The sequence below is a fragment of the Cibotium barometz genome, chromosome 35 (genome assembly GCF_041138505.1).
Source record: "Cibotium barometz isolate CiBa-2024 chromosome 35, ASM4113850v1, whole genome shotgun sequence".
Classification (NCBI taxonomy): domain Eukaryota; kingdom Viridiplantae; phylum Streptophyta; class Polypodiopsida; order Cyatheales; family Cibotiaceae; genus Cibotium; species Cibotium barometz.
Window position 1 is genome coordinate 39,345,841 of NC_141080.1, and position 72,089 is coordinate 39,417,929.

The 72,089-nt window shown below is 42.3% G+C and overlaps 1 protein-coding gene across 2 annotated transcripts; it reads right to left on the bottom strand.

Moving 5' to 3' along the window:
• Positions 1-32,056: 32,056 nt before the first annotated feature.
• Positions 32,057-33,648, bottom strand: LOC147618430 (chalcone synthase 17-like). 2 transcript variants are annotated; one of them, XM_086774869.1, is made up of 2 exons: positions 33,382-33,648; positions 32,057-33,290 (listed from the first exon to the last, which is right to left on the bottom strand). In XM_086774869.1, the coding sequence occupies exons 1-2, from the start codon at positions 33,560-33,562 to the stop codon at positions 32,257-32,259; spliced, it is 1,215 nt and encodes a 404-aa protein (XP_086630995.1). In that variant the 5' UTR covers positions 33,563-33,648; the 3' UTR covers positions 32,057-32,256. The 2 variants fall into 2 exon arrangements, with proteins under 2 accessions (XP_086630995.1, XP_086630996.1); XM_086774870.1 differs by having other exon boundaries at positions 33,388-33,627.
• Positions 33,649-72,089: the final 38,441 nt, after the last annotated feature.

Consider the following 72,089-nt stretch of genomic DNA (forward strand, 5'->3'; position numbering starts at 1 on the left):
AGAGATATTGCAAAGACTCAATGAGATAATATTTCAAACAATGGACACATCAAATTTTGAAGAGAGAAACAAAATGCCATTCCTGAAACTTAATCTCCTGATACTGTATCATTACAAAATTGGGGTGAATGACACCGATAGCTCTACAAGAGGACGTTGTGCCCTTGTTGGATCAGTATTTAGTGATCTAAAAAATTCAACTACTTGCAAAATTGATTTTCGCTCATCGCGATTAGGCAAAAACATCCAATTTTTGACTCTATGAATAATAGTATCCATGGTAACTTTGTCATAGGAACTATTATCCATCCACAACTCTTGTACTTTCTGCCAAAAGTCATATAAAGTTTGTAATAAATATTCCAAGGCAAAAACATCAGATGCAGGAGTGTATGCATCTGCCAAAAACGGATCATAAAGCTCCGAGGGCTATCCACGGCCGTTTATTTCGCTCTCTGTCTGCGTAGGAGACCGCCTGTGCCACCTTCTCAGGGTTCTTGTCTGCTTCAAATACAAAATTACGAGACACCATTTTTTGGGTGCTCTCAGCAGTAACCCCCAATCGATAATACCTATGCGTGGCTTTAACTCTTTTGTAAAATCCAACACTACATTGAATGGATGTAGGTCGGTATGCACAATTCCTGCCAGATGTGCTGCCCGCTAGGCCTTCCATCAGGGCATGCATAATATGTGGCATGGTTATTACTATTTGTTTTATTTTAGAAAGTTCTAGATGACTTAAAGGAATATTATCAGGCGGGGGTTGTCTCCATCCTCGATCCAAACAAAAAATTGCTCTGGTGAACTCACTGAATTTGAAGGGAACCTTCAGAAGAGTATCACCAAGTGAGCCGCCATTATAGTACGGGAAAATAGTGATCCAAGGAGATTCTTTTGTGAAGGCAATACACCTGACAATCGATGGGTGTAGAACCTGCATGCCCTGCTCTGCCCTGGAAGCTCTCGAACTTGGCGCTGCCTTCTCCTTTGTAGTGCTTTCTGCAAAAAGTAATGTGCTCCGGCAAAAATGATATACCTTTAACTGTATACTCTTTTACTGTGCCAAAAACACCAGAGCCTATTGTTCGCCCTTCGAATAGAGCCTCGTGCGGGATGCCAATGAGGTGTGTGCACATAGAATTGTAGATGGTACGATTAATGACACCTGTACCACTTGCATCTGCCTGGCTGGACATTGCAGCGATGGCCTGGGCAATGCGCACTCTTTTGGGGAGGGACTCTGCATCCAACGCCTTCATGCGCTTGCTCTTGGCTCTTTGCTCGCTCCATACAATGTCCCATAACTATAGACGTTGCATATTAGCTTCAGGCGGGGCAGCATCTCTAAGATCACTGCATGCTACACGCATGCTCCCCAAAATGGTTCGTGTTATATGTTGATGGTTGAAATCTACTATCTTCTGTCTATCAAGCAACTCAGCGTTGCCTCCGCTTCGAAGCCGACGCTGTGCATTTTCCCATATCTGGTCTATTAGATCTCCATTAGTTTGGACACATTCAACGGTACTTTTTGAGATGTCGGCCCCTGACTAGGGACTTGTGAAGATGGAATCACTTCCTCTTCGATGGGGTCAGGCATTCCCTCACTAAACATTCTTTCAAGCAAGAAAGGTGTCTGCCCACTTCCTGATGTCCTATCCTCACTTTCTTCCCGAATGATACTAGGTGTAGCTAACGGTTTATGGTTCCTGTGAGGCTGAACTTGTGTAGGAAATACTGTGTCTGGAATTTATATTTTTCTAGGGTTTGGCTCTAGTTCTGGCTCTAGTTCTCTTTGTGTTTCTTCCACCAAACCCCTTAAGTGTTGCACTTGTTCAATTTCCTCTACTGGGTTTGGGTAGGTTCCAATCTTTTTCTTGAGGGTTTTTGGCCCACTTGGCTTGTCTTTGGGAGTCTCAATCAGTCTGGTTAGCCGAGAGGGCACTAGCTGACTTGGTTGTGGGGCCGGAGGAGTTTCCTTTTGTTTCCCCTGATTTATGTATTCGCTTGATTCTCCTTCATTGAGCTCCCAAATGGGTTCCTCCCTTAAGGTAGTGGCTTTGGTTCCCATGGTTTCTATTGAATTAGAATCATCTTCACGATCATTCATATACACGGGGTCGTCTCTTGTTCCTATGTTAGTCTTTGAACTAGGCTTGGAGCTCGTGGCATTAAGCGATTGATGCAGTATCCCTCTCTTCAAGAATGTAGTTTTGATTTTGAAGCATTGACCGTGTGACTACATTCGCGGGTACAACAGGTGTGGTTCCTAGTGCCTCATTGGTGACCTCAACCAAATTCAATGGTGTAATCTTGGGTGCACTAGGATTAAGTACCGGTGTTAGGTGAAAATCTGAGAAGTGTTTTGGGTCTGTGTACATATGGGATGCTTGGTTTGCGAATAAGCTTTGCCCTGAATGCCCTAGCAGATGTATAGAGCGGGTGGTTTTGCAGTGAGCTGGTATATGCATGTGTTTTTTTTGGGAGCAGGTGCTTGAGATTGGAAGTTTTTTTATTGCAACAGTGTGGTGTGCGGGCGGTTGCCAAATGCATGGCACCGACTGTGATGGTCATGTTTGGTAAGTTGATGCTGCTGACTATGAGCTGTGAGCAGCTCTCGCATTGTTTTGGAAGGTCCGGCACGGCGTGTTAACCTGAAATACGAGGAGAAGGATGGAGCCATTATAGTGTGGTGGCCATTATTGAGCTTTAAAAATAAATAAAAGAATATATAATATTACAAGTGGCCAATAAAAAGAATAGCCACATGGAAGTCTTTTTGGCTGCCAGCACGTCGTCTAGAAGGCTGGCGAAGACAGTCGAAAGGTGGCCGCCTAGAGATGAAGTCACCGGGGGGATTCTGCAGGACGGCTGGAAAAGAGAGAGGGTCACCGGGTAGAGAAAGAGATGCCTTGCAGAGGCGTGCAGGTGAAGGGGGACTGCCTTGCTGGGGAGACCGGGAGCAAGAGAAGGGTTGGTTTTCACAGGTGTGGCCACCTTGGGTCGAGCTGCTGGGGCTCTGGAGTGCAGCAGAGACGTGAAAAAGGAAAAGTAGCCGCCTTGTTCGTGAAGGACGCTTGGCGGGTAATAGACCAGAGACATAGTCGAGAAGGTGGCCGCCGCCTTGTGGAAGGCCTTGCTGGTGATAGCTGCAGAGCGTGCTAGTGAAGAGCATGGCCGTCTCGTGGAAGAGAAGCCGCTCTGGGGTGAGCATCTAGGTGCAAGTTAGTAGCTGCAGGTGCTAAGCGTGAGCGTCCAGGTGCGAAGGGCGGGTATTGTTGGCAGCCACAGACAGTGTGAAGGGAAGTGGCGGCCTTGTGAAGATAAGGGTCACGCTGGAGTGATCGAGAAGAGACAGAGAAGGGAGCTAGAGTGTGAAGAGTGAGAGGAGCTGACGAGCTGCAAGGCTCTAGTGGTTGGCGAAGCTGCAAGGCTCTGGTGGTTGGCAAAGCTGCTGGTCACGACACACACAGAGTGAGAGCTGCTGAAGCTGGGGCGCCCTCTGAAGAGAGAAGTGGCTGGTTTTGTGTGGGCGACGATTGCAGGCAGAGAGTGGATGCTGACCAGAGAGAGAGCCTTGGTTTTTTTGTGTGTGTTGGCTGGCAGTAGAGGTGCTGATGTGTGGGCTGGAGACAGTGGGGCTCGCCTACGACACTTGGCAGGTAGCAGCTGGACAGAGAGTAGCCGCGCTACAGAGGAAGTGAAGAAGGGTTGCTGGTGGGGCACCCTCTGGAGAGTGCAGAGACCGGGAGACAGAGGCTTGGTTGCCAGACACAAGGGTGAATTCCCTTGGCAGTAAATCCTCGCTAGAGTCTTGGTTTTTAGTGTAATTGCTGAGTTTGTTACAGTGTGGACGGTGTTGTGTATGTTTTTTGCTGGTGGATAATCAATTGCCTATCGTGGTTTTGAGCTATCTTTCTGGTGTGGGTCCCGTTGTGTTAGTATTTTTCAAGTTTGGGAGGTGAAGGGCTATAGAGGTAGTGGTTCTTTTCATTTTTTTTCACCTCACACCACAATTCCCGATGTGCTCCCTTGATTTGGTTGCATTTGAGTAGCGATCTTCTATAGCCTATTAGGGCACTCCGCTACACGATGCGGTCCACCACAATCATAGCATTGAAGAGGTAGTCTCCTCGCCAAGGTATTAAGGTTTTTCCCTCTTGTGGTGAGAGCAGCCACTTGATATACAGGCTTGACTTGCCCGATGATCCTCCATGTAGTACTGGGGAGTCATTTCAAACGTATCAATTCCATATGGAGGAGTGGGGTCTATCTCCTCTTCATAATCCCCACACGCACTATGTGACTCACAACCCATCTGGTTTATAGGAGTAATCCTTGGAGGTTGTGGTCCTAACACTGGCGGTGGTAACGGCACAAACTAGACCAAACTTGGGTTCCTTGGAACTATGTGTTGTGACGGTTGCTCGACAGGTGGTGCAGGCATCTTGCTGGTCATTGGCTCATGCCCAGATACTTACGAACTAACAGATTTTGTCTCCGAAGACACCTTTTTACCTGCAATCATCAAGTTGTCTTCTAACTGGATTGCATTGGCAGTGAGACTGCTTCCCACGTCGTAAGACTTTATCACCTTCATGGTATATTTTAGGGAAGACTCATGGACAATGTATGCAAAGCTTCGGCCTAGTCTACTAGGAGCACCTTAGAGAGATCTTCGAACACTATCTCCTCATGTAATTGTTCCAAGGGTAGCTTTGTCCCACTAGGATATACATCTCACTCTACTATGGTGTTATTCTCAAACTCTTCATAGGACTCTAACTAGTTCCCTCATGGTTCAACACTTTCACCTTCTAGTCCTAACGGATCCTAGTTTTTATCCAAGGGTGTTCCTTGCAACTTTTCTAAAGGAAAATCATACCATGGTATGTGTAACTCCTTTCAAGTGAGATTCTTTTTCTCTCCCTCAATTGGCTTCCCTATGTAAGGTGGCTCCACATGAGGACTCATCCATCTCCTTATATAGACATAAGGTGATTGTGCCTCTAGTTGTGGGGACATGTAAGTTGTCTTGCCATGCACCACTCAAACAACTTGTAACCATGGCCTTCCTTGCCACTTTTTTGAAGGAAACCCATACCATGGTATGGGTAAGTCCTTTGAAGAGAGATTCTCCTGCTCTCTTTCAATTGTCTTCCCTATGCAGGGTGGCTCCACTTGAGGCCTCATCCATCTCCTTCTCTAGAGATAAGGTCATTATGCCTCTAGTTCGGGGGACATGTAAGTTTTCTCATGCACCACTCGAGAAGCTCATAACCATGGCCTCCTATTAATAGATTTTATGATCCTTTGGCTAAGGACAAGTCAAGCACTACAAAATTCATGTGGTCAATGTAAGTTGTCTTGACCCTAGTCATGCACCACTCGAGCAGCTTACAGCCATGGCCTTCTTATTAATAGACTGTATGCTCTTCTGGCCAAGGGCAAGTCAAGGCACTACAAAATTCATATGGAACATTAATCCTTCTGGGGCAGGGAAATTGTGACTAGCCTCACCATTCCTAGAGGCATGGCTTCTCTTTGGTCAATCACTTTGATGGTAAAAGGGGTTGGGTCGGTGATGTGAAGTCCCCCCAATTCTTTCTAGGTCATCTATAGCATGATGTTGACTCCTCATCTACCATCTAAAATGACTCCAAAGACTTGGATTCCATTTATGTCAAATGTCACCCTTTGGCTACAATAATGATCTGCTACTCATTAAAATGATCCACCTATGAGCCAAGCTTTGATGATGCTTAGTGGATTTTGAGATTGGATGATATAACTAAGAAAGGGGAATCTCCACCTTCAATCATGACAATATTTATTCCCACCCTTTTGACGAGGAGGAACATTTAGTTGGGCCCTTTGCATCCCACAGGAAGAGAGGTACGCTAGGGGAGTGAAGGGCCAAAATGTTCATCCATTTCCAACCCTCCACTTCTTCTTCCTAGAGAGAATGCAAGGGAGAGGGAGAGCTTGAGTTCCAAGCACACACACAAGAGATCAAGACACAAGCCCACAAATAAGAGAGAGATCTTAAGTTCCTTGCAAGCACACACATGAGGGGGAGAGCTTAAGCAAGCACACACACGAGAGAGCAAGACACAAAGAGAGAGAGAGCTTAAGCAAGCACACACACGAGAGAACAAGACACAAAGAGAGAGAGAGAGAGATAGCTGAATTTTCTTCTATCTTCTTCTCTTCTCTACAACCATAAAACTAAAGAGATAAGAGTACATATTATAAGTTAAAATACTCTCGTACTGTAACATAATGGTTGGTCCATAGTGTGAACCCAACTATATGAGCTGGCACTATAACATACTCTAGTAATCTAAATAAGGTTGTCACACAGCCTATTGTCTACTAGTGGCATATCAATTAATTATAATCTCAACATCTATGCCAGTGGAATAAGTGTACATAAGCAGGTCATCAATGTTTGTAGCACTAAGTTGAGATTGATATCTCAACATTCCCCTTGAGCTCAATTTTTGGGGTGGAGATCAATGTATAGCAAAACACACATAGATAAAGCAAGCAAAGAGAGATAGATGGAAGCACGACACTAAAAAAAGATTGATAATAAGAATAAGTGAAGTATAATTGAAGTAACATGACAAGATCACTTATACACTCATAAGAGTGAGTATATATGCTCATGGAAAAAAACCTCCTAAAGAGGAAAAAAAGTTCCCTTCCCCATCATTAGCTTACGTCTACACAATACTACCATAAATACTACAAATTCCCCCTATTAGTGATGATGTGAATGTGTACAGGGATCGTGCGACTGATTAACCCCCAAATGACAATAAGCCCAAAGATTCGCGAAAAGCTTCAAACTTCTCTCATGAGAAAGCCTTTGTAAACATATCTGCCATATTGTCATGTGTGCCAAGCTAATCTCTCCTGTAGTGAGCCTCTTGTTACCATGTCAACATATGGGAAGTAGCATAAAAAGGTGGTAGGAATGATGTTGACATAGACAATTGAGATGGCATGATGCACTTATGTGGATTATCCTCAAGCTGAGATGGAACTTAAACATCAGCTTTGAGGGCTCACATGGATGCAAGATAAAGCTATGGTGGATGAAATGTGAAGGGATCCATGGATTTGGTGATAGGGGTAAAGAGATTAGTGAAGATAATCAACTTGTGGAATCATAAACACATGACCACGACTTGGATTAGCCAAAATGAGTGTGACCCTTCATTTTCATGTTGCTCTTAATATATCCAAGAGATTACAAAAGATTTGGACACAAGTGATGCCACCTCAACTCCAAAATATCCCCAAATATCTCCTCTCCATGAAAGGCCGTTCACACACCTTCGCACACCCCCCCCTTGATACATACTCCTTGTGCATCTAGGCACCGCATTTTCAACACCCCCCCTTGGTGCCATCTAGGACACATCTAGGTGTGAAGTACACATCATAGGCATCTTGACCTAACATACAACTAGGCATCTTGGCCTTACACATGAACTAGGCATCTTAGCCTTTACATCATTCTACCATGGCTACATCACCGGTGTGGCAGCGAGTAGAAATAATACAACAAGATACAAGGGGTGGGTGAAAACTCCATAGCTTCAAAAAAGTGCTTCCATATCCTCCTTTGGAAAGGATGCCTCCATCACGTTCTTTTGTTGAGGTTGATTCTTTGACCAGCAGTTGCTTTCCGTGTGTCCGAGTTTCCCACACACCATACATTCAAGCTTTGGTTTATCTTTGAATTTGCATGTGTTGAATGTGTGGCCTAACTTTCCACAATGATTGCATCTAGGCTTGAATTCCCTTTTAGGAGCATAAAATGCCAAGTCCTTTGATGAGGATGCTCCATTTTCATATTTTCTTTTCATCTTTTGCTCATGTACATCATTCAAGGTTAGAGTAGAGTTGTTAGACAAGATTTCAACTATGTTCGCATACTCTTCTTTCCTTTCACAACTAGCAAGCATAATAGCCTTAGCTTCAGCATCATGAAGTGTCTTACCAATGGTGGCAAGCTGTTTCTTAATGCTTTTATACTTTTTGATGTGACTTGTTAGATCATGGCTAGTACCTACGTTGAGTTGATACAATTACATGAGTAAATGAACTTTGGAGTGTTGCCTACGTACCAAACAACTTGTTTAACTCTTCCCATGCATCCTTGGCCTTCTCAATCCCAGTGATATGATGAATGACCTCATCATCCAATTCAAGTGCTATGAGTCCCAAGGCTCTCTCATTCTTCTCATTCCATGCAGTTCCTAGGCTTGCTTGAGTGTCCCTCCCTTGAATTATTCCCCATAAATTTTTCTTCATAAGTGCATACATGAGTTTTGACTGCCATGTGTGGAAGCCAATACCACTAAACTTGATAATTTCATCATGTTCCATGATGAGTAGGGGGTCTTACCAAATTCCCTGTCTATGTGGTGGTACTTGGCAGTGTCTACCCTTTACAATGATTAGCACACATAGACTTATGACCACTTACCTTAATGTGAAAGACGCTTACATACATGCCATATCCATTACTGATTTGCAAGATGTTTCAACTTGGTAGCATCCACATCAATGAAGGAGTGTACAACACTCATCAATGAAAAGGTCCACTAGTGAAGGTTAGGCATTACATGACAACTTAACCATGATTTATCATGGGTTCATGGAAGCAAATAAGTATTTGAGCAAGCCCTCCACCAAACACTTTACAAAGTTTCAAGAAAACACATGTACTTATGCCTGGATTAGTCCCTAATACGGGTGCAAGATAAGGGTACTCACTTTCGTTCACTCTCTCTAAAATTGGGACATCCAAGCATCTCAGGCGGAGAACCTCGATCGTGATATCGCCCGTGAATTAAAACACGACATGTGCCTACCAAGCCTAAAGCGACATATCTCGAACGAGATACCAACTAATGCCACGCTAGCAGGTCCGGGTTTCCAGTCATCATCCATGTCACCACTACAGGTCACCGCCACCACATTATCTCGATTGAGATATTTATGCCACTCGGATCCACATCAGGGCCACGCTGTATCCCCCTAGGCATATTTGACTAGCCCATCTCCACCGTCCACGTATCTCGAATGAGATATCAAAATAAAATCTCGACCATTCATTGCTCGAGGTAAAGGGATACAATCTCCACCATCCACATATCTCAAACGAGATATTGAGATCAAATCTTGACCATTGAAATACCTCGTTCGAGATACAGAGATGTAATCTCCACCGTCCAAATATCTTGTTTGAGTTATAGAGATGCAATCTCCACCGTCCATTTAGGCACATTGGAAGATGCAATCTTAGCCGTTTAAATATCTCGATCGAGGTATATAATGAATCTCGACTGTTGACATACCTTGGTCGTGGTAATGACTTAAAATCTAAGCCGTCCATGTACCTCGAACGAGATACTAATATCAAATCTCAGCTGTCGATCCTTCACCAACCCTAAAATTAAGTGTGTATCTTGGCCGTATGTTTCACTAACCCTAAAATCCAAGCGGACATCTTGCAAACCCTAAAGTGCATGATGCCACCGAACCTCGATCGAGGTTATAAAACCGAAAAACTTTTTTTTTTGCCTTATTGTCAGAAGTTCTTTTCACTCTCCTTGCTCTCTTGATTTGGATTAGCATTAGTGGGCCCATTAGCATTGTTTTATAGCTTCATTAGTGCTACTTAGCACTAAGCATTGGACCCTTCACATTGGACCTTTGTGTTAGGCTTAGGTTTTAGCATGGAATCACACGAGGAGGGCCGCTCGTCTATTGTGGACCTCATCGTGGAGATAGACTGCGAGTTAGCGGCTATCCGTAGGAGTGCTAGAGACACACCGTCTACATTACATATCATGGTAGACTTGGAGGCAATGCTTTCGTCGCGGAGATAGACTGCGAGTTAGCGGCTATCCGTAGGAGTGCTAGAGACACACCGTCTACATTACATATCATGGCAGACTTGGAGGCAATGCTTTCGTCCCTTCGTAGCCTTCATGATATTGTTTATGTAGATGAGTGGATAGCCCACCATCGCACTGCTCCTGTGTCACATGGCCTGACATATCGTCAGGTCTGTGATCTTGGTCCGATTAGGGATGGAGCCTACTTAGATCTTTTTCTCGATAGTCGTGGGATGAGGCCTGGGGCGGGCAAGCCCCTTACTATTTCGCGGTGTTCGCATCCTCGTATGGCGGCACATATCTATAGTCGATATGTTGCCGCGTATGGGAGGATGCCGAACAACCGCCAGATTCCCATATACTTTGCAAAGCAATTATATGAGGAGTTTGTCTTAGGGGAGGAGGTGGATTATACTAGCCATCGGCCGGGTGGTGGTGCTGGCCGAGGCCGTCTCCAGGACCAGGGTAGGCGGCCTCCACCAGCCCTTCGTGTAGCTCCTACATATCCTTCATTTGTGCCTATGTCGACAGTTGAGGCTCTTGGCACCCAGGTTGGCATCGACGTACGGAGTACCACGGAGAGCATCCAACAAGTGGTGCGCCTGTTCTCACGATCGATACCGACGACAAATGTCGAGGTATTTACATATTTATTACTTCTTAAGTTTTTTTGTCATTTATTTACATGTTTATATGTACTTTTCTATATTTTTACATGAGCGGCATGGTTGATTGTGTCACGTAGGGTCCCACACCTACCACTGAGAGACTCACTCAGGAGTTGGTAGAGGCGAGAGCGGAGATTGACCACCTTAGAGCTGCATTACAGACGGTAGAGGCAGCTCGACTGTAGAGGCACGACATCTGAGAGAGTCTAACATCCAGCAGAGCAGGTAGGTTTCTCTTGCACATAAAAGAGTTATAATTAAGGTCCCAAGTTATAAATTTCTTTAAGTAATACCTAATGAGAGGACCAATCAATTATTTTTATGCTTTACTTTTTTGCATAGGCTCGGACTGAGGTAGAGAGTTCTAGAGCTGAGGCGCAGAATCACAAGATTATGGAGCAGATTGCCCAGCATAGGGCAGAGCAGTTGATGCTGCATGTTCGAGAGTTCCGCAGATCCTCAGACGTGATAGTGCCTTACTTGCCTTTATATCCACGGCCTGTTTTACAGAGGTTTTTCGATGACCTCTCCCTCAGGATGCACCACCCTTCCTACGTGATGCCTGCTGCGCTCTATGTATCGAGGACATTGATACTTCTGGTGGATATGCCCTGGGATGTGGACATTTTTTCCATTTGTCTTGCATCACCCAGGAGCTAGTACGCTTCTCAACATGTCCCTCTTGCCGTGCATGCATCGACCTAGTGACATACAGAGTTTTGGGCATTGATGATCTTCACCCAGGCCTCGTTCGAGTAGATGCTAGGACTGGCAGGCCTATTGATTTTACCTCTACTGACTTGGGACTCGATGCCTTTGATGATAGAGATCAGGAGCTTGAGGTGCCTCCAGAGATTGAGTGGAGTGCACATGAGTTTGATGCATACCAGAGAGTTCTTCACGAGAGCCAGATTACAGCATACAAGTGTGTGGGTGGTGCTGGTCCTAGTGGCACCTCGGGTGATGGTGCTAGCAATAGTGCTGCTTCTCATGAGCAGCGTGTCCTTACAGAGCAGAGGAGCTTACCTGAGCAGAGTGGCAGACACGTACCATTGTTGATTATAGATTTTGGGTTTACAGACAGAGACGTCTTGCATTAGCACAACGTAGAGAGAGGGAGAGGGCTATAGCAGCTTTTGGGACTTGTGAGCTCCCGAGTACACCGGCACCAGCTCACGATCCTACCTTTGAGGCAGACCTCCTCGCAGACATTCGACGACCCTCGCAGTCGGCACAGCCTCCTCAACGTGCATAGCATCCTCGACGCACACATACGTCAACTGGCAGTTTTAGAGATGATGATTTCGATTGGGTTGCCGTGTTGATAGTGACTAAACTCAGACTAGCTGGGTTAGCTCACTTACATTGTACTTAGATTTATGGGCAGTGACTAACCTCACACTAGCTGGGGTAGCTCATTTTCATTCTGATGTATTTATTTGATGTTTATATCATTATGAGTTTTTTCATTATTGAGTATCATTACATTTTAGTTGATGTTCTTGATTTTTTTAAAATTTTTAACACTTTGGCTATCATATTGTTTGTTGAAAATCTCCATGCCATCGTACCCAAACATGCCCCGATGGAAACCAAACTTTGCAAGCATGTGGGGGGAGCCCCCACATGCATGCAAAGTTTAGTCATAATCAGAGCATGTTTGTATTGGTAATTAGCGTCTAGTGCGGATTTTTCAAGTCAATCCGGGCCTTCCCCATACCATCATACCCAAACATGCTCCGATGTGGGGACCAAACTTTGCAAGCATGTGGATGGATCCACCTCCACATGCTTGCAAAGTTTGGTCACAATCCGAGCATGTTTGGATTGGTAATTAGCGGCCAGTGCAAATTTTTCAAGTCTCTTGGTGCTTAAGAGGCCATGGAAAATCGGGGCCTTCCCCATACCATTGTACCCAAACATACCCCGATGGGAACCAAACTTTGCAATCATGTGGGGGGAGCCCACCCCCACATGCATACAAAGTTTGGTCACAATGGGAGCATGTTTGGATTGGTAATTAGCGCCCACCAGTGCGGATTTTTTATGTCTCTTGGTGCTTAAGAGGCCATGGAAAATCTGGGCCTTCCCCATACCATCATACCCAAACATGCTCCGATGGGGACTAAACTTTGCAAACATCTGGGGGGGACCCACCGCCACATGCTTGCAAAGTTTGGTCACAATCAAAGTATGTTTGGATTGGTAATTAGCAGCCAGTACGGATTTTTCAAGTCTCTTGGTGCTTAAGAGGCCATGGAAAATCCGGGCCTTCCCCATACCATCGTACCCAAACATGCTCAGACGGGGACCAAACTTTGCAAACATGTGGGGGGGACCCACCCCCACATTCTTGCAAACTTTGGTCACAACAATCAGAGTATGTTTGGATTGGTAATTAGCGGCCAGTGTGGATTTTTCAAGTCTCTTGGTGCTTAAGAGGCCATGCAAAATCCGGGCCTTCCCCATACCATCATACCCAAACATGCTCCGATGGGGACCAAACTTTGCAAACATGTGGGGCCACATTCTTGCAAACTTTGGTCATAATCGGAGTATGTTTGGATTGGTAATTAGCGCCTAGTGTGGATTTTTCAAGTCTCTTAGTGCTTAAGAGGCCATGGAAAATCCGGGCCTTCCCCATACCATCATACCCAAACATGCCCCGATGGGAACCAAACTTTGCAAGCATGTGGGGGGAGCCCACTCCCACAAGCATGCAAAGTTTGGTCACAATCGGAGTATGTTTGGATTGGTAATTAGCGCCCAGTGCGGATTTTTTAAGTCTCTTGGTGCTTAGGAGGCCATGGAAAATTCGGGCCTTCCCCATACCATCATACCCAAACATGCTTCTATGGGGACCAAACTTTGCAAACATGTGGGGGGGACCCACCCCCACATGCTTGCAAAGTTTGGTCATAATCAGAGTATGTTTGGATTGGTACTTAGCGCCCAGTGCGGATTTTTCAAGTCTCTTGGTGCTTAGGAGGTTATGGAAAATCCGGGCCTTCCCCATACCATCATACCCAAACATGCTCCGATGGGGACTAAACTTTACAAACATGTGGGGGGGACCCACCCCCACATGCTTGCAAAGTTTAGTCACAATCGGAGTATGTTTGGATTGGTAATTAGCGCCCAGTGCAGATTTTTCAAGTCTCTTGGTGCTTGAGGCCATGGAAAATCCGGGCCTTCCGCATACCATCGTACCCAAACATGCCCCGATGGGAACCAAACTTTGCAAGGATGTGGGGGGAGCCCACCCCCACATACATGCAAAGTTTGGTCACAATCGGAGCATGTTTGGATTGGTAATTACCGCCCAGTGCAGATTTTTCAAGTCTCTTGGTGCTTAGGAGGCCATGGAAAATTCGGGCCTTCCCCATACCATCATACCCAAACATGCTTCTATGGGGACCAAACTTTGCAAACATGTGGGGGGACCCACCCCCACATGCTTGTAAAGTTTGGTCATAATCGGAGTATGTTTGGATTGGTAATTAGCGCCCAGTGCAGATTTTTCAAGTCTCTTGGTGCTTAGGAGGCCATGGAAAATCCGGGCCTTCCTTATACCATCATACCCAAACATGATCCGATGGGGACCAAACTTTACAAACATGTGGGGGGACCCACCCCCACATGCTTGCAAAGTTTGGTCACAATCGAAGTATGTTTGGATTGGTAATTAGCGCCCAGTGCGGATTTTTGCAAGTCTCTTGGTGCTTAAGAGGCCATGGAAAATCCGGGCCTTCCCCATACTATCGTACCCAAACATGCCTCGATATGGGAACCAAACTTTTCAAGCATATGGGAGGAGCCCACCCCCACATGTATGCAAAGTTTGGTCACAATTAGAGCATGTTTGGATTGGTAATTAGCACCCAGTGCGAATTTTCAAGTCTCTTGATGCTTAGGAGGCCATGGAAAATTTGGGCTTTCCCCATACTATCATATCCAAACATCTTCGATGGGGACCAAACTTTGCAAACATGTGGGGGGGACCTACCTCCACATGCTTGCAAAGTTTGGTCACAATCGAAGTATGTTTGGATTGGTAATTAGCACCCAGTGCGGATTTTTCAAGTCTCTTGGTGCTTAAGAGGCCAAGAAAAATCCAAGCCTTCCCCATACCATCGTACCAAACATGCTCCGATGGGGACCAAACTTTGCAAACATGTGGGGGGGGCCCACCCCCACATGCTTGCAAAGTTTGGTCACAATCAGAGCATGTTTCGATTGGTATAATTAGCGCCCCAGTGCGGATTTTTCAAGTCTCTTCGTGCTTAGGAGGCCATGGAAAATTCGCGACTTCCCTATACCATCATACCCAAACATGCTCTGATGGGGACCAAACTTTGCAAACATGGAGGGGGGACCCACCCCCATATGCTTGCAAAGTTTGGTCACAATCGGAGTATGTTTGGATTGGTAATTAGCGCCCAGTGTGGATTTTTCAAGTCTCTTGGTGCTTAAGAGGCCATGGAAAATCCGGGCCTTCCCCATACCATCATACCCAAACATGATCCGATGGGGACCAAACTTTGCAAACATGTGGGGGGGACCCACCCCCACATGCTTGCAAAGTTTGGTCACAATTGGAGTATGTTTGGATTGGTAATTAGCGCCCAGTGCGGATTTTTCAAGTCTCTTGGTGCTTAAGAGGCCATGGAAAATCCGGGCCTTCCCCATACCATCGTACCCAAACATGCTCCAATGGGGGCCGCAATATGGTGATGGTGATTTTCATGATAGCCAAAGTGTTAAAAAATCTGAAAAACCATGAACATCAACTAGAATGCAATGATCCTCAATAATGAGAAAACTCATTAATGATATAAACATCAACTAAGTACATCAGAATGTGAGCTAACACAGCCGCTCTGGGTTTAGCCACTAACGCAAAAGATCAAGGTATTTTGAAAATGAGCTACCCCAGCTATTCTGAGATTATTCACTCCCAAAAAATCTAAGTACAATGTAAGTGAGCTAACCCAGCTCGTCTGAGTTTAGTCACTATCAAGATAGAGATCTAGTCAGCAGCACCCTCTCTAGCTCTCAAGTGCTCTAGAATGCTCTCATGGTCATCCACTCAAAGCCGAAAATGAGGGTGAGAACTGTGTTTTCGGCTCTATACTGTCATTTCAAGAAAGCAAGCACCGTGCTCAATGAACACTCCTCTTGTCACTCTCTTACGCAAAGCTTTCTTGAAAACTAGCGAGGCATGACAATTCTCCTCCCAAAAACTTTCTATCAAGGTTCTAGTGGTTTCATCTAGTAGGTGATCATGCCTAGCTACACGACCACTACTCGCCCACAAAGCACCAACCTCATTGGCATCTAAACTTTGTCGTCTAATAGACCCAACTCTAAGTGCGTGTGGTGTTGTGGAAAGGATGCGAGATGTGGCACTAACCTTACCCTTCATTTGGGAGCTACTTATGGCTGCCACAATAGTCCGTCGAGCAGCCAAAGCGTCCGCAGAGTTCCTCTTCTTGTTAACTATATAGGAATGACGAACACTTTGTAGCACCGCCATGCCAGCTCTCCTCTCTCTTCGACCTCCAATGTCGGAAAGCGCCCTGCAGTTGGCCATGTTGGGCAGATCAATCAAAGCATCAAGCACACATGCATGTGATGAAGGCGTGAGGTCTTTGAAATAGAAATGGAAGATTGCATGGGCACGATGATGTGCCCCTAACTTTGATAGTTCTTTCCTATCCACATGATGGGAGCGGGGTGGGTTCTTGTAGAAGAGAAGGGGACTCAGGAAGGGCGGGTTCGGTGGATTATCTAAACTAAGGGGTAGTGGGGGGGAAGAGGGCGGAGGGAGAGGAAGTGGAAGAGGAGGAGCAAGGCTTGGATCATTGCCAAAATAGAAGGTGTTACTCGTTGACGTGCTCTCCACTCTCTCTTTCTCTCACGAGCTACCCTTCTCCTCTCCTCCTCTTGAACTTGGTGGATGGGGGGAAGTCTAGTCCTATCACGTTTCCGACTCCTACGACTTTGAGAACCCATTCTCAAGGAAGCTAAGAGAGAAAAAATTATAAAGGCTCAATGATGGGATAGTACTAGAGATAAGTGTGGGATAGTACTAGAGATGTATGATTGATTATATAGGAAAAATAGGTTATCCACTTCAAATCTCATTGGATTTCCTATCTAAGATTGATTGGATAATTAAGATAAACATAAAGATAATTAAAGATAAACTATTATCTACTTAAAAATTAATATTATTAATAATATTTATTAACAAGTCTAAATATTTATCATTACTAGATATATAAATTTATCCTTTATTTTATAATTATATAACTGCTTTTTTTTAATAAAGTATTTTTTTTAAATTTTATTCAAAGGTTTATTCTACATAAAATATTTTTAAGAAATATTAAATTAAAAATTTATTTTTTTAAATTGAATAATATGCACTTTAATAATAATATTATTGATCTAATTCCAAAATATAGTCCTTTAAAATTAGTGATTTTAAATTCTTTTATTTAATAAGTTATATATATTTTATTATTTAAAATTCAATATTCTATTTCTCTAAATTACTAAATTAACTTTTTCAAAAATATGTTTTTGAAAAAAAAGGGGAGGTGGGAAGGAGGTGCCACATGTCACATGCGTGCATGACACGTGGCATTCTCTTGATATGTGGCACTATTATGTTTGATGTGGCATGCCATGTCACCAAGTACGAGGTGGCATGCAAAGGTGGCAAGATGTGGCATTAATTGAAAAGATGCAGGGGGGAAGAGAGCTTGAGCTCTTGCAAGCACACACACACTCACAAAACCCTAATAGAGAACACACAAGGTGAGAGGCTTAATATTTCCTTCTTCTTCACTCAACACTCAACACACCATATACAAGATAAGAGTACACATAATATGAAAGGTACTCAACCACCAATACATACACGGGTTCTCTATAGTGTGAACCCAACTAAATGAGACTGGCGCTATAACTATGCCAGTCTCTAGAATGGCTGTCACATAGCTTGTTATCCCACTGGCCACATATCACCCAAGATCTCACCAACCATGCCAGTGGTGTAAGTGTGGGGCCTATCCCCTAGGCGGGTGGGTCATCAGTGTCCACCGCCTCACTAGACGAGCTCGATATCTCAACACTCCTCCTCGAGCTCAACTCCATCTCATGTACACCAAGCGAAGCCCTGAATCTGCGGAGCTTCTCTGTATCCAATGCTTTGGTGAAGATGTCAGCTACCTGATCCTCTGTGCTGACATAAACAAGGTCAAGGTCTCCTGCCAAGACCTTCTCTCTGACAAGTGGTAATTGACCTCTATATGCTTCGTACGAGCATGAAATACTGGGTTCCTGGCCAACTGTATACTGCTAATGTTGTCACAGAAAATGACAACTTCTCTATCCACTGATAGACCCAAATCTGCAAGTAGCTTTCTCAACCAAGCTACCTCACATGCTGCCATAGCAGCTCCTCTGTACTCGGCCTCTGTATACTGGATAGAGCAACTGTAGGCTGCTTCTTGCTGCTCCAAGTCACAGCAGCACTCCCCAAAGAAAACATGAATCCACTGGTAGATCTTCTATCTGAGATACTACCAGCCCAATCAGCATCTGTGTACCCATGTACACATATCTCTATCCCAGTCTCATAGAATAGTCCACAATGCAAAGTAGACCTCACATACCTCAGTATGCCTCTCACTGCATCCAAATGCGGTTTTCGTGGAACCTGCATAAACTGACTCACCAACCCAACAGCATAGCTCAAATCTGGTCTGGTGATCGTCATATAGATCAAGCTTTCTACTATGTGTCTATACATAGTAGGATCCTCCAAGATCTCTCCTGAATCTGCACTCAACTTGCCATTCTAATCCAATGGCACTGAGATAGGCTTACAGCCTGTCATACCATACTTGGACAACATGTCCAAGCCATACTGTCTCTGCAGTAATCCAATACCATGTGGTGACCTAATCACCTCAATGCCCAAGAAATATCTGAGCTCCCCCAGATCCTTCATCTCAAACTTCTGTCTAAGCAAGATCTTTACATCAAAGATCTCTGCATCATGGTCCCCCGCCGTAATGATCAAGTCATCTACATAGATGACAACAAGCACAACCCCTTTATCACCATGTCTCACATACAACGAGAAATCTGCATTGGTTACATGAAAGCCAATAGTGACAAGATATTCAGAAATCTTGTCAGACCATGCTCTTGGTGCTTGTTTTAAGCCATACAAGGCTTTCTTCAACCTGCAAACATGCTCGGGGTGACCCACATCCTCATAACCAGGTGGCTGCAAAACATATACACCTCTTCTTACAAATCCCCATGCAAGAATGCATTCTTTACATCCATCTGATGTAAAGACCATTGTTTTGATGCAGCCACTGCTATCACAACTCTCACTGTTGCCATCTTGGCAACTGGGCTGAAAGTTTCCTCATAATCAATGCCATATGTCTGCGCATATCCTTTGGCTACCAATCTAGCCTTGTACCTGTTTATGCTTCCATCACACTGTTATGTTTTACTTTGTACACCCACTTGCATCCAATGGCTTTCTTGCCTTCAGGCAATTACATTAAGTCCCAAGTTTCATTTCCATATAGTGCATTCATCTCCTCATCCATAGCTTTCTCCCAACACACATTTCCAACAGCCTCATCAATGCATGTGGGCTCAACAACCTGCACAACTTTTGCCACATATGCATAGTGATGTGCCACATAACCATTATAGGTGAATCTCTGCACAGGATTTTTCACTCTCCCAGATCTTCGCAGCTTTTCATTCATGGCTTCCATAGCCTTCTTTACACCAGGTGTTCTCATAGCTGGGATCCCAAGCTCCTCATCAAGGCTCATCTCTGAGCCACTAGACTCTCCATCAACATGAGAATGCCCTGCAGAAATGTCAAGCATACCAAGGGGATCAACCACTTTCTCTTTTCCTTTACGTGATGTACTAATCACATTTGCAGGACTGGTATTATGACGCGGCCTGCCACTCCATGTTCTATCAATAGACCCACTAGATGAGGACTCTCCTGGTCCACTCAAAGACTGTGATTGCTGACCTGCATTCTGTGCAACCACACTTACACTCACATCAGCCCCAATAGCTTCTTTTTCAGCAGCATACCAGCTGCTCATCTCATCAAAGACATCATCCCTGCTTACCCTCAACTCACGTGTAGCAGGGTTATAACACCTGTATCCCTTTTGCTCAAGGGAATATCCAATAAACACACATTTTTCAGCTTTTAGATCCAGCTTAGTTCTCAGCTCATCTGGCACATGCACATATGCAATGCATCCAAAGACTGATGAGACAAATCAGGTTTTCTGCCAGTAAACCTCTCCTCTGGAGTTACATCATGTGTGGCTGCAGTTGGAGTCCTGTTCATGATGTATACTGCTGTAGAAACAGCCTCAGCCCAATAACTATGCGGCATATTCTTCTCTTCCATCAATGCTCGCATAATCTCAGCAATGTGCATGTTTTTTCGCTCAGCAACTCCATTTTGCTGCGGAGTGTATCTGCATGTAAACTGTCTCTGAATACCATTCTTCTTTAAAAATTCAGAGAACTCATTGGAGAAGTACTTTCCCCCTCCATCTGACCTTAGGCACTTTACATATTTCCATGTTTGCTTTTCAACCAAAACTCTGAAATTCTGAAAGTGAGTGAACACCTCACTCTTTTCCTTCATGAAATATACCCACACTTTCCTTGTGTGGTCATCAATGAAAGTCACATAATACCTACAGCCTCCCATAGATATGGTCTTCGTAGGACCCCATACATCTGAATGCACAACATCTAGTGCACTTCTGCTCACATATCTGTTATGTGGAAACACATGCTTTGTTTGCTTCCCAAATTGGCATGCTTCACATATTTTCTGCATACCTTCCACTTTAAATTTTAGCAGCCCTGTCACAATTCCTTTAGTCTGCATGGACTTCAATCTCTGCACATTCACATGTCCAATCCTTTTATGCCAAATGTCTGTGTCTGCAACAATTCTTGAACCATTTGCAAACATCGCAGCACTCATTTCAGGCATGTATACATTCAACGTAAACATTCTGCCCACTCTGTTACCTTTGTCTTTAAAGTTTTCAACATAACAACCATCAGGGTTAAACTGAACCTGCAAACCTGCTCAATCATCTGGCCAACTGAAACCAGATTCTTTGTTATGTTTGGAACGTGAAGTACATCTGCAAGGTACTTCACTTTGCCATCCTGCATAGACAATGGCACATCTCCAACATGGGCAATTGGATGAGCAGTGTCATCCCCTGTTTCCACAAAACCTGGTCTTTTCGGGTTTTTCATCTCCTTGAACCACTCCCCATGACTTGTCATGTGGTTCGAAGCACCTGAATCCATATACCATACATCATCTTTTTTGTACTGCTTCAACATTTTCAGACATGGCATTCACGACATGCTGAATAATAAACAACCTTTCATTATCCTCATTGTTTCTGCTTGAGGATGCATAGTTATTCTGCTGCACTTTTCCATTTTGCATGTTAGCCTGCTTCTTATAACATTTTGCCTACACATGTCCAGGCTTACCACAATAATAGCATTCACATGCATCATTATACTACCTTTGCCAATTTCCACGGCCTCTTTGACTCCCCCTGCCTCTGAATTTGCCTCTTCCACCTGTGTGTTGTTGTTGTTGTTGTTGTATATTCTGGGACTGTTGTTGTTGCTGCTGCTGCTGTCCATAATTCTGGGACTTGTTATTGCTGCTGTTGTCCATAATTTTGATTACCTGTTCGGCCACCTCCTTGACCGCGTCCACGGCCTCCTCTTCCTCGTCCTCTTCCTGAACTTGTGTAGAAGGCCTGTTGCTCCAAACTGTTTTTGGTTTGTGAAGACTGTTGGTCTTCACCCAAGCTCTTATCTTCTATAATCAGCATAGACACCAAATCTGTAAAGTTGGGAATGTTTTTCCGAGTCTGAATAGACGTCTTGAACGCCTTGTATTGTGGCCCGAGACCACGTAGACAGACTTCCACCTTATCATCATCATCTACTGACACACCAATAGATGCAAGGGATTCCACAATACCCTTTATCTTCAGCACATAGTCATTCACAGACATGCTCTTTTTTTGCATAGTATGAAGTTCATTCTTCAACTGTATCTTACGTGCCTTGGTATTTGTTTCATACAGTTTAACCAAGGTGTCCCATGCCTCCTTGGGGGACTTGGCATCCTGAATGTGCCCAATCATGGTGTCCTGTATACTAATGGAAAGCCAATACATAACTTTCCTGGCTCCTTGATTCCAGTCTTTAAACTCTTTCACATCTTCTTCAGTCGGATTTATGTCCGGTATCTTTGGTGCCTCTTCATGCTCACCTTCTATGTAGTCTCAATAGCCCTTTCCCAATAGGAAATTTGTCAACCTGAACCTCCAAGCATGGAAGTTATTCTTATCAAGCTTCTCAGCCACAATTTGGGTTATGCCATCATTTGACATCTTTCCAGATACACAAATTTACCAGAAACAGCACTCTGGTTTTTCCTGCACAAACTGCTGTATTTTCTGCAGAGCGGTACTGTAGTACTCTCAAATGTCACAACCAGTGACTTCAATGTGCATACATACACCCAATGGCAACTGTTGACCTCTTTGCAGCACCCACAGTGTCTGCACAGTCAATCTGTCTTCCTGCAGTTCTTAAAACAGAGTTCTGCAGAGAATCGATGACTTACCCGCAGTGCTCGAAATCGCCTGCTTTCTGAAAAACGGAGGTCCAAAAGCACCCGAAATGCGTTTTCGGCCCTCAAAATTAGTGTCCAATAGGACAACATAGTTTCCCTATAGCTTTACTCCCGCGAAGAAAGCTCCTCAATCAGAGATCGTTTGCCGGTGCCTCCCGCCGTAGAGCTCCCGACAAGGGTGTAGTCACCAACACAAATAGGGAAGAGTAGTTGAAGCTCTTACCCTCGTACCACTTCCTATGATTCTCTTGCTTGCAGCTCAGCCCTTAGCATGAACCAGGCTCTGATACCATGAAAAGATGCAGGGGGGAAGAGAGCTTGAGCTCTTGCAAGCACACACACACACTCACAAAACCCTAATAGAGAACACACAAGGTGAGAAGCTGAATATCTTCTTCTTCTTCACTCAACACTCAACACACCATATACAAGATAAGAGTACACATAAAATGAAAGGTACTCAACCAATACATACACGGGTTCTCTATAGTGTGAACCCAACTAAATGAGCTGGCGCTATAACTATGCCAGTCTCTAGAATGGCTGTCACACAGCCTGTCATCCCACTGGCCGCATATCACCCAAGATCTCACCAACCATGCCAGTGGTGTAAGTGTGGGGCCTATCCCCCAGGCGGGTCATCAGTGTTCACCGCCTCACTAGACGAGCTCGATATCTCAACATTAATGATGACTAGGATGATGAGGTGGGGAGTCAACTAGGTTGACCATGTTGACATGGAGGGTGGAGGTGGTAAGCTGCTTATGTGGATCCTCTCGAAGCTCATGTGGACATAAAGTGGCATGCGTATATAAGATTTGTGCCTACCCAAGCCTCACATATGGAATGATACCTAAGCTTTGAAGTTTACCAAGCCTAGATTTCCAAACCTAACTAGGATTGGTTTTAGACTTGAAAAGGGGAGAGTGGACACAATATGGGAATTTTCACTTGGGAGGATTGAAAATGGACCTTCCCATACTCAAATTAAGCCAAAAAATTTTAGTAAATTCATGGCAACAAGAGTATTGATCCCTAGAGTTTTTAGATTGAAAGATTCAATATTTAATTTTCTAGAATTAAATTACAATTGATTTAATGGGCCTCTAACAGTCATAACAAATTTTCCAAAGTAAATATAAAAAAATCCAACCGTTAGATTTGTAATTTTACCTTATACCCACATTATACTAATCTTTCCCAATCTAATCATCACTAGATCCATACAATTTGAGCATTTTAAATGGTAGATGTGGTGGGAGGATAAAATAGTATGTTTTTTAACAATTCTAATACCTTTTAAATAATATAAAAAATAGTAGAAGACATCAAAAATTACTCGATAAATCAAGTTAAGCTCTATGTTATTTGTATTTGTGATATGCAAAGTGGGAACATCATATGAGTAATAATGTAAAAGTTATAGGCAATTTACTCACATTCACTGTACTTGTCTAAACCTTCGACATGGCCTGTATAGAAACTTGGTTCCCAAAGAAAAGGGGATTTGAAATTATTGGATATTCGATCAGATTATAGTTTTAGGTGCCCAACTTTGCATATGATGTTTCATTAGAAGACCTTGAAGTGAAACTCCTTGGCTAACTAGGAGAGATTGGCTATTCTTCTTGAAAAAATGCATGTTTTCCAGCTAAAGCCAAGGGCGCCCACTACATGAAACTAGATAACCTCATCTTGCAACCACCCATACTATGATTAAGGTCTATAATTAAAAATGTTCACAATACCTCAAGCTTTTTAGCTATGGCAAGCAGGGATGGGCCTGATTCTTCAATCAGTGTTGTGAGCAGCTCCTTGAGTCTTTTGAGAAGCCCTATGGTGAGCTTCTAGATCACCCCTAGGCACACCTCTGTGTTAAAGGAATTAGGGTGAAATGCTATATACAGCAGGTACAAGGCAGAATGGCGCAGACCTATTTGGCAACGGGTTCTCGATGAAATGGCACCCGATTTTGCAGCTTTTTCCTCAAATTGGTTTAGGGCTTTTGAAGCCTCAGTGGTGGTTGAGAGTAATCCTTTCAAATCCTATGCCAAATGGTTGGTTGTAACGTCTGCATGACTCACAAAACTAGGTTGCGGTGGAGCTTCCATGGAAGCTTGGAGAAGATAAGCTTGTGATTAAGAAGGGATTAGTGGATGATTAGTGCAGGGGATTCAAGATATGGTTTGGGGGAATGATGGAGGATGTTCTAGGATCAGAAATTCTCTGATACCAACTTGAACATCATGATTTAAGGGCTCACATGGATGTAAGATGAAGCTATGGTGGATGAAATGTGAAGGGAGCCATGGATTTGGTGATAGGGTTGAAGAGATTAGTGAAGATAATCAACTTGTGGAATCATAAACACATGACCACAACTTGGATTAGCCAAAATGAGTGTGACCCTTCATTTTCATGTGGCTCTTAATATAGCCAGGAGATTACAAAAGATGTGGACACAAGTGATGCCACCTCAACTCCAAAATATCCCCAAATATCTCCTCTCCATAAGAGTCCGTTCACACACCTTCGCACACCCCCCCTTGATACATACTCCTTGTGCATCTAGGCACCACATTTTCAACAAATGGACACAAGGTGACATAGACATGAAGGTGCACCCACTAAGCCTAGGATACAAAATCTATTGAAATATGGTGCCCGTCATGTCATAAATGGGGCACATGCTTGGGGCGTTTCCTCAAAAAATGTTAGTGTACCATGTGAGTTCAATAGGAGGGGTTTTTTAATTAGATACATTGAGAAAAATTAACAAGATTACATTAATAGAAGGGGTTTTTTAATTCAACTTTAGAAAAAAATCCGTTCGTTCATAAGTAAAGAGGGGTTGTTTTATTGAGGAAAATTTGTAGTTAAGGGGTTTTTTAAATACCTCTTGAACGCACGTGATACCTAGTGTTTTCTAGTAGTGCACCCCCCGAGGGCACATGTATATGAAAGAAAGATAGCTGGAGCTTAGGATGTCATGAAATCGGAATGGATGAAGGCTAAGGTTATTAGGAGATGTGAATGGATGAATGCAAAAGCGAGTCAATGGTCAAAAAGTAGGCACATAAAAAGTTCACGGATGCACAAGGCATGTGGGCATTTATGAACACATGGATGACACAAGGGTGCATGGAGCATGTGAATGAGAGCTCTAAGCTATAAATGGATGTAACAAAATCAATCTCTTAATGCAAAAAAATGTATGTGATTAGCCCTAGTTCATATCTTGTTTATCTTTATTCGTGTCAACATTATGCTCTAAGTATGTCTTCTTCCATCTTTCATCCACCATAGCTCTCACCTTCTTTGGTCATGCACTTATATTATCTTAAAATCCACTTCAATTAACATGGTATCAGAGCCAATGTCATTCATTTCATCTCATTATCATTCCACAATATCATAATTAGCAAGATTAATTTCCTAATTAGTGAGTAATTAGCTCATCTTTTCCATAAAAACCTATGGCAGAAAACCACCCTCTGGTGGAGAGCTTCCCATTACCTATTCTCTCCACCATTGGGAAAACCTTCATCATAGAGACCATGAGAGCACATCACAATGACCACGTAACTCAGAGGAATTTGGTGTAGATCAACGAAAGTCAACGCTACTGAAGCCTGTGTCGGCACTTCATTTTTTGGGGAAACTTAACCTACCGACGAGCTCGCGTAACCATCACCTAATTCCACATGGCTCTGATAGTTTTTGGCAGCCACAAATGAATTGGTGGAGTCAAAAATGCATTTGGTAAAGCACTTTGTGAGATCTAGCACTATGCCTCTTCTCTTTTGAGCTTTAATTAACGAGTACTAATCAGTGAGAGGACTATTAACAATGTCTAAGTGGCTAAAGGCCATCTTCATTTGTTGATGTTTCATCCTCTAAATCTCCTTGGCTCAGTTGAGGAACAATTAATTCATTTGTCTAATAAAAAAGACTTGCCTAAATTTTTTAAGTTAACATGAGATTAGTGCAAATTAATTATTGATTAGTGACTAAGGTGAGCCAAATCTCTCTTCTAATCTTTGTATGGGAGTAGACACTACCCAAGAAAGTGTATAAGCTTGTGGTAAGACCCTCCTCATTGAGCCATGGCCACTCAAACCACAGTGGATAATTTGTGGTGAAGGATTTCATACATGGCAAAGAAAGGCCATGGATCTACTCATGCAAAAGCACCCTTGGGGGTAGTAAATGGAGATGAGCTTGAGGAAGGGAGTGATGATGAAGTTGACGGATGAAAAAGGACAGAAAATCCATGGCCATCATTTTATTAATTCTTGGGGATAATTTTATTCACCACATCACTAACAACAAAGAGCATCCAAAAAAGCCTGGGTGGAGCTAGAGAAAGTATTTGAAGCTAGGGCAAAAAATTCAAAAATAAATTTGAAAATACAATTCTATGAGCTTGATATGGAGTTCAAATACTCATTGTGGAGCATGTAAGTAAGATGAAGAGCATTATGATGCAACTTGCAGGTATCAAGGCACATGTGGATAAGAAAGATGAAATTGCAGTCTTAATCAAGAGCTTGCCTCCAGAGTTTTCTTTAGTGGTAACAACTCTTACTAATCTTCCAAATCTTACCCTTGTTGAAAGTGTTCAATCCTCTTTGTTTGAAGAAGATAAGAAACTAGAGGGTGCACAACAAAGCTTAACAAATAGCAGGGAGACTGCATTCTTTAAAAATCCAATATTAAATCTAACCATTGTGGAAGAATGGAGTTGCACGTAATGGCCCAATGTCAGATCATCGAAATAAGCCCAAGCTTGTTAAGATGTCAAGCTCAACATGATTTGACACTCACGAGGTGCCTGCATGATTGTTCAAAATTTACATCATTGGGGCGGGTTCGATAGCTCTGGCACCGACATATCTTCTCCAAAGATGCTACAGTTGGACTACCGTCACTAGTCCGCACCTACCCACTCCACTTAGCGTGTTCACATTACGAACCGCTTGTATATACTCTATTATGTGTGTTAGTCACTTTATCTTCTTTGTAGACCTCTTTTGTTGTGTAAAGAAGAATAATAATTTTTCTTAATTTTCTAAATAAGATTTTTAAAATCTAACCATTAAATTTAGAATTTTCTAAATAAGATTTTTAAAATCTAACCATTAAAATTTAGAATTTTACTTTAGTCTCATATTCTATCAAACTTCATCTAATTTTAAACTATTGGATATCAAAAATTAAGCATTGTAAGATGTCGATCTTATGTGCACAAAAAGTAGTGTATTTTTTATCAATCATAAGTTCTTAAAATAATTTTAAAAAGTAGAAACAAAACTCAAAAATATACCAATAAATGAAGTTAAGCTCTATGTTATATAAATGTATTATATTTAAAGTGGCTTGATTGGAGGTAAGATGAAAAATTTATTAGCATTTTAAGGACATATTGTCATATAATCGACAAATCTATGACATGAGATACCTGCTAAGGGTGTGCACAAGGAAATTTGTACTTATAGATATCCAATTCTCGATTGGATTGCATGATTAGGTACGTGACTTCATGTGTGACATTTCATTAGAAGATCTTGTATGAAATTCCTTTCGTAGCTAAGGGTGATTGGACATTAAATATGCAGAAAGGCTAGTTTTTTTGCCTATTTTCGAGAGCGCCCAAGTGAACAAAGGTGAGCACCCTTACCATGCATCCACCCTTTCTAACACTGAGCTATCTTACATCACATTCATGTTGGAATTCATTTGCAATTTATTCTTTAAACTTGTGTACTTCTAAGTCTCTTTATCAGAGGGTGCCATGTGTGGTTGTCTTGTATGTGATATCCACATTGTGTCAACGAGACAGGTGCCCAAATAAGTCAAGGTTTGGGAAAATATTGGTTTTGAAAGGTTTGGAAAAATATTGGTTCAAATCTCGTTATAAGGTGAAAAAAGGATTGATGTTATGTTGTGCCACATCTCCTCAACTGCCCATTAATAAAAGTTTCGCGGGCTAGGGGCCTGATGAGCCCACGAACACTGAGCAAGTAATTATTCACAGGTAGTGCAGTCGTGGCTTCTTCCTTCACGCCGCATGTTGTTGCCCATTTTCCACTTTTGGCCTCGTTGTTTCCCTTCCTGCGAGCTACGTCGTCCCCTTCTCTGCATTCAAGGCAACCTCTTTAAACTCCACGCACCTTTGCCAGATCTGTCACCGCGTCCGCAGAGCTTGAAGCGCCCATGGCTCCTTTGGTAGCTAGAAACGTAGAGAGGGCTGAGGGACCTGCGATAGTTCTTGCACGACGAGCGGGGTGGACATGCCGGGCGCCGACTGGGCGCTCACCAAGCTGCTTGGTCTGCGTCCTTCTGTGAAGAGGCTGATGATGTATCAGCAGGGCTGCTTTGCCGGAGGCACAGTCATGCGGGTCGCCAAGGACCTGGCGGAGAACAACAGGGGCGCGCGTGTGCTTGTTGTCTGCAGCGAGGTCACCGCTGTCACCTTCCGAGGGCCCACTTGGACAGCTTGGTGAGGCCAGGCGCTGTTTGGCGACGGAGCGGCCGCCATTATCGTTGGCAACGTCCTTCGTGACTGTTTTCACCACGCTTTCGGTGATCTAGCCGCCCCTATCGACCTCAACGACATCTTCTGGATCGCTCACCCCGGCGGCCCGGCCATCTTGGACCAAGTGGAGGAGAAGCTCCGTCTGAAATCCGACAGAATGCATGCCAGCCGTGCCGTGTTGGCTGACTCTACGGCAACATGTCTAGCGCCTGCGTGCTCTTCATCATGGACTACATGCCGCTCCATGAAGGGCGGCCACAACAGGTGAGGGGTTAGAATGGGGTGTTTTGCTGGGCTTTGGGCCAGGCTTGACAGTGGAAACCGTGCTTCTACGCAGCTTCTCTATATCTGCAAATGTTAAAAGTGCCTCACCATAACTCTAGCTCACCTACTCTGTTATGTCCAATTCTTGCCATCTCCATTTTACAAATTGTATGTATCTCCATTATTATCATGAAAAAGCAAAGTTATGCAAGTATGTATCTCCATATAATTATCATGAAAAGCAAAGTTATGCAAGTATGTATCCCCATAATTATAATGAAAACCAAAGTTATCCAAGACTGTATCCCCATAATTATCATGAAAAGCAAAATTATGCAAGTATGTATCTCCATAATTATCATGAAAAGAAAGTTTTGAAGCCAACATTTCAATAGAAAATCCCTTTCTTGGCATGAGCATTTTTCATCAATTTAAGTTCACCACAAGAATCAACGGGTAATAAAAGTTTGTGCAGCATCATACTATGCCATTATTCCACTACACTTTTCTTCATCAAATTGAAAAGGAAGCACAACTTTAAATGGATTTTGCCATCCCTTGTGGCAAAAAATAGATGCAACATATTGAAATGAAAACGACCATTTAACCTATAAGTTCTTTTCTTTACACATGTACATTGTATTCTTTTCTCATCGGCAAGTTTTGTGTAGAATAGGGCATTGAAAGTTGTCATATTGCACTATACTATTTGCAAATTCCAATTAATATCACCTTCTATAAGTCCATTAATAGAAAAGACATTAGAAAAGCTTAGGGATAGTTGCACCGATATTAAATCATTTTAATGCTACCATTGCTTGTCATTGTGCACTCTCCCTTGACCTAGGATGCTTTACTGGGAAGTCCCTTGACCTAGGATACTTTCTAGGCAAGTGCGTATAATGAAAATGCTCATTCTTAAATATGCTCGTCTCTTTGAAGCACATATTTGAATATGCTCATATCTTCAAATATGATCATCTCATTCCTAAATATGCTCATCTCTTTGAAGAAAAAAATATATTCTAATGCAACAAATTGTGTATGAATGTGTAGCCATGAGATTTTGAGGTGCTTAGAATTATTTCTAGCTATTGAAGATGGGTCCCATCATGCATAAGAACAATGAGCTCCCCCCAAAGAAAAATGTCATTGAGCCTCCCTTCCTCCCTACCTCCCTCCCTCCCTCCCTCTCTCTCTCTCTCTCTCTCTCTCTCAATCAATCATCACATCCATGTAGTTGCACAAACAGTGAACTCTCTTATAGGAATAAAAAGGATTTAGTTTTAGGATAACTCCTATATAAGTCATTCTAGATGACCAAGTAATAAAAAATTCCACATTAAAAATGAAAAATAAAAATGTACCAAATCTAAATTTAATTTTATAATTGGACATCAAAGAATCGACTCCATTATTAAATGGAAAGTAGGCATATTCATGTTATGGTAGAGCCTTTCTTTAGTACTTTTGACACATGAGATAGGTCACATTCTATGTCAATTTTTTTAACACTATATTCAAGCATAGAGAGTTAGACTTAGCTTAAAATTTTCTAATGAAAATAGTGCAAAGGTATTGGATGTCTAGCTACCAATCTAAAAAGAAAACATGAAATAATATGCCACCATTTTGATAGCGAATTAAGCATACTTAGGTGCTAATTAGGTCGCAACCTATCTAGCCAATGGTAACCCTTTCACTTGGAATGTACCCTTTTATAGTGTGCAGGAGTCATGTGACTAATCAATCCCCAAATGGCAATAAGCTCAAAGTTTTGCAAAAATCTTTAAACTTCTCTCATGTGAGACACTTCATAAACATATCTGCCACATTATCGTGTGCAGCCAGGCTTATCTCTCCTGCAATGAGCCTCTTGTTGCCATGTCAACAAATGGGAAGTAGATGCAAAAGCAGCAATAATGATGTGGCATTATTAATGACTAGGATGATAACTTAGCAACTCAGTCAGGTTAACCATGTTGACATAGATAGTTGAGATGACATGATGCTTATGTGGAGTCTCCCAAAGCTGAGATGGACACAAGGTGACATAGACATGTAGAAGGTGTACCCACCAAGCCTAGTATACAAAAGCCAATTTGGCTTACACATAGCATGGGTTCAAGGCTTGGTTCATTACCAAGCCTAGATTGCCAAAACTAAAAATGCTTAGGTTTTGACTTACATAGATATAAAATAAGGATTTTCACTTTCTTGGGGAGAAAAATGGGCTTTGCAAACTCAAATTAACCTAATTTATTTCAAATAAATTGACCGTTTTAATTACCTTTACCCACGTGAGTTTAGAGTAATTTACATAAATATTGAATTCTTAATCATTAAATTATAAAACTTTCACAAGTCCTTTAACATATTGCTATAATTTTCTAAATGAGACCTAAAAAAACTAACCGTTAAATTCACAATTTTACTTTAGTCTCACATTCTATCAAACTTCATCTAATTTTTAAATGTTAGGTCTCCAAAATTAAGCATTGTAAGATGTCAATCTTATGTGTACAAAAAGTAGTGTCATTTTTAGTACTAGTAAGTTCTTAAAATAATTTTAAAAATTAGAAACAAAAATTAAAAAAAAATATACCAATATATCAAGTTAAGCAATGATTGGAGATAAGATAAAAAATTGCTTAGCATGCTAGAAACATTGCTAGAAACATTGAGAGGGCTGAGGGACATACAACAGTTCTTGCCATAGGAACTACAATTTCATTCAATGTAGTTGCTTAGAGTACCTATCGCCAGTCTACCCCAGCTCTTTTTTTTCTAATGTAGACACAATAAAACTAACACAACTTTATGTCCTACTCCTTGTCATGGACAAGTGTAATGTAAAACTTGACAAATACAAAAAGACAAACTTTGGGATATATACTTGGATAACTTTGCTTCTCATAATAATTATGGGGACATATACTTGCATAACTTTGCTTTTCATGATAATTATGGAGGTACATGCTTACATAACTTTGCTTTTCATGATAATTATGGAGCTACATGCAATTTGTAAAATGGAGATTGCAAGAGTTGGGTATAACAGAGTAGGTGAGCTAGAGTAGAGCAGGTGATCTAGAGTTATGGTGAGGCACTTTTATCATTTGCAGATATAGAGACGCTGCGTAGAAGCACGGTTTCCACTGTCAAGCCTGGCCCAAAGCCTAGCAAAACACCCCACTCTAACCCCTCACCTGTTGTGGCGGCCCCTTCATGGAGCGACTTCTTGCGCATGTAGTCCATGATGAAGAGCACGCAGGCGCTAGACATGTTGCCGTAGTCAGCCAACACGGCACGGCTGGCATGCATTCTGTCGGGTTTAAGACGCAGCTTCTCCTCCACTTGGTCCAAGATGGCCGGGCCGCCGGGGTGGGCGATCCAGAAGATGTTGTTGAGGTCGATAGGAGCGGCTACATCACCGAAAGCGTGATGAAAAGAGTCACGAAGGACGTTGCCAATGTTCTTGGAGATGATCCCGGGGACGTCCTTCATGAGGTGGAAGGTGAGGCCGACCTCGCGCAGGTGGCCGTCTATAGCGCCGTCGCTGTCCGGCAGGATGGTTGACCCCGTCCAGTGCATTTCGAACAAGGGCCGTTCCACGTCCGGGACAGGATCGGCGCCAACGATAATGGCGGCCGCTCCGTCGCCAAACAGCGCCTGGCCGACCAAGCTGTCCAAATGGGTTTCACTGGGCCCTCGGAAGGTGACAGCGGTGACCTCGCTGCAGACAACAAGCACACGCGCGCCCCTGTTGTTCTCCGCCAGGTCCTTGGCGACCCGCATGACTGTGCCTCCGGCAAAGCAGCCCTGCTGATACATCATCAGCCTCTTCACAGATGGGCGCAGCCCAAGCAGCTTGGTGAGCGCCCAGTCGGCGCCGGGCATGTCCACCCCGCTCGTCGTGCAGAACACCAAGTGCGTTATCTTGGACTTGGGCTGCGCCCACTCTTTAATAGCCTTGATAGCCGCCTCCTTCCCAAGCTTGGGAACCTCCACCACTACAATGTCTTGCCTCGCATCCAGCGACTTCTCCCAGTAGGCACACATGCTGGGGTTCTCCTTGAGTATCTCCTCGGTGAGCAGCATGTATCTTCTCTTGATACCGGACTTGTCGCCTGCATGAGTGTAAGAAACAACAGTATTACAACGTCAGTAAGGACTTGTATCACAGCTATGATATCCCGGCAACCCACAGGCACTACCTACACTTACACATGCGCTGGAATTTTCGCTTCAAGTCAGTCATGTGATTGCTATTCGTGATGTTGAAGTAGAAATCAGGATAGGTGCTCTGATCAACTACATTGGATGGATTGGCAGTTCCTATGGCAAGAACTGTTGCAGGTCCCTCAGCCCTCTCAACGTTTCTAGCTACCAAAGAAGCCATGGGCGCTTCAAGCTCTGCGGACGCGGTGACAGATCTAGCAAAGGTGCGTGGAATTTAAAGAGGCTGCCTTGAATGCAGAGAAGGGGACGACGTAGGTCGAGGAAGGGAAACGACGAGGCCAAAAGTGGGCAAGGGGCAACAACATGCGTGAAGGAAGAAGCCACGATTGAATAATCACTTGCTGAGTACTCGTGGGCGCATCAGGCCCCTAGCCTGCGAAAGTTCTTATTAATGGGCATTTGAGGAGATGTGGCACAACATAACATCAATCCTTTTCACAATGGCCTGAAGATGCAGTGTTAACGTTGAACAACCATTTTCTTCCTACTTTCACCTACTTATTACAACTAGATTTGAAATTTTTGAAGAGTTTTTTTCCCCCTTAGATGGTTTAAAGTGAACCAATATTATTTCTCCCACTATCTTGAAATGGAAATTTCAAGGTTTGAACTCGTTTAAAGTGAACCAATATTTTTCCAAACCTTTAAACCAATATTTTCCCAAACCTTGACTTATCCGGGCACCCGGTCTCATTGACAATGTGGATATTCTTGCGTAACTTTTGTTCTCGAGTCTACTTCTATCACATACAAGACAACCACACTGCACACTCTGATAAAGAGACTTAGAAGTACACAGGTTTAAAGAATAAATTGCAAATGAATTCCAACATTAATGTGATGTAAGATAGCTGAGTGTTAGAAAGGGTGGATGCATGGTAAGGGTGCTCACCTTTGTTCGCTTGGGCGCCCTCGGAAATAGGCCGAAAACTAGCCTTTCTGCACGTTTAATGTCCAATCACCTTTAGCTAAGAAAGGAATTTCATACAAGATCTTCTAATGAAATGTCACACATGAAGTCAGGTACCTAATGTGACGTGCGTGTAGCACCACTGCGAGTGCCCTCACAACGGAGGGATCGGCGACTAGTTCACCACCCAGCCATAGAGGAGAATGAGGATTACCTCCTCATTCCCGGGCTATAAAGTGTGTGGCATGCCGTCCACACTAGCCCGGCCGCCCATGTCTCCGCACGGGCGTCCTCTCTCCCACTGAACCCCGGATGGCCTCGACACTTCGGCCGAGCGCTGCCATCCGGTCCGCCGATGGTAACAGGCGTTACAGCCTACGTGACATTACCCCCCCTTAAGAGGAGTTTTCGTCCTCGAAAACAAACAAGGAAAATCGCTTAGAAATTGCACTAAACACTATATTCGTGAGTTTGGGAATTTCCCAACTCCCATTTTTTGAATACTAAAAAGGTGGGACCTGGATAACATGCCTATAAGTTTTTCAAAACCATATCATGTGACCTATTGTTGGAAAGCGCTTGGAAAATGGAATCTAGTGAGCTATAGAGCGCTCAATTTGGAGTAACGGTGTTCAAGTTATGATTAATCCAAAGATTTGACCATGTGTCCCAAACTTATGGGAAATTCCCATATTCCCCAATATGGTATTACTACGGCGTTCCCAAGTAGCTGATTCCTTGTCTCTGTCCTTCCATTTAACTAGTATCTCAGGGTATAGTGTATGGCGGGTTTTGTCATTGTCGATACCCAAGAATCCTTTCCGGTTCATGTGGTATCTTTGGTGGAGTGATCAATTCCACCAAAATATCTAGAGAAACTACGTTCTCTAACCCGTGAACTGATTTCTTCAGTTTACTAACATGGAAGACAGGATGAACTTGAGAACTCTCCGGTAACTCAAGTTTGTAGGCTACGTCCCCAATCTTCTTAAGGACCTTGAAAGGACCGCAATATCTAGGATAAAGTTTATCACACTTTCCCGTTTTCATGGTTGCTGACTGCGCAGGAACCTTTAAAAATACAAAGTCACCTTCTGCAAAGGTCACTTGTCTGCGTTCTTTATCGGCAAATGTTTTAGCGCGATCCTGTGCGCTACGAATGCTCTCGCATGTAGCTTTGAGCATATCATTCATATCTTCAAGGAACTCCTTGACAGATTGAATCTTCTTCTTATCTAGGCCTACAGCCAACGGAGACCTCGGCTGAAAACCATACATCAACATGAATGATGGTGTAAAGCCAGTTGTTGAATGCTTGGAGCTGTTATAAGCAAACTCCAATATGGGCAAATATTCTTCCCAATTTGATTGCTTCTTACTTACATAAGAACGCAACATATCCTCGAGTATTTGGTTAACCCTTTTTGACCATCAGACTCCGGATGGTCCGCCGTACTCATACTTAGAGTAGTATCCAGCTTTTTGAAGACTTCCCTCCAAAAGTGGCTGTTGAACTTTCTATCTCTATCCGACACTATATCTGCGGGGGCAAGCCATATAGCTTGTAGAGATGTTCAATAAAGAGTTTTGCCAACTCTGGCATTTTTACCATTTTCTTGGTGGCAATAAATTTTGCCATCTTGGTTAACCTATCCACCACCACCTAGACCGAGTCATTACCTTGACTTGTCGTGGGTAAACCGGTGATGAAATCCATGGATATGCTTTCCCATTTCCCTTAAGGAATGCTTAAAGGATGGAACAAGCCCCCAACCTTTAGCCTTTCACGCTTATTGACCTGAAACTTATTGCATTGCAGCACATAAGTCTGGACGTCCTTGAACAAACTAGGCCAATAAAATTGTCGTTTGACTAGTGCATAGGTCTTTTGTATCCCGGGATGACCAGCACTTGGACTATCATGACTTTCTCTAAGAATGCATGCTCGAAAGTCACCAATAGTTGGTACACACACCCTACCCTTGTAGAGTAAGTACCCGTCGTCAATGGAGTAGTTAGCATACTTCTCCCTACGACGAAGTTTAGCATCATCCTTTGAAACCGTGTCGGAAAACAAAGGTGATGAAGGGCCTACGTCTGAGCTCTCCGACTCAAAACTATACCCCGAAGACTCGGCTAGCCTCTCCGGACTAACTCTCGCTTCGCTACCCGCCGCACCTACGGCCAATCTCTCCGGATTAGCATTACGTGCCAACGAGGAAGGTGGGCACGGCTGTGACAAAGTGCGTACGCGTACAGCGCACCAGACCTCTGTAAAGATAGGATCATGCTCACATAAGCCACGGAGTGATTCCAAGAACTCATTCCTGAAAACCGTAAAGCTTAACTCATTAATTTGTGGCATGCGGCTAAGCGCATCCGCCACAACATTATATTTACCCCTTTGGTAGCGAATCTGAAGGTCAAACTCCTGTAGGAGCTCCGCCCATCGAGCTTTCCGACCTTTCAACTTGTTTGACTCGAAAGCCATGTCAGGCTTTCGTGATCCGTACGTACTTCAAAAGTGGCACCATATAAATAGTGTCTCCACTTTTTAAGTGCATGTACGATGGCCAGTAACTCCCGCTCGTAAACCGAGTAGTTACGCTGAGCCCTATCTAATTTCTTGCTCTCAAATGCAACAGGGCGTCCCCTTTGCAAAATTACGGCTCCAATGGCCTCACCACTAACGTCTGTCTCAAGACAAACGGCTCAGTAGGGTCAACTATAGTCAAAACAGGTGCAGCTGTTATGGCTACCTTAAGTTTTTCGAAGCTTCTCTGTTGGTCTCCCTCCCAACATATATTCTTTGTTTTTGTGCGCAATTGATCCGTCAACGGGACTGCGATCTTCGCGTAGTCCTTTACATACTGTCGGTAAAACCCCGACATGCCAAGAAAAATCTGCAGTTCTTCGAGATTTTTCGGGGCTAGCCACTTTCTCAAGTTCCATCCGCGTACCATGGGCGAATATAATGTGGCCCAAATAGTGAATTTCTCTTTCAAAAAATTCACATTTGCTCTCCTAACTAGAACACTAATCGCAAATGTGCCAAGTGTTTTTTTACGCGTTTTGCTGTACACAAGAATATCATCTAGGAAAACTACTACGAATTTTCCTAAGTATGGACGTAAAACACTGTCCATCAGCGTCATAAAAGTCGCTGGAGCATTGGTTAGCCCAAACGTCATAACCAAAAACTCAAAGTGACCGAATCGTGTTCTGAATGCTGTCTTCGCAAAATCCTCGACCTTAATTCTAACTTGATGATACCCAGATCTCAGGTCTATCTTAGAGAAATATTTCAACCCATAGAGTTGATCAAACAACTCGTCCATAATCGCGACTTGATTAAGAGCCCGATAATCTATGCACATGCGCATAGAACCGTCTTTCTTCTTTACCAGAAGAATCGGTGATGCCCAAGGACTCGAACTAGGGCGAATAAACCCTTTCTCTAAGTATTCGGTCAACTGCTTTTCCACCTCTTGTGCCTCGGAGTGGCTCAACCTATAAGCAGGCTTGCTTATTGGTTTGCACCCAAGCATAACTTTGATGCCATGGTCTACTTCCCTTGATGGTGGTAAACCATCTGGAAGCTCTGTAGGAAAGACATCTTGAAATTCCTGCAATGAACTTTTCAAAGCATCTACGTACTTTGTTTTTAGAGTCTCTTTTGCCTTGGACTTTGTTGTTTCATCATCACATGCATGCCAAACAGGGTTTTCAGAAAACAGTGGGTCTCTTCCAAGGCTTTGTTTTCCATGTTTGTCTACGCAAACATTACTTTCAGTTTCAGCTACGGAAACAAAATTTACAAGAGGGTAACAAGCATATACTTGTGCTACCTGGCCGCTGCAGACCGCGTGGCATAATTGAGCGATGATATAAGTGGTGAAAAGGGGACACTACGGTCTCCCTGTAGGGTGATGATATTACCCCCAGACTCAAACTGTAATGTGTTGTGTAAATAACTCCGAACTAGGCTAGGACCGAGGCTATACAGCCACTCCCTGCCTAAGTCAACATCTGCTCTAGCCAAATGCATGACCGGGAAGTCAAGCATGGCCTCATAGTCCTGCATGATCAAAGGGACTCCCAAGACCACGGTATTCCATACCTTTTTATCATAACCATTGGCCAAACCAACGCTATACTCATGATCACTTGCGGTCTCTTTTAATTTCAACTTCTTGACCAATGAATAGTTCAAAAAGTTATGGCTAGCCCCATCGTCTATAAAGACAGTGACTCTACGGCCACCTATGGTGCCATACATGCGCACCATGTCATGCGGACCAACAGTAGGCTGCCATATAGCTGGTGTCACTGAACAAGCGTGACGCTCGTCACAATGACTCACCGTAACCTCTCTGAACTCTCCGGCACTGAGAGGTAGCGTCTGCACCGTGTGCAACTGCCTAGAGGATTTACCATCGCTCTTAGGCACCTTGCCACAAGTGCTTGCTTTTAACTTTGGGCAATCAACCTTGTTGTGCCCCACTTCATTGCAGTTGAAGCAACGATTTTCCTTTTGTGCTTGCAAGTACAGCTTCTTTTTGTGGGTTTCAGAACTTCGTTATTTCTTGAAGGGTCTTGGTTTTTTAGACCAACGACCTCCTGACTCCCCTCCGTCCTCTCCCCTCTTTTTTCACTACGGAAACCCTTTTAAACTCGACCCCTTTTTTCCTTTATCCACTGATCTCCCTGCCCCATCTCGCGCACCACGACGCTTGATGTCATCATAGATTTGCGCATACTTAATGGCCTGAGAGAGGTCCTTAGGCTGTAAGGGCTCTACATACTCAAGATAATCATTTGTTAGGCCTCGTTTGAAGCCCCTCAATGTTTGGAATGCATCGATTCCCTTCAACTTGAGTATGAGCTCTCTGTAGTGTACTGGGGGTGAGGGTCTTGTGTTCTATCGAACACGTCCCACGCATCCCAACTTCTCTCTTCTTCATTGCCTAGCAAAAACTCCTTTTGAAACATTGTTTCAAAAGCTGCCCAAGTGGTAGGGCGAGTGGTAAGACTTATCTACCACTTGTATGCCTTGCTAGACAATAAGAAACTAACCTCTACGGGCTGCACATGACTAGGCTACTTACGCAGCTCATGAATGTCCGACCATTTCGCTAAAAACATATTAACAGAATCCTTGTTACGCTCTCGTTCCTCGCCGCCAAAACTAGGCAACTTAAAATCTTTAAGTAACGCCGAGGCTGACTCTACGGCCTCGCAGGCACTGCGGCCTGTCCTCCCGGGACCACGAGTGAGGCTGTGCTCACGAACGCGTGTCGCAGGTGGGCGTCTATCACGAGGAAGAGGAGAAGATGTCGAAATAGTGGACAACACGTCTAGGCGTGTGGAGATGCCCTGCAGCATCGTGACCTCATCCTGGACCCTTTGTAAGGTCGTCAATTGCGTGTTAACATATCTAAACATCCCACTAGAGCGCTCCATCTCCGTGAGGATGTCGGCAGGGTCAGTAAGGTACTGGTCAAAGTCGTGGTCTGCCAAGAGGTCATCGTCCCCCTCGGCGACGTCAGTGTCCATATAATCCAGCTCATCGGTCGGAGCGGGTCAGCCCACAGGTCGGCGACCTCTACGGGCATGCCAAGGTCAAGGGCAGGGTCACGAGACGTGGAAGGTGCCTGCGGGTCACGAGACGTGCCCGGAGAGCGCCCCTCCAAACGGGAGACGGCCTGGCGTCTACGGCCAGCCAACTCGGTTAGGGTAAGGCCCGCGACCAAGGAGAGAAGTCCTGAAAAACCTACCGGACTAGTGGGTGGGGACACACTGGGACAACGGGCAGACATTTTTATTTACTTGCAATGTAAGCAATGCAATAAAACACGAATACACAACAGAAACATCGGATTATCTTTTGCCGGGATTATCCCTCCCGCCGAGTCGAGCCGAGAGAGAGGATCCGTTTTACTTTACTTTCATTTTTAATTTTATTAAAAATGAACAATGAAAATATATCACTCCCTGCAACTAGGCACTACGGCCTAGGAATTTCCAGGTGCTACGGCCGTATGTTTTCTCCTCTAGGTGCACACGTGCAGTGCACACGTGCTAGATGAAATTTCCTCTAGGCACTACGGCCATAGAAGTGTTCACTAGGCACAATGGCCGTAGAATGGCTCTCTCTCGAAGGACTCGGCACTACGACCGTGGGATTTGTCTTTCTCTTCGCACGCGGCGCTACGGCCGTGTGCGGTGGGTCTTCTCGTGGAAAATGGGCACTACGGCCACACGGCGCGACCACCGTGTTGGGTTTGTTTCGTGGGGTGTACCGTTGTTTTGTGTTTTTTTTAAATAATAATAAAAAATAACGGGCCGGCATCGCTTCTTCCGTGGTGGCCGCCCGCTGTGGCCAGGCCCCGCCGCCTAAGGGCTGGCCGTTGGGCTGGCCGCCCGCCGCTGCCTGGCCGCCCGCCGCCGCTGCCTGGCCGCCCGCTGGCATTGCCGCCTAAGGGCTGGCCGCTGGCATGGCCGCCCGCTGGCATGGCCGCCTGCCTGGGCTGGCCGCCATAGCCTCTTCGCCACCCCCTCAAACGAGCACGGCGCATGACGGAGCTCCTTCAACGCAGCCGTGGGGCTGGTGGGGCTGCTCTTCGCCCCCCCCACACTGAACAAAAAAATGTTTCGCCCCCCCAGGCTCTTCAACGCGGCCGTGGGCTGTGGTGGGGCTGATCTTCGCAGTGTGCTCTTCGCCCCCTTAACACACACAGTGTTTGCTGGCCATTGCCATGGGGCTGGTCTTCGCCCCTCCATCGCCACACACGGTACAGAGGCGGCGACTTCTCTCTTACCAACGAATTCGATTTGCAGACAATTTCAACACAGAGAGAAAAAAAAACAAAACGAGATGCTTACCGGCAATTCGTATAGTTGTGTGAGACGGGGAGAGAAAGAGAGAGTGAGAGAATTCTTCCCTTCAATTCTGTCTTGGCCGCCTCCCTCCACCCACTCCATTGGAGATAAGAGTGAGAAGATGAATGGTTGAAAACCATCGGTCACGCGCGAACTCTGACGACCCCATCGAACCACGCTCTGATACCAATGTGACGCGCGTGTAGCACCACTGCGGGTGCCCTCACAACAAACGGAGGGATCGGCGACTAGTTCACCACCCAGCCATAGAGGAGACTGAGGATTACCTCCTCATTCCCGGGCTATAAAGTGTGTGGCCTGCCGTCCACACTAGCCCGGCCGCCCATGTCTCCGCACGGGCGTCCTCTCCCACTGAACCCCAGATGGCCTCGACACTTCGGCCGAGCGCTGCCATCCGGTCCGCCGATGGTCACAGGCATTACAGCCTACGTGACACCTAATCATATAATCCAATCGAGAATTGGATATCTATAAGTACACATTTCCTTGTGCACACGCTTAGGAGGTATCTCATGTCATAGATTTGTCGATTGTATGACAATATGTCCTTAAAATGCAAAAAATCTTTTCATCTTACCTCCAATCAAGCCACTTTGAATATAATACATTCATATAACAAAGAGCTTAACTTCATTTATTGGTATATTTTTGAGTTTTATTTCTACTTTTTAAAATTATTTTAAGAACTTACCAGTGCTAAAAAATACGCTACTTTTTGTGCACATAAGATCGACATCTTACAATGCTTAATTTTAGAGATCCAATAGTAAAAATTAGATGAAGGTTGATAGAATATGAAACTAAAGTAAAATTCTAAATTTAATGGTTAGATTTTTTTTATCTTATTTAAAAAATTATGGCAATTTGTTAAAAGACTTGTGAAAGTTTTATAATATTACAATTGGTTATATATTGATTGTGCCTCGAGAGGATGGGCAGATGCATGGATACAGACATTCCTCTCCCCCGAGCATCCTCCAGTGGTGTCTGATGAGCACACAGGTCCTACGTTCATGGTCAGTTATGATGACCTGACAGATTTGCTACAGGAGGGTGATGTATTTGCTGTTATTGCCAGTGAGGGAAATAGCGAGGGAGTAGACTACTATCTGATGAGTTGCACTAGGCCAAAGTGCATGCTTGACCAGGATACAGTGGATGATCATGGGTTTTCTTATGACACCCATAGCATGATTGTGGCAGGCCGGTTCTACCAGCAGATTCGACTTCATCGGTCTTGAGTTCCAGCAGTGGAAGTGGGAGTTAGAGGCATTTGAGTTCTCTCATCTAGTGGTTGCTACCAGGCTCACTCTTGTTCGAGTACAGAGTCGAAAACACAGTTCTCACCCTCGTTTTTGGCTTCGAGTGGATGACCATGAGAGCATTCTAGAGCAGTTGAGAGCTAGAGAGGGTGCTGCTGACTAGATCTCTATCTTGATAGTGACTAAACTCAGACTAGCTGGGTTAGCTCACTTACATTGTACTTAGATTTTTGGGTAGTGACTAACCTCAGACTAGCTGGGGTAGCTCATTTTCATTTTGATGTACTTATTTGATGTTTATATCATTATGAGTTTTCTCATTATTGAGTATCATTACATTTTAGTTGATGTTCTTGATTTTATTATATTTTTTAACACTTTGGCTATCATATTGTTTGTTGAAAATCTCCATGCCATCATACTGGGGACCAAACTTTGCAAGCATGGGGAGGGGACCCACCCCCACATGCTTGCAAAGTTTGGTCACAATCAGAGCATGTTTGGATTGGCAATTAGCGCCCAGTGCGGGTTTTTCAAGTCTCTTGGTTCTTAAGAGGCCATGGAAAATCCGGGCCTTCCCCATACCATCGTACCCAAACATGCTCCGATGGGGACCAAACTTTGCAAGCATGTGGGGGTGGGTCCCCCCCACATGCTTGCAAAGTTTGGTCGCAATCAGAGCATGTTTGGATTGGTAATTGGCGCCCAGTGCGGGTTTTTCAAGTCTCTTGGTGCTTAAGAGGCCATGGAAAATCCGGGCCTTCCCCATACCATCGTACCCAAACATGCTCCGATGGGGACCAAACTTTGCAAGCATGTGGGGGTGGGTCCCCCCCACATGCTTGCAAAGTTTGGTCACAATCAGAGCATGTTTGGATTGGTAATTAGCGCCCAGTGCGGGTTTTTCAAGTCTCTTGGTGCTTAAGAGGCCATGGAAAATCCGGGCCTTCCCCATACCATCGTACCCAAACATGCTCCGATGGGGACCAAACTTTGCAAGCATGTGGGGGTGGGTCCCCCCCACATGCTTGCAAAGTTTGGTCACAATCAGAGCATGTTTGGATTGGTAATTGGCGCCCAGTGCGGGTTTTTCAAGTCTCTTGGTGCTTAAGAGGCCATGGAAAATCCGGGCCTTCCCCATACCATCGTACCCAAACATGCTCCGATGGGGACCAAACTTTGCAAGCATGTGGGGGTGGGTCTTCCCCACATGCTTGCAAAGTTTGGTCACAATCAGAGCATGTTTGGATTGGCAATTAACGCCCTGTGCGGGTTTTTCAAGTTTTTTGGTGCTTAAGAGGCCATGGAAAATCCGGGCCTTCCCCATACCATCATACCCAAACATGCTCCGATGGGGACCAAACTTTGCAAGCATGTGGGGGTGGATCCGCCCCACATGCTTGCAAAGTTTGGTCACAATCAGAGCATGTTTGGATTGGCAATTGGCGCCCAGTGCGGGTTTTTCAAGTCTCTTGGTGCTTAAGAGGCCATGGAAAATCCGGGCCTTCCCCATACCATCGTACCCAAACATGCTCCGATGGGGACCAAACTTTGCAAGCATGGGGGGATGGGTCCCCTCCACATGCTTGAAAAGTTTGGTCACAATCAGAGCATGTTTGGATTGGCAATTAGCACCCAGTGCGGGTTTTTCAAGTCTCTTGGTGCTTAAGAGGCCATGGAAAATCCGGGCCTTCCCCATACCATCGTACCCAAACATGCTTCGATGGGGACCAAACTTTGCAAGCATGTGGGGGTGGGTCCCCCCCAACATGCTTGCAAAGTTTGGTCCCCATCAGAGCATGTTTGGGTACGATGGTATGGGGAAGGCCCGGATTTTCCATGGACTCTTAAGCACCAAGAGACTTGAAAAACCCGCACATGGCGCTAATTGCCAATCCAAACATGCTCTGATTGTGACCAAACTTTGCAAGCATGTGGGGGGGACCCACCCCCACATGCTTGCAAAGTTTGGTCCCCATCGGAGCATGTTTGGGTACGATGGTATGGGGAAGGCCCGGATTTTCCATGGCCTCTTAAGAACCAAGAGACTTGAAAAACCCGCACTGGGCGCTAATTGCCAATCCAAACATGCTCTGATTGTGACCAAACTTTGCAAGCATCTGGGGGGGACCCACCCCCACATGCTTGCAAAGTTTGGTCCCCATCGGAGCATGTTTGGGTACGATGGTATGGGGAAGGCCCGGATTTTCCATGGCCTCTTAAGCACCAAGAGACTTGAAAAACCCGCACAGGGCGCTAATTGCCAATCCAAACATGCTCTGATTGTGACCAAACTTTGCAAGCATGTGGGGAGGACCCACCCCCACATGCTTGCAAAGTTTGGTCCCCATCGGAGCATGTTTGGGTACGATGGTATGGGGAAGGCCCGGATTTTCCATGGCCTCTTAAGAACCAAGAGACTTGAAAAACCCGCACTGGGCGCTAATTGCCAATCCAAACATGCTCTGATTGTGACCAAAATTTGCAAGCATGTGGGGGGGACCCACCCCCACATGCTTGCAAAGTTTGGTCCCCATCGGAGCATGTTTGGGTACGATGGTATGGGGAAGGCCCGGATTTTCCATGGCCTCTTAAGCACCAAGAGACTTCAAAAACCCGCACTGGGCGCCAATTAGCAATCTAAACATGTTCTGATTGTGACCAAACTTTGCAAGCATGTGGGGGTGGGTCCCCTCCCCATGCTTGCAAAGTTTGGTCCCCACATCAGAGCATGTTTGGGTACGATGGCATGGAGATTTTCAACAAACAATATGATAGCCAAAGTGTTAAAAAATATAATAAAATCAAGAACATCAACTAAAATGTAATGATACTCAATAATGAGAAAACTCATAATCATATAAACATCAAATAAGTACATCAGAATGAAAATGAGCTACCCCAGCTAGTCTGAGGTTAGTCACTGCCCAAAAATCTAAGTACAATGTAAGTGAGCTAACCCAGCTAGTCTGAGTTTAGTCACTATCAACAGCAACCCAATCAAAATCGTCATCTCTAACTGCCGGTCGATGTGCGCGTCGAGGCTGCTGTGCACGTCGAGGAGGCTGTGCCGGCTGCGGGGGTCGTCGAATGTCTGCGGCGGGGAGGTCTGCCTCAAAGGCAAGATCGTGAACTGGTGCCAGTGTACTCGGGAGCTCACGAGTCCCAAAAGCTGCTATGGCCCTCTCTCTCTCTCTACGTTGTGCTAATGCAAGACGCCTCTGTCTGTAAACCCAAAATCTATAATCTGCAATGGTGCATGTCTGCCACTCTGCTCGTGTAAGCTCCTCTGCTGTAAGGACACGCTGCTCATGAGAAGCAGCACTGCTGCTAGCACCATCACCCCCGCTGTGCCACTAGGGCCAGCACCACCCACGCGCTCATATGCTGTCACCTGGCTCTCATGTAGGACTCTCTGGTAAGCGTCGAACTCATGTGAGCTCCACTCTATCTCAGGAGGCACCTCAGGCTCCTGGGCTCTATCGTCGAAGGCGTCGAGTCCCAAGTCCATAGCTGATGTAAAGTCGACAGGCCTGCCAGTCCTGGCATCTACTCGAACAAGGCCTGGGTGAAGATCATCGATGCCCAATACCCTGTACGTCGCTAGGTCGACGCGTGCGCACGGCAGGATGGGCATGCTGAGAACCGGACGAGCTCCTGGGTGATGCAAGACAAGTGGAAAATATGTCCACATCCCAGGGCATATCCTCCTGTACTATCAATGTCCTCGATACATAAACAGCAGCACGCATCACGTAGGAAGGGTGGTGCATCCTACGGGAGAGGTCGTCGAAAAACCTCTGTGAAACAGGCCGTGGATATAACGGTAGGTAAGGCACTGTCACGTCCGATGATCTACGATACTATCGAACATGCAGTATCAGCTGCTCTGCCCTGTGCTGGGCAATCTGCTCCATAATCTGATGATGCTGTGCCTCAGCTCTGGAGCTCTCTACCTCGGTCCGAGCCTACGCAAAAAAGTAAAGCATTAAAATAATTGATTAGTCTCTCATTAGGTATTACTTAAAGAAATTTATAACTTAGGACCTTAATTATAACTCTTTTACGTGCAAGAGAAACCTACCTGCTGGATGTCGGACTCTCTCAGATGCTGTGCCTCTGCACTAGCTGCCTCTGCCATCTGTAATGCAGCTCGGAGGCGGTCAATCTCCGCTCTCGCCTCTACCAACTCCTGAGTGAGCCTCTGAGTGGTAGGTGTGGGAACCTGCGTGACACAATCAACCATGCTGCTCATGTAAAAATATAGAAAAGTACATATAAACATGAAGATAAATGACCAAAAAAACTTAAGACGTAATATATATGTAAATACCTCCACATCTGTCGTTGGTATAGATCGTGAGAATAGGCGCACCACGTGCTGGATGCTCTCCGTGGTACTCCGTACGTCAATGCCGCCGACCTGCGTGCCAAGAGCCTCTACTGTCGACAATGGCACAAATGAAGGATCTGTGGTAGGTGCTACACGAAGGGCTGGTGGAGGCCGCCTACCCTGGTCCTGGAGATGGCCTCGGCCAGCACCACCACCCGGACGATGGGGCTGGTGTAATCGACCTCCTCCCCTAAGACAAACTCCGCATATAACTGCTTTGCGAAGTATATGGGAATCTGGCGGTTGTTCGGCATCCTCCCATATGCGGCAACATATCGACTATAGATATGTGCCGCCATACGAGGATGCGAACACCGCGAAATAGTGAGGGGCTTGCCCGCCGCCCCAGGCCTCATCCCACGACTATCGAGGAAAAGATCTAGGTAAGCCCCATCCCTAATAGGAGCAAGATCACAGACCTGACGATATGTCAGGCCATGTGACACAGGAGCAGCGCGATGGTGGGCTATCCACTCATCTACATAAACAATATCGTGAAGGCTACGAAGGGACGCAAGCATCGCCTCCAAGTCTGCCACGATATGTAATGTAGACGGAGTGTCTCTAGCACTCCTACGGATAGCCGCTAACTCGCGGTCTATCTCCGCGATGAGGTCCGCAATAGATGAGCGGCCCTCCTCGTGGCCCTCCATGCTAAAACCTAAGCCAAATGTGAAGGGTCCAATGTGAAGGATCTAATGTGAAGGGTCTAATGCTTAGTGCTAAGTAGCACTAATGAAGCTAAAAACAAAGCTAATGGGCTCACTAATACTAATCCAAATCAAGAGAGCAAGGAGAGTGAAAACGACTTGTGAAAATGAGGCAAAAAAAAAAGTTTTCCGGTTTTATAACCTCGATCGAGGTTCGGTAACATCATGCAATTTAGGGTTTGCAAGATTAACGCTCTGGATATTAGGGTTAGTGCAACTTACGGCCAAGATACACACCTAATTCTAGGGTTGGGGAAGGATCGACGACCGACTGAGATTTGATATTACTATCTCGTTCGAGGTAAATGGACGGCCACGATTTAAAGGCATTACCACGACAAGGTATCTCGACGGTCAAGATTCATTATATACCTCGATCGAGATATTTAAACGGCCGAGATCGCATCTTCCAACGTACGTGAATGGACGGTATAGATTGCGTTTCCGTATCTCGATCGAGATAATTGGACGGTGGATATTGCATCTACGTATCTCGATCGAGATATTTGGACGGTGCAGATTGAATCTTTGTATCTCGATCGAGATATTTGGACGGCTGAGATTTGAACTCAGTATCTCGATCGAGATATGGGGACGGTGGAGATTGTATCCGATTACCTCGAACAATGAATGGTCGCGATTGGATGTAAATTTCTCGTTCGAGATACGTGGACGATGGAGATGTGCTAGTCAAATATGCCTACTGGGATACAACGCGGCCCTGATGTGGATCCGAGTGGCATAGATATCTCGATCGAGATATTGTGGTGGCGGTGACATGTATTGGTGACATGGATGACGCCTGGAAACCCGGACCTGCTAGCGTGGCATTAGTTGGCATCTCGATCGAGATATGTCGATTTAGGCTCGGGAGGCACGTGTCGTCTTTTAATTCGCGGCACTATCACGATCGAGGTACTCCGCCCGAGATGCATGGATGTCCCAATTTTAGAGAGAGTGAACGAAAGTGAGTACCCTCATCTTGCAACCACCCTGCTAACTACTAGCAGTATTACTTAGCACTAGTAACTTCTACTGTGCTAATAGTATTGGCATTGTGCTAATAGTATTGCTATCTATTAGCACTACTAATAGCATTGCTAACATAACTGCTAACTAGCACTATTAATAGAAATTGCCCATTAGCTTTGTTAATTAAAACTACTAACATACATTGGTAACTAGTATTGCTAACTAGTACGAGTAAGCAATAGGGTGGGTTGTAGTAGTAACAATCATTGTTAACACATGCTACTCACTAGGACTATCTAATTAGTCACTATTAACATTACTATGAAGTTGCTAATGATTTTCTTGTTTGGTTTTATGCAGGTGGAGTTATTTCAATGATTCAAGGCACAACATATGTACTGCAAAATTCAGCTTCAATCTTTTGATTCCTTGAAGCTCTTTTTTGTAAGAAAATTGAAGGATTGGAATACGTGTTGTTGTAACTATCATGGCACAACATATGTACTACAAAATTCAGCTTCGATCTTTTGATTCCTTGAAGCTCTTTTTTGTAAGAAAATTGAAGGATTGGAATACGTGTTGTTGTATCTATCATGTGCAGATGTTCTATCTGAAGGATTCCTTCAACCAAATGCACTCTCTCCATAAATCTTCATGTCACTGCAAGTGCAATGTTTGCAGTACTTTAGACCCAGGTAGTGCATGCATTGCATCTACTTACACATACAAAAGTGTCACAACACTTTGGGAGTCCATCCTATGCCCAAAACAAGCTGAAGCAATCTTTCACCATCGAAAGTGTCTCATAGGCGAATGCAGTAGCTGCGGTGTAAAGAAATTACCATGTTGTCTGCAGAGATGGCTAATCAAGAACATATCATTTCTGTGAAGGTATTCAAAAATGTGAAGGTATTCAAAAATGTGGAGGTAGATATAATAAGCAAGGGAGTAAGAAAAAAGAAAAGATCTTGTATGCACAGAGATGAAATGCAATGAATTTGTCAAATTCTTAAAGAGTCGGCTACAATTCTTATCGATCATATTTAGTCCTAATGAAATAAACTTTGACTTCCGTGGACAATTTGATCGGGTGTGTCCAATCTTGTTACACCTATAACACTTCTTGGAATCATGTTTATTAGCTATTTGTGAATTATCTATCTTAGTGTTAATACCTGTGTTATTGTCATTAAGAGATGTGTCAATTTTGGAGAGGTTTTAGGGTTCAAAGATATTGATGCTGAGATTTGAGGATTCATTATTTTCTTAGAAAAATCATTTTTCTTTTCACAATTCAAAGCTAAAGAAATTGTTGAGCTAAGAGAATGTGGTCGAAACATATTTACCTCAGATCGAATTGTAGGTTTCAAACCTACTCTAAACTTTCTTCTTTGATCTGGCAAGCCTCACAATTCAAGGAGTGCATTGAGTGTAGTGTTAGTTGTGGATTTTACTGAAAAAGAATCAATGGAATTGCTCAGTATTCTGCAAGTAGAACATTGTCTTGCTTTTGTGATGCGTGCATGCAAGGACTTTGGAAAAGATGTGCTAATAAAGCACATGTTACATCTTGGGATTTTCATGTCTTAGAACCCTGTGATAGTCCATCTGAGGAGCGGACTTCTATGTTCTCAAGTGCACTGCAGAAACAGAAAGGGCAAAAGTGAATCATGTTGATGCATCGAGAAATGAAATTGGTAAGGGTCTTATTTTGTTAAGGGACACTACTATGAACAGACCAGTAGCTATTGCTATAGAATTCCAAGAAAAAATGCTCTAGAGGTCATGGTACTCTCGCATCTCACAAATATGCTTTCTTCAGATCTCTGTGAAATGTGATTCTCCTCTGTGGGGGCACTAGGTGCCTCTAGTGCCTCTGGTGGGTTTTTTTATGGTACTGAAGTATGAAATTGTTTGATAGTATCTTGTTGTAGTAGGAGGGAACTTTAATCACTATGCATGTATGTTGTTAACTGCTTGTACGTTTCTTGATTCAGTTTATGTTGTAAATGATATCTGTGAGATGAATGTTAATCCTTAATCCCTTTCCAAAATGGTTATTGGAGGATATTTTTCCTCCCCTTTAGCTTGCTGTTTTTAGATGCTTGGTCCAGCTTGTCATGCTTACATATAATCACATAAGCCTTCATGTATTATTTTCATTGCATGTGAATCACTTTGAGTTGAGTGCTTGGTTTGACTGCAAGTGACACCTTAGTTGTTGTTGTTTGTGTAGATATGAATTAGGTGTTTGCCGCCTTGGCTAGCTAGGTAAGAAGACCTCCCTTGCTAGCTAGCGTGCTGCTATTCCTCAATGGATGCCAACCAATCAATGGTTGGTATTCCCACACTAGCAGCCAACATAATTCTAGCCCTATGGTGTACGGAGCACCCTGGTTGATGCCAAACGGCTCAGTTCGACTCCCATTAGGGATTTATGAGTATTAACAAATAGTTGCAGCAAACTTCCATTCAATAGTGCATACATACATCATTTCATGCCTTGGTTACATCATCCCTAACATGCATATATAATCTTTCTGCAAATTTGTCAACCTCAAGCCATGGATACCTTGCTTGCATCAATATTCACTTGCATACATCAAGATTTGCATCAAACTGTCAATCTGTCAAGAATCTTGCTATCTTGCAAGATTTGCTTTTCCTTGCACTCTAACACACCAAGATTCACTTCTGTCCATGTTTCTTGTGCATTTATGGCTAAATAAAACTTGATATTGAATTTTTCTTGCTGCACAAAATGTAAAGATCTTGTACAAATTTCAAGAAAAACAACTTTAGGGCAAGATTAGAGTTTAAAATAACTCGCTGGCACCATTTCTTGCACAAAATGTAAAGATCTTGTACAAATTTCAAGAAAAACAACTTTAGGGCAAGATTAGAGTTTAAAATAACTCGCTGGCACCATTTCTTGCACTAAATTTGAATTTTTGCACTTTTCTTAAAAATTGCACCAAGATTCTACTCACTTTCTTGAAACTGCATTGAATTTCTGCACTTTCTTGAAAATTTGTATCAATTACACATAAAATCTTAAAATCAACAGTTTTGCACAACTCTACACTTTAACCTTGATCCTCTGTACAATAATCTTCTTCTTGCAATATTTCTCCAAGAACTCAAAGATTTGGCAATCTAGGGTTTGATCATGAAGAAATAAGGGCTTTAAGGATTGATATTTGAAATTGTAGGCTCTCTAATTAAGATAATGGAAGAAAATCATTCAAAATTGGTTACTAAAATCTCTACAAACTCTAATTTTAAAAATCAAGAAAATCAAGATCAAGAAGATTAAGAAGTTCAAGAAATTAAATAGTAAAGTGGATTAGGGTTTTGAAAATAGTGATTAATACAAATTCAAAAATGATTAACACAAATTTCATTGCTAATCTTATCAAAACAAGAAATTAGTAAATCTGAAAACTGTGAAAATTTTAATTTCACTAATCTCATGATCAAGATAATGCATTTTAAAAAAGTAGATTAAGATTAATCTAAAAATAATTATCACTAATCAAGATCAAAAAATACATTCTAAAAATTAGATTAAGCATAACCCAAAAATGATTATCACTAATCGCTTCTTCCTAAGCAAGGATCTAAGCCAAGAGCTCTGATACCAATTGAAATGGAGTGATCATAAAGCTCAAATTATGGATAAATAATCATGGATTAATACAAGATTAAGGATAATCTCATATAATGGCCATGATGCCTAAGTGAGTTAACCTCCCACTAAGAGGATGGCTAGCAAGCTTTCCATGAGACATAGACCATGAGTGGCCATCTCCAAGAAAGGAGCCAAGAGTACATGTAGATGTTAAAAGGGATCAAATGATGTAAAAAGATACAATAGTAGTCCATGAGCTCCCTTTTATACTTGAGCCCATGACCAAAGTCCTAAACCTAATCTAAAGGTGTTGCTTCATTACAAAAATTGAATATTCAAAAAGCTCAAGAGAAATACATGTCATACATAAATTGTAAATGTAAACATGTGATTTTCAATGAAGGTAATGATATACTTCTTCATATTGAGAAAAGGAGACTTATGTCTATAGAGACCAAACCTATAGTAAAGTTAGTTCGATTCCTAGATTTTATGGACCTTTCAAAATAATTGCAAAGATAAATGATAATGCATATAAGTTGGAGCTACCCTCTAATTGGCATATTCATAATTCTTTCTATATTAGTCTTTTAAGACCTTTTAGAGGACCTCTACCTTCTCATCATACATTAGAACAACCTCCTGAGTTGGTAGATGAAGAAGAACATCTTATGCCTGAGTCTATCATTGACCATGAGACCATCACTACACACACATGCAACACTTATGTTAAGTATCTTGTAACTTTCAAGAATCATCCTATTGAATATTTCCATAAAAGTTTTTCCATTCTTACCAAAATATCATCCACTCTTCCATCCATATAATTGAGGTAAATTGCAACCCGAACAAGAGGGAATGTTAGTCATAACCTTTACGGGGATGCCTATTATTTTATTTCAGGATATTTTATTTTAGATGCACCTTTTATTTAAATCATATACTAGGATTAATGTGTTTAATTAGTTATGTGTGCTAGTATGATATAATCAAGATTAATGTGTTTAATTAGCTATGTGCATTGGCTAATATTATTTTGGATATAGGCGATGATTAAGTGGAAGATTATATGTTGATCGACATGTGTTGGCCACTACAAGAAACCATGTAAGTGTGGTGTGTTAGCCTCTCACCTAGAGGAAGCTCATCATAGGGAGCAATACCTAGAGCATTCATGGAAGTTTGCACCATATCCATGGGAACACATGTTCTAAGGAGAATAGATGTCCAAATGTCATAAAGAGAGTAAAAGATCCTAGTACATGATAGTAATCTCCTATTTATACCCCTAGGGCCCCATGTGCCCCACATGTGTAAATGGACCCTAACCCCATGTGCCTAGGCCCATCCCCATGTGCACATGCACCACTAGGACACTTTGTTACAAACCATCCCCTCCTACAATGATTTCGTCCTCGAAATCAAAGGGTGGTCGTGCATAAAACATATACAAGAGGCTATGTACAAAGCCAAAAATCTACCCATGGCCTAGATGTATACATGAACATGGCCATGGCACCCTCCTGGATCATAAGAAAAGGATGAAGGAGTCTCATCGATGGTGAGGGTAAGAGAACCGCCTCCAGGATCAAAAGGGAATCCACGAAAAGCATGTGTGAAATCAAAAACCATACGCCATTTGCCTAGGTCGAAAGGATGGTATCAATGCCCCCCTTCAAAGATAGGATAGCCACCAATAATGCTTGGACCATATGGAAACCCTTGGTGACCGTATGCAACATCAAGGCTATACAATTGCCTCGATCAAAAATGAACATAACCATGCAAACCTCATCTCAATCAATGCATCCAACTGAAGTATAATGCATCCAATGAACATCCAGAATGGATCCATCCATCATAGCCATAATGTGAAATCCCCACAGCTCATAGGAAAATCCATGTACACCCATGCCAAGAACCCATGTTAGATCATCGCAAAGACTCATCATCACACCAAGGACCATACATATCATATGGCATAGGTCACATCCAAAGGTAAATGCCTCGACTCCATAGAACATAGGGTCATGTAGACATCCATAGGAGCCAAATGAGCATGCCTCATAGGTGGTACCATGTATCATCATCCAAACCACCCAAGGCATCATCCACATCATGAGACATGAAAGTGAATTTGCTTTCTTTATCATAAAGCCGATTGGCACGCAAAACCTTCAAAACCTCGTCCATGGGCATCATCATCATTCAATGTAACATTGGAGATCAAGAAGCCACACATGGACATGATTTCACCAAATTGGAAGCATCAATTTTCCATAGGCTGAAAACTATATAAAATGCTCCCAAAACAGTCCCAAACAAGTGCTCAAAGTTGACACTTCACATGCATGAAGCTTCCAAAAGATGAGGATCCATATCTATCATGTTTAAGGCTCCATAACAATGAATTTCTAGAAATTCCAGCAAGTATATTCACTGTTGTCCACTCCATTTTCATCCCTCATTTGCATGCCAAACCTCTTCATAACCTTCCAATATTGATGCGGGCTGCCATGAAGCTTCTTCCTTGGGTAAACCCTTCCATTTGATGAGGTATTCCACAATGGAATGGCTGCGCAACACTCTTTCCCTAGTGCCAAACGCCCTTTTCGGAACATACTCAATCATGCCCTCTTCATTCATGGGTGTGGCAACTCATCAAACACTTGCACTTCCGATCCCACATAAGATTTCAATTGAGATACATGGAAGACATCATGTATCCTTATTGTTGGTGGAAGCAAGAGTTGGTATGCCACTTCAACAACCTTCCTCAAGACCTTGTATGGACCATAATATCGATGAGCCAGTTTAGTGTTGGGGTTGCCTTTGAGAGAGGCATATCTAGACTTAGGGATTCTCAAAAACACAAAATCCCCTTCCTTGAACTCCATTGGCCTTCTATGTCGGTCCTCATAAACCTTCATCCTCTCTTGAGCACACACTTCATGTTCTCTTTACATTGTTGAAGAAGTGTAAGCATCTTCCCAACCTCTTTCTTGGCACTTGGATTCAAATCCTCTTGCTTGGAAATCATGCTTCTCCACCTTCGAGAGCCTATAGGGTGGCTTGTTAACTGCTTTTGCATTTGGTTCAAAATCAATACCATGATCTACATCCCTCTTAGGTGGTAAGCTCTTGGGCATTTGAAACACATCTTTGTAAGCCTCTAAGAGCTTGGCCATGTCACCATGCATTTCGGTTTTGCTTTCCTTTGAAGACTCCTCTTTGAAAGGCTGTAGTACATAAACACATCCCATCCTTTTTAGCTCTCTCTTGATATTCGTGCCATTAATTAAGGTCAACTTGGATGTAGTAGTACCCCACAATGTCACTTGACTTTTCTCATGCATAAATTTCATGAATCCCCTCTTCAAATTCATAGAGAAGGTGCCAAGTGTGGACAGCCAATCACATCCCAACACTAAGTCAATTGGTCCCATGTCCAACACTAACAAATCAGCTTTGCAAGCATAATCCTTTGAAAGCAACACCTCTGTGTCCTTACACACCATTGTGCAATCCATACTTTCCCCATTTGCCACTTGCACAACATGCAATGCATCCAAAGCATCTAGGTATAACTTAAGATTGCACAAGGAATTTCTGATTGACAAAGCTATGTGTACTACTGCTGTCCACAAGTACATGTGCTTCTCTTCCATTGACCATAGCCTTGATTATCAATGTCTTGGTGGCCCTTGCAACAACCGGCAATAAGCATCATGTGACAATGTGCAAAGGATAGCATCTTTCTTGCATTCACTTGTAGTACGCATAGGCAAACCATCATCAAATGAATTGCTCTTAATGGGTCCACCCGGATCAAAAGGAAATTCACCATCAACTTCATCATATTTGTCATTGCAATCCGTAAATTTTGCTTTCCCATCCTCGAGTTCATCACCATCCGAATCGGTCAAGATCATGCTCAAGGATAGTTGTTTATCCTTGCACAGCTTGTAATGCTCCTTGGACCATTTCTCTCCACACTTATAGCATAAACCTTTGCTATGAAACTCATTGATGCGGTCCTCCTTCATCACCATGCTCTTGTGTGCACCATTAGTCGGCTTCCCATCCATCTTACCATTCCCAACTTTTGAAGAAGTACCACCAAACCTGAAATTTTATTTTGTACCCTCGTCACCATTTTGGAAACTTTGGAATGGCATTGCTTGGAGAAGTCTTTACATTGGAAGACGGAACTGCATCAACTTTGGAAACTTTGGATTGCCATTATTGACTATACTTCTCTTCATAGATTTTGGCTAACACCATGGCTTCCTTGCAAGATGATTGCCGTTGAGCACTTACATCAACTCCAATGTTTGACTTGAGCCCCTTGATGTACTTGATCTTCTTATATGTCTCACTCACATCATCTACATGCAAGGATAGTTTGAGGAATTGATGCGTGTACTTCTTTACACTCTTCCCCCATTGCTCAAGCTCATTCCAAGCACATATTACTTTTTGTTAATGTAATTCTGAGACAAATGCTTCCTTCATTTCATCCTTGAAGTCCTCCGAAGAAACGGTAATCATGTATCCATGAGTAGAAAAGTGCCTCCACCATGTATGGGCACAGCCTTCAAGATGAAGAGTGGCAAAGGACACTTTAGCTCGTTCCGACCTTGGGTTGAGCTGAAAGTACATCTCCATTTTGTTCACCCATTCTCCATACTCTTCATTGGTATTGCCTTCACCCTTGAACTTTGGTGAGATTCACTTTGTCCTTCACACCTTTAAACTCATCCCCGTCTTGTGATGCATGATTCCCTTGATTACCACCAACTCTCATGGGAGCTTTGGAAGTCTTCCAAGACCCATCAATAGTTTGCGCATCAAAGTTGAACTCCACTTGCTTCCCTTTTCCAACATCCCTTAAGGTTGAAGGAATAGCTTTATCCATGTCACCATTATATATCTTAGGTCCACCAATGTGCAATGATGCGTTTGGAGGCCGATTCTCCTTGTCACCATTGTCCACATATTCATTCCCACAATTGCTTCTTGCATTGGTGGAGGTACCCCCCATGAGATCTTTGCGGAGTACGAAAAATGCATCAATGGGTGGTTGCAAGATCAGAGTGCCCAGTTTTGTCCACTCAGGCACCCTGTAAAGAGTTAAAAAAACAGGCATTTGTTTACCTTTAGCATGTGGTGGTTAGTCAAAATTGCAAATCCAATGGTTGGATTTTTAATGATCTCTTTTCCAAAAGTCTTCCAGGATATTAGAAGGCTTGCAAATATTAATAATCTAATTAGTAAAATTACATTTTTGATGTAAATTATCTAAAACCTATAGGGACTAGTGTACTTATAATGGTGCATCTATGGAAAAAAAAATTGGATCACTAAGTATGAAAAGATCAAATTTTTATCATTTCAACATATTTTTGATTAATTTTCATTAATTAGACTAATTTATATTAATTTAAGTTATATTGGGTCAGTTTGGTTGCATGTGTATGTTTTATTAGTTTCTTGATCTCATTTGATGTACCCTACCTCCCCAAATTTGCTCTCCAAGCATTGTCCCAGTCCAACATAAACTGGACAAAACTAGACACCCTGATCTTGCAACCACCCCAACGAAGGCTTGTTGTTGATCCTTAATCATTGATTCCATACTTGCACCATTTCATGAACATTTGCATCAACATCATCCCTATGCTCATGAAATCTTTTCTCAACATCATGGAGATCTTGCACAATGGCTTCATCCTCAATCACATTGTCCCTCGTATCATATTCACTAGGCCCCAAATCATTGATTGCATCCACACCCTTCCTTGGCTTGCTCCGCCTCATGTGAAAATGGAATTTTAGGGTCTGAATGGCAAAAAGTTATCGAAATCAGGTGATCTAGGGCTCTATTGAAAGATCTTGTGACGTAGAATGCAAATATGGAAGAACAGAAGATTTTCAAATAGCCATAATATTCTCTGTTTTAGGGTTTTTATCACACTGCCTCCTTAGAATGAAAAGATGGTCCTAAAACACAAAATATGGGTCCAAATCAAGTACTTCTTTGCTTGTTGGATAGCACTAGTGATATACCAACTATATTCCAAGTGGTTTGACCAAGTCAAATTTTAATCAAGAGTGAATTGACTTTTTGTGAAAAAAGTCAACTTGCTAGATTTGACCTATCAAAACGATATCAGAATATAGCGGTTATTAGCTCATTGGATACCCCTAAGGGAGTATTATGAAGACCTCTAAACACTTTTTTTGATAACCCTAAGGATCTGTGTGGCTGAATTAAGATTTTAAGCATACTGCTAAACCCTAATTTGAGTGCCCCACGATTGTCCAAATCAAGAGGTTCTAACTCTCCTTGTAGCATTCAATCGTCTCTTCCAAGAGGTATAATTGCCCAATTGAGATCCTTAATCACCAAGAAATGATTAGTGACTTTTGTGACCAGCTGTCTGAAAAAATTTTGGCAGCATCTCCTTTGTATCTTGGATAAAGTCTCAATAAAAGTATGACCACCCACGATCTCATATCCACCATTCATATCAATCTTGTCAACACCCCATCAAAAAATTTGCATCACTTTGCATCCAAACAAAGGCATCATTTGCCCAATCATTTGGATACACCACTTTGCCAATGCATTACTCATGTCAAGGGCCCCATTGCCCACATGCAATACACAATGATGTCAATGTAGAAGTGTTGATGTAGACTGTGTCGATGAAGCGCTTTTTCTTGCCAATCTCCCGGCCAAGCCTTCCCACCCCTTTACCGAGTTCGGGACTCAAGGCAAAGATTGGGGCCAAGTCTTCACACCAAGTACCTAATCCCCCTCCTTTCTGCTTACCAAAAGCACTCGCGACAATGAGAGTTCATGCCATGCTCCCCCTTGGCCTCTCCACCAATGCCAAGGGTACCCTCACATACATACTAGATTCTATGAATCAAAATGAATACAATGTGTGTGAGAGTGGTGTACAATCCAAAATGTAGGGTAGAGTGACTTACATATACATACACATTAGCATGAACTCATGCTCATTTATCACGAACTTGGTATGTACTCATGTCCATTCATTTCCCAATAGCTCCAATCACATCAACACCACCAAAAGATAATGTGAAGCATGAAAAACCATCATATCACATCATATGGCATCCACATTGGCATCTCATGTGAAACATAGGCATCCCAACATCACATAGCATGTAATCAAACATCCATAAGGCCCAATGGCATGTGAATGGCCTATGGAATCACTCAATGGAAATCTTATACCCTCAATGCTCACAAATCCCCAATCTAGTGCATTAAGGGTGGCATTTGGCTCATGTGGTAGCCATTCCAATCAATATGAAGCATATAACATTCATCGAAGATGCCAATAGCATGAATGAATCACCAATTTTAACCCTAGGTCAAGAACTTGGGGTTTTCTTGGGACAAACCCTAAATCTTGACCCCTAGATGCCAAGAATCACCAAATTCATTGAGGGATTGAATGTAGGGACTCACCAATGATTGATTAGCTTCAGATTTTGCAGAGATTGCTGAGAATATTGCTTTCTTGGAAATCCCCTGCTCCTTTTGGCCTCTTGATCAAAGAGTCTTCAATTCATGAAAAGAAAGCTCCATGACTCGAATCACACAAGACGGATGTAGAAAACGCAGCAGATGCAGCAAAACACAGCCATTGAAATCGTAGCAAAATGCAGCCATTGAAATCGTAGCAAAAATCCCCACGACTGTGCGTAGAAAATGCTTCAAAACGCAACAAATCGAGTGCTTATTGTTCCCATTATGTCTTGCAATATTCAATCAAGGCTTAAACAAGTTTAAGTTTACCACAACAACAAGGAAAAATGCAGCTATGCAACCCCACGACACCAGTAATTCATGCGCGATTTAGCGCTAAATGCATACGTAATCAGCATCTAATAGTATGGCATTCATAAGTGAACTCTTAATCAATCAAAAACGGCCATAATACCTCTTTAAATTGGGGTAGAAATTAGCTCTAGTGAAGCATCTTCCTTCATGGCCTTGATTCTTCACATGAACTTCACCATTAAGGTGGTCTATGGGAGACTTAGGTTATGGGCTAATCAAAGCCCTAAGAAAATGCCTTGCTAAAACATAGATTGAAACCCTAATTTGTCTCAAGACCAAACAAGGAATTTAAAGGGGAAGAAAACTAAAACATTTTGGATTAAGAGTTAATCATAGAGTAGTAGTTTTTCCCCAATTTAGGTCCAGAAATACAAATTTGATGAATCCATCCCCAAATATAGATTAGTCGTTTTTCCCCAATTTAGGTCCAGAAATTCAAATTTGATGAATCCATCCCCAAATATGATCCATCATCATCCATAGCCCCCTAAATTCTCATGAAAATGTGCATCAAAAGGATCAAATCAATTCAAACAAATCCACCATAGCCCATTTCTTGATCAAGAAAATCAAGAAAAATTCCAAGAAACTCCAAGAAATTTAAGAAAATGGAGAATTTCTTAAATTTTCAGAAATCATGGATCAAAGACAAGGCTCTGATACTAATGCAAGAAACCATGGAAGTGTGGTGTGTTAGCCTCTCACCTAGAGGAAGCTCATCATAGGGAGAAATACCTAGAGCACTCATGGGAGTTTGCACCATATCCATGGAAACACATGTTCCAAGGAGAATAGATGTCCAAATGTCATAAAGTAAGTAAAAGATCCTAGTACATGATAGTAATCTCCTATTTAAACCCCTAGGGTCCCATGCACTCCACATGTGTAAATGGACCCTAACCCCATGTGCCTAGGCCCATCCCCATATGCCTAGGCCCATCCCCAAGTGCACATGAACCACTAGGACAATTTGTTACAACCATTATGAGATATTTTGAAAGACATGTGAACACCTTTTATGGTTGCATATTTTGGCATTAATATTTTTGGAAGGCGAAGCCCTCAAACCTTTGTACATACCATTTATTAGTATTTTATACTTTTGGTAGGCTGCCCAAAACTTTATATTTATAATTTGATATATTTTTGTAAGAGCTTTACATGCAAAAACTCAAAAGTACTTGTGCTTTGTTTTTGGAGTTATCTTTTTTAAAAGAAAGCTTTCTAATATATATAAATATGGGTGAGTGGTGCAAGAGCCACACTCATCCTCAACCCAATCTTATGTCCACGATGATCTCTTTATTATTCTCTTAGCTCTCTTGTCTATTTATTTTTTTAAATTAAGGTTTATGTTTTTAATTTATGAAAGTCTATGTTATGCTCTAATTTTTTTGCTTGAGAATTAGATTTCCTTCTCTAAGTGTCATAAAGGTCCTTAGAAAGAGTCAAGTATTTTCATGTATTTTTTATGTGTTAAATTTGAAATCTTCATTTATGTTGAATTTGTACCAATAGATTACGTTGAATGGGTGAATATTTTTTTTTTGAGAAATTATCTTCCATAAATTCCTAAATGGTGATCCTTGTGTTAGTGGTATCAGATCACGGACTCGATCAATTTTTGGAAGAGAATTGAAGAAATTAAAGGTTGAAGGCTAGAGGTTTTTGTGACATTCGGCAATAACCAAAGGAAAAAGAAAGGTACAAAACCACTTTTTTAACTCAAAACAACTTCAAAATCAAAAAATCACTTTTCAATCCCTTAACCCTCTTCTTAATTGGACACCATAGATGTGTTAGCAAGCAAAGGAGACTTCAAAACTACTCAAATCTCATCAAAAAATATATATTTCATCTTCTTCACATCATCAATGGTTGTAGGCAACTCACAACATGCTATTCTTATTCTAATATGCACCTACTTTCAGCTTATAAGGTCTTTGATTAATTGTGATTAAGCTTTTAAGCTTTAAAAAGGGCTAAATTAGCTCATATTTCGAGCTTTTGGAGAGTGAGTACTCAGATGTTCTAGAATTTTTTTTTCAGTAATTTGTTGGGGCTTGAAACTCATATTTTGAGCATAAAAGTCCTAAAAATAGCCAAAAATACCAAATAAATCCAAAACAAAGCTAAAAAAAAATTTTTAGCTTTTAGGACTAGAATTGAAGTTTTCAAATAGTGGGAAAAAAGCAAAGATTGATTTTGACCATATTTTCACCTACGCTTAAGCTCGTATACCTGCCCAAAGTCCGTTGGAATTATGTGTAAATCAAGACTCGAGTTCGACCTTCAACAAAAAGTTTTTGTTTAGTTTCAACAAAAATACAAGCCAACTTAGGAGTATTAAGCTAAGTCAATTTATATATTTTATTTAATTATTTATAAATTATTCACTACACTTTCTTTATCTCTTTATACAAAATGGCCAGTTTACCTGCACAACCCACAACTTAGGAGTATTAAGCTAAGTCAATTTATATATTTTATTTAATTATTTATAAATTATTCACTACACTTTCTTTATCTCTTTATACAAAATGGCCAGTTTACCTGCACAACCCACAATGTAAGAACAAATTGCTGCACTTTAAGCATGAATAGCAAATGAGTGTGATCATAAGCATGAGTTAGAGCGCCGTATTAAGCGCTCTAAGTGCAAATTAATTCTAATGAAGAGAAAAGTGATCATGTTCAATGCACTTTTATTAAGGCTACACTGCGTGCCCAGATTGGAAAGACTCGCGGATTAGCTAAAGGGCATTTAGTTTCTAGAATTATGATGGAAAGAAAGATGTTCGAGTGCTTATTACATGATTCAATTAGTTAGATGATTATTTTTTAGGCGTTACTTTCTAGAGTTACGATGGAAAGAAAGACGCTTGAGTACTTATTGCATGGCTCAATCAGTTAGATGATTATTTTTCAGGTGAAAATTTCTCCCCAAAAAAAAGACAAGATTAAATATGCTTGAAAGTGCCATCTTATGGTGGAATGTGAGAGAAGGAGAAAAAGAAAGTAACTAGGCGGACGGTAGTGTGTAGGGATATAGATTTCTCTCTTCCGTTTTTTTTTAAAATTACTTGAGGAGATCCTCCCTCACCATTGTGAATATGGGCTTATTGGTTTGGAAAACTGTTGAAATTCTAAGAGTGGAAGAAGAAGCCTTAATCCTTGCTTATTCCATCCATACGATTGGATTTTAGAGAGGATGAGGGAATCAAAAGGTGGTTTTGGAAGTGATTTTATGGTTTTGGAGAGAGGTTTTGAAAAAGGTGGTGGAGAAGAGGTACTATCCAATGGTTAAAACTATTTTGTTAATGCCTTTACACTTTAAGATCATATTCTTGACAGTGTCCCAATTCTTTAACCTTCCCATGCAAGTATACCTTCTTTATTTAAAGCTTTAGTATTTACCAAAAAAAATCTTTTGCTTTATTTTCTCCCAAATAATTGCGTGAAATTTTCTTTTGAAATTTTCTTCAAAAATCCTTCTTGTTAAGTGATGCCCAAAGCTCTGATGCCGTCATTAGGTGCTTTATGACACTTCGAGAAGAAAATCTAACTCTCAAGCACAAAAATTAGAGCATAACATAGACTTGCACAAATTAAAAGCATAAACCTTAATAAATATAATTAAATAAACAAGAGAGCTTAGAGAATAAGAAAGAGATCAACATCGACACAAGATTGGGTTGAATCTCCCCTAGATGAGTGTTACCCTTGTACCACTTACCTGTATTTATATATATTAGAAAGCTTGCATTTCAAAAAGATAACTCCAAAAATAAAGCACAAGCTCTTTTGAGTTTTTGAGCATAAAAACTCTTACAAAAATATAGCAAGCTATAAATGTAAAGTCTTGGGTCCAGCAAAAGTATAAAATACTAATAAAAGGTATCTCATAGTGGTCCAACACATGTTTCATCCACGATCAACACATAATCCGTCACTCAGTCATCATCACCTATATCCAAAATAATATTAGTCAGTGCACACAATTGATTAAACACATTAATCTTGACTATATCATATTGGTACACACAACTGATTAAACACATTAATCCTAGTAGATGATATAAATAAAAGGCACATATAAAATAAAAGATCTTGAAAAAAAATGCATCCCCATAGAGGTTATGACTAACACTATCGTACGACACAAACATTGGGTGCAATCTTTTACACTCAGGTGTATGGACAATTCCCACACATGAGTATTTTGAGCATTCAATTTGCCAAAATAGGCCATTACCTCCAAAAATAGAAAATTTTTGCTTTTTCTTGCGTGACTTTCTCTCTTTACCCAAAATAGAAAGCTCTTAAAACATTAAATTATGTGGGGCTAGGGAAAACCTTTTAAGCTTTACAAAATTAATATTTACAAGTCTATGCTTCAAGTCTAAGCTTGTAGAAATAAATTTATGGATGTGAAAAGTCTAGCACATAAATACAAAGCTTGTTCAAGATTGTGTGTGTGTGTGTGTGTGTGTGTGTGTGTGTGTGCCTTCCAAAAAAAAAACTTGTGTGCTTTCACCTCAATCTTCTGAGTCCTCTCACCTATAAAATATCCAATAATAAATTGGTAAACAATTATTCCATAGGCATACAAACTATCACCACACATTGCGTAAGTACTCCAGGAATCACCTTCCCATAAAAACTGCAAAACAAAACATAGGAAGCCACAACCATATGCCGATGTGTACCAAATGTATTAATATTAGAAATGGCATCACCCATCATATTAACATTATTTGGCATGATATAAAGATAATCTAGGTGTCTCTGAATTATCTAAGAGGGTAGAATAAAATTTTTAAGGGGGCTTAAAATACATAGGCTCATAATAATACCCTTCAAAGATCTATGTGGCTATGATAGTAGGCCATTATAAAGGCCAAAGGGCATCATGACATAAAAATAGGTGCACCATTGTTTAACAAAAGACCTTTTGAGCTGATCTCTCTAGTCTATAACCACTTAATTAGCTATTGAAGCTATCCATAAATGAGTAAAGCACATGTTATGCCACATCCTCAATGAAGGGGAGGGGGGGAACAATCCTTGATAGTGCATTGATTTAGTGGTTTGAAATCCATACAAATGTTCGTCTTGGGGATGACCACTATGGGGAATAACCGTTCTGAGTTCTTAATGGGGTAAAATCATACTAGCCTCTTCTCTATCTTGTCTAGTTCTTTCGTGACCACTTTTGAATAATTGGGGTTCATCCAATAGTAGATACCCTTCCACACCAGGTGGCTACCTTCCTTGAGTGGATCCTGTGAGAGTGCCAATAGCTATGTCAACGCTCGAGAGGTCCTTGTATGTCCATGAAAAGACATCTTGATGCTCTTTGAAGAAGGAAAAAATGCTATCCCTAAATATATGATCATTCTACATCCATGCTACCACTAAGATCGGTCATAGATTCCCTTTAGTGCACGGAGGCTAAGTTCTTGAAACATTATGGGAGGGAGAGAAATGGCACCTGGACTTGATGCAAAGATAAGGGGTTATGGGTTGGCTTCACACTTTCCTCTATCCAAGATAAGGGTAGCTCTTCCATAGGCTAGGATTCCTCTTTAGTCTAGCAATGGTCTCAACAGTTAGGGGAACTTGTTTTTAATAGATTCGTAATTTCTTATGGAAGGGAGGGGTAACTTCTCTTTCATAGGCCACCCTTCCTCTTTAGTCTTGTGATGGTCATGATTAGGGAACTGGGAGGGGAAACTTCTCTCTCATTTGTTACACTCTAACTCCCCAAAGCTTATCACCTTCACGGTTTATGTTGGGGAAGACTCATGGACAATGTATGCAAAGATTCGGCCTAGTCTACTAGGAGAACCTTAGAGAGATCTTCCAACACTCTCTCCTCCAGTAATTTTTCCAAGGGTAGCTTTGTCCCAATAGGATCTAGATCTCACTCCACTACGTTGTTATGCTCAAACCCTTCATAGGACTCTAACTAGTTCCCTCATGGTTCAACACTTTCACCTTCTAGTCCTAACGGATCCTAGTTTTTACCCAAGGGTGTTCCTTGCAACTTTTCTAAAATAAACTCATACCATTGTAAGGGTGACTCCTTTCAAGAGAGATTATTTTTCTCTCCCTCAATTATCTTCCCTATGCAAGTTGGCTCCATGTGAGGCCTCATCCATCTCTTTCTCTATACATAAGGTCATTGTGCCTCTAGTTGTGGGGGGACATGTAAGTTGCCTTGACCCCAACCATGCACCACTCAAACAACTTGTAACCATGGCCTTCCTTGCCACTTTTCTAAAGGAAACTCATACCATGGTATGGGTAACTCCTTTGAATAGAGCTTATCTTGCTCTCCCTTAACTGTCTTCCCTATGTAGGGTGGCTCCACCTAAGGCCTCATCCATCTCCTTCTCTAGAGATAAGGTCATTATGCCTCTAATTGTGGGTGGGGACATGTAAGTTTTGTCATGCACCACTTGAGCAGCTCATAAACATGGCCTTCCTATTAATAGATTGTATGATCCTTTGGCTAAGGAAAAGTCAAGCACTACAAAATTCATGTGGGACATGTAAGTTGTCTTGACCCTAGTCATGCACCACTCGAGCACCTCACAACCATGGCCTTCTTATTAATAGATTGTATGCTCCTCTGGCCAAGAACAAGTCAAGGCACTACAAAATTCATGTGGAACATTAATCCTTCTGGCAAGGAAATTGTGACTAGCCTCACCATTCCTAGAGGCATGGCTTCTTCTCTTTGGTCAAGCACTCTGATGGTAAAAGGGGTTGGGTTGGTGATGTGAAGCCCCCCAATTCTTTCCTGGTCATCTCTGGCATGATGTTGACTCCTGATCTACCATCTAGAATGACTCCAAAGACTTGGATTCCATTTATGTCAAATGTCACCATTTGGCTACAATAATAATCTGCTACTCATTAAAATGATCCACCTATACGAGCCAAGCTTTGATGATGCTTAGTGGCTTTGGAGCTTGGATGATATAACTAAGAAAGAGGAATCTCCACCTTCAATCCTGACAATATTTATTCCCACCCTTTTGACAAGGAGGAACGTTTAGTTGGGCCCCTTGCCTCCCATAGAATGAGAGGTATGCTGGGGGAGTGAAGGGCCAAAATGTTCATCCATTTCCATCGGGGGAGTTTGTCTGAACTCCTCCACTACTTCCTAGAGAGAATGCAGGGGAGAGGGAGAGCTTGAGTTCCAAGCACACACATGAGAGATCAAGACACAAGAGCACACATGAGAGATCAAGACACAAGAGCACACATGAGCGAGAGAGAGAGAGAGAGAGAGAGAGAGAGAGAGAGAGAGAGAGAGAGAGAGAGAGAGAGAGAGAGAGAGCTTAAGTAAGTATCTCCATATGAGATGTAGCACCCACTGCTCTCAGGGGGTTCACCCCTAAGAAATTTTATGTATCACGTGCGTTCAAGGGGTATTTAAAAAACCCCTTAAACTTACATACTTTTATGAATAAAATGGCCCCTTTTTCTTCATAAACTTAGGGTTTTTTTTCAAAATTGGTTTAAAAACCCCCTTGTGTAAATGTAATTCTGTAACTTTTTTGAATTAATATACCCCTCCTGATGAACTCACCTGCTACACTTACATATTTTTAGGTGAACCCCTTGAGACCCCCACTGCTTGTGAAAGACTAGATAATCTATTACTCACATAAATTGATTTATGATCTATCTTAAGAGCAAGAGGTGACTATCTCTATAGTTCTAGGTAGCACTACATCTTCAGGACTATTACCTGTGAGGTAATAGACCTAGTTGATAATCTATAAGACAAGGATGTAGAAGTCATCCACCCAAACCAAGATATAGGGGACGCATCATCCAAAGCCTCATCAATGGCTAAGGGAACCCCACTAGCCCCACCTAGAGTCCTAGTCAAGACATAAGCATGGATGAGTTGGCAAAGAGATGGCTAGTCTAGGCTAGCAGTGGCAAGGAAATGAGATGGCCCCAAGGGAAACCTCAAGCCAGCATCTCAAGAAGAACATCCACATCTATTCCCAATAAAGAGATATGGTTTAGTGCACAATTTGTCACCGTCATAACATACAAGCAAAAAGTTTCTAATGCTAAGGCCTATACAACAACAGTATTGTGCTTATTGCTAGTCCCCATGGGAGCCATGACACAGTTGGGAAACCCAGCACCACAAAAGCAACCACACTAGGCCTACCACCCATACCAAATGCTTCTCAACCGGTGTATAATCTAGTGCCCATGTATCAAAATCGTATACTAAGAGGGATGTATATAGTAAAAATCACACAGTAATGTCAAACCCACCTTTAATATTACCACCCCAACCAATTTCTTCTAGAGACACACAAGTATAATAGTACGATGTCACTTCCAACGGACTTACAGAGTCCAAAACAAGAGAGTTATGAGTTATCTAAGCAATACAATGCATACGGATATCAAGAGAAACTTGCTATTCTAAACTTACAGAGTCCATAACATGAGTTATAAGTTATCTGAGCAATATGACATATATGGATATCAAGAGCAAACTCCAGCCGGTTGGCTCTACCTTTGTATTTGAAGTATCTTCATAGAACCATCATTCCTAGTGCCCCAACTACTCCACCCCCGAATCTAGTGCCAAACTCTAATGTCATTTTATACAAAGGCACATATTATAAGTGAGAATTCAAACATGCTTTCAAGGCTTATCCCAATAGAGTGACAATCACCCTAGTGTCCCATCAGAGCAACTTCAACGAGCCTTAACTTGTTAAACATATAAGGAGGACTTATTCATATAGTCTCCCTTAATGCAATCACAAGTCTCTAAGTTAAGGAAAGTTTCCAAGGAAACATCCATCAAATCAACAAAGAAGCAAAAAGCTCAAGCTTATATGTCAAAGCCAACAACCCAAGAGCTAAGTGCCTACCCCAAAGGCTGTATATATCATCCCTTAACCATCTCTTTCCCTCTTTGATTTTGGAGGAACACATTTGGGTAGCTATGTGAGCTATAGGCAAACAGGGAAGTCACTATCTCAAATTGAGACATCCTCCTTAGGTAAAGAAAGGAGACCATGTTGTGTGTAGTTAACTTAAAATTTTATGGGTTTTGGGAAGTTTTGGGCCCCATTTTGGCTTTGCAAGTTTTTCGTGAATCAAGCACTTTGTGAAAGCATCGATTTTGATTATATATGCACAAATTTGGTTATAGGATAGTCTATGTAGAGATTTGGAGATTTTGAGGTTGATGGATGTATGACTAGTTATACAGTATAATGAATCTACAGTATCACTATGTTGAAGATTACAAGGGCTGTTATATAAGTATAAAAATATTTGCAAGCTCTACTTGGTAAGTTGTCATAGGTAATCATGTCTAACAATCTATCCCAAATTATGAGCACAATCTGGATAAGAATAACTTCCAAGCATGGAAGTTCAGGATGACCAATTTCCTTATATGAAAAAATGATATTGGGAGTTCATCCCAAGGGATGAAAAGGAGCCAAAGATTGTTAAAGAAAATCCCACCCCATAGCAGGTGTGCAGGCATATATAGAATATGGCATGAAAGAGGCAAAAAGGTGTTGTATTAGTTGTCTACTCTATCAGTGTGACAATAGAATCTATTATTCTACATATAAAGGATGCACAAACTCCTTGGGAATCTTGGGACATCTTGGTAAAAATATGCAGTACAAACACTAAAGCTCGAAAGATGCAGCTAAAGGAAGAGCTACATAATGTGACGAGAGGGAAGCTGAGTATAAATTTTGATAATGTGAATGGAAAATTTAATCATTTGTCAAGTACAAAGCTTTCTTCTTCTCATCTTCTTGCTTTCTTGGTTTTAGCATGCATGCTTTCTAGCTTGAGTGAGAGTGTTGAGCCAAGAGTGGAGAGAAGGGTGGTTCAAGATTTCTAGCTTAACCGTTTCTTTTTGGAAGGATTACTTAAGCAATTGAGAGTAGAGGAAGGGCTTAAACGAGAGGGACAGACACACCTCTTGGTCTCTTTTTCCTCTTCAATCTCCAATTTGGACTTCCACAATCTAAGATAAGAGGTCTAACCACTAACACTATGGTTTGCTAGAGAGCAAGAAGGTTCTTGACATGAACAAATGGCACCGCTGTCGGGGATCAAATTAGTCTTGGACTAGGGAAGCAAAGTTATCATCTCCTCACAAATCTTTGATTTTTTTCATTCTATCTTACCCGTGGTGGTGGATGAAGATCCTTGGTTCAATATTAAAGAGATGTGTTCTACTAAAGGATTTGACTTGTTTTGAGTGATTGTGTGTACTATTTGGGTGTTTAGGAGTGGATTAATGTGGTTAGAAAAAAGGCTTTTCTTTTAACCTTAATCTTTTTAGTGATTTTGTTGATAAATCTATTCTATCCTTTGTTTGACAAGAGTGAGCAAGCTCTCCCGAGTGTGATCGAGGTAGGTTAAGAATGAAGCAACACATGTATGCTGGTGGAGGCAGAGTGTGTGTGTGTGTGTGTGTGTGTGTGTGTGTGTGTGTGTGTGTGTGAACAAGTATTAGAGGCTTGCATGTAAAACCCCAGATAGATAAGGGCTCGTGGCAATACCCCAGGCACTATAAAGGGGTAGCTCACATTATGGAGTGTAGGTAAGCCTTTTATTTATAAGACTGAAAATCAGAAGTGATGAGCTTTTGATTAAAATTGTGTGGTTGTCTTGAGCATCACTATCTCTCTCTCTCACTCCTTGATCTCTCACGATTTCGCTGCTAGCTTCTCTCTTGTGGGTACCATGCTAGATTTTGACAGTTATCTCTCCACTTGGTTGATTTTATAATTATTATCAACATTAGTCCTAGATTAATTAGAAAATTATAACACATTAGCATTTTTATATTTTTGGACAAAATTAGCTTAATCAAGGCAGTAACCTTTGTAGTTGTTGTTTTTAGTAAAATTGAGTGCAAAATCATGACATTGGAGTGTTGCTAAGCACTCTAATCATGTTAGAAAAACCCAAAAAACAACAAGAAAATTCTAAAAAATCCAAAATCTTCAAAAAAATGTGTTTTCATTGACAAGGACCAAATCGTCTAGCTTTGGGATCATTGAATCCACGACTAACTCGTCGTGACTCCAGAGCCTAAAAGTGGCAAATAAGGGACTCTTAGTGGGTAAGTGATCTTCATTTTCACACACTTCAGCTTACAAAGTTCAGTAAAGACCCATATTGTATCTAGAAAATACATAGTAATCGTCGGTACTAGCTACCATCATTAATGCATAGTAGGATCACCGGTCCCCAATTTAAATCATCGACCTAACTAGTACCATATTTCAATTCACTAATCCTAGCTCAAGAGTTGAGAGCACCGATCCTATTGTAAGATTGCCCAGAATTTGGATCATTCAGAAATTAGATTGCCTCTTTTTGTAGATTGTTATCTTTCAAATCATGCAATTTCAAAGTCTAATCGTGGTCTATTTCTAATCGATGATCCTACCTTCAGATTGTCTAAAATCTAAACTATTGTCATTATACAGATTGTATCAACACATTTAGATCGTTGGATTTCAAGATCACATCTTGTTCGGATCCTTAAATATTTAGATTGCCTCTACAATCCAGATCATCCATTAGATATTGAAAAATCTCGGATTACCAATTTGATTGGATTCCCAAATAGTGAAAAAACAAGAAAAGATATAAAAAAGATTCATACTTACATTGTTTATATGTATCTTGCATGTCCTTTATTTTCTTCTGTAAGTTTACTATTTATTCTAAAACAAACCTTGAAAATTATAAAATATTAAAAGATCACAAAAAGGCATTAAAAACTTCAAAAATCATAAAATCCTCATAAAAAGAATCTCTGCAAGTGATTTTGATGTTGGATCAAATGTTTATGTATTTGCGACTAGGTCGAATCATTGCCTAATAATATTCTAATTTGACTTTTGTCGAATCATTGCCTAATAATATTCTAATTTGACTTTTGTCGAATACGAGAGTTTGTCTCACACTTCAACATTAGGAAGT

What these genes read in the sequence shown, in the direction of transcription:
- LOC147618430 (XM_086774869.1), bottom strand. Translation starts at nt 33,562, where the DNA reads ATGGCTTCTTTGGTAGCTAGAAACGTTGAGAGGGCTGAGGGACCTGCA. An exon ending in ATTCCAGCGCATGTGTAAGT is followed by an intron (nt 33,291 to 33,381) that starts GTAGGTAGTGCC and finishes ACACTCATGCAG; the next exon opens with GCGACAAGTCCGGTATCAAG.